This window comes from Coptis chinensis, chromosome 9 (genome assembly GCF_015680905.1).
Source record: "Coptis chinensis isolate HL-2020 chromosome 9, ASM1568090v1, whole genome shotgun sequence".
Classification (NCBI taxonomy): Eukaryota; Viridiplantae; Streptophyta; class Magnoliopsida; order Ranunculales; family Ranunculaceae; genus Coptis; species Coptis chinensis.
Genome location: NC_141464.1, coordinates 67,512,207 through 67,584,023, shown reverse-complemented (window position 1 = coordinate 67,584,023; position 71,817 = coordinate 67,512,207). Strand labels below are relative to the sequence as shown.

Sequence of the window (71,817 nt, the reverse complement as noted above, 5' to 3'; positions counted from 1 at the left end):
GAAGTCGGATAGACCTATAACGTAACCTAGCATGCACCTTATGTTTCATCTTTGAATGAGAGGGTGTCCTAGTGAATAAGTATGGAAAAGTGAATGGTTGTGGAAGATATTGTGGATTTGGATAAGTTTTAGAGGGAAAGCATGGAAAAAATGAGGATGTGGGTTTAGCACAAAACTCATTCATGGTGTAGGTAGGGACTGTCTCAATTCTGAAAATGAAGGTGTCAAATGGTTTATCCTTGGAAAGTATTTGTTTACTAGGTGGATTTAAAAAATCATGAAGCACAGGAGAAACTAAAGGATCGAGTGCAAACTCGAGGTTCCTTTGAAAAGGTGGAGGGTGGGGAATATTGGTGATAGAAGGTGAATGATTATCAGCTAGAGCTCTCAAGTCCATATCATCAGAAGTCTTGATATATGCAAGACATTCCTCAATAGGTGGGTCAAAAGGATCATTGGGATAGAGATTGAAAAATTCATCTTCCGTCATAACATCAAAGGGATGAATGGTCGTTGGCAAAAAGGGGACTCATGAAGTGGTAAAGAAGCGGTGCAAAAAGAGTTGTAGGAATTCTTCTTGATTTTCTCTACTACCCGAGGAGTCATTATTCTGATCGAATTTCGAAGGAAAGGAATTTGTTAATCTGTTTCTCGGAAACATGTTTTGAAGTAATCTTGAGCTAAGCTCTCAATCATGCTAACCTCTCCATTTGTAGATGAATCGGGATACCGTGTCCTTGTTTTGAAAACATTTACCTCAACATAAAGATGGCCAAAGGACAAGGACATCGAACCATCGCGGCGGTTTATGGCCAGCGTTGGCGGTACCAGAAGGGACGCCCTAAAATGATAGGTACAGAGTCGTTAGTGACCACGTGGTCGAGGATAACGAAAGTAAATTTGGGTAGTAAAAAATTTTGGACTTTAAAAGACGTTTTCAACCACACCCTTAGGATACTTAATAGACCGATCGACTAATTGCAACGTCATTTTAGTAGGTTGCATCTCCTCTGAGACCTATTTGTTTATATAAATAAAAGCGGGGAGTAAGTTAACACTAGCCCCAAGGGTCTAATAACGCGGTTGTCGTATGAGAATCTCCTATGGTGCATTATGCGATGGGGCGACGGGGTCCTTGTACTTAACAATTCCGTTATGTTGGATAGAGTTGGGAATTGTTACGTTAAAAAGGCGTCTTTAGGTATGTTGGTCTTACGCCTAGTAGTGCACAACTCCTTAAGAAACTTAGCGTGGTTAGGTAGCTTTTTAATAGCTTCGAGAAAAGGAAGGTTTATCGTTAAATTTTTGAAAACGTTCCTAATCTCCTCAAAGTTCGTATCCCTGGTTAGCATGGCTAATTTCTGGAGGAACGGTGGTTTCGCTCTATATTTAGCGTATGGCTCGACTTGATGTGTAACCTTGGCTTTCTGTTTCTTAGGTTGTGGTTTTAACGGTACCTCTACGGTGGTAGGCTCTTAGGTTTCTATTTCGGCATCTAGTTCGATATCCGGTGTAGGGAGTCTTGATGGGGTAACTATAGGCATAGTTACTTTGTTATCAACCACTCTTCCAAGCGGAAAGTGGTGATGGCATTTAGCTCACCTACGGTTGTAGTTTCCGTACTAGTATTACCGTTTATCTCAAAGGTCGTGTTTCTGTTTTAGGGTTTGGTATCGCTTGGCACGGAAACACGCTTTTGGTTTGAGCTTTCTCTTGGGCTATTTGTTGGTTTAAATTATTAATGGATTGTAAAATGTGTTGGTTAGATTGAGCCATGGTTTGGAAGAGTTGTTGGCTCACCGTATGAAGGTGTCAAGACGATCCGGTTGTGTGGGTGTAGTAGTCACGGGTGGTGGATTTGGAACTATCTCGCGTTGATTATTTATGGTAGGATTGTGATAGTTATTATTTCTTAGGAACGATACCTCTATTAGCATTATAATTATTATAACTACCTTGACCTTGTGCTTGACCTTGTCCAGGTTGCACTTGGTTGTTATAATTATTATAATTACCCGACTCCAATCCTTGTCGTGGTGGAGCTTGGTTATAAGCGTGCATTGGCCTAACATATTGATTATTGTACCACGGAGGTGTGACTTGTTGGTTATTTCTCCAACCGAAATTGGGATTTTGTCTCCAAGGGCGTTAGGTTCACTATTAATGGAACAAGCATGGTCATAGGCTATAGGACAGTGGGAGTCGGGATGCTCAGGACTCCAACAGAAACTACATAGATTTGAATTTACATTCATGACGGGGATAGGCTTTTGTTGTCTGAAATGGCCTCTACCTTTTGTGAGGGATTCAATTAGAGTTTTAAGCTCGGGATCTGATTTAACGTCAAACATCTTGGTAGCTTTTGAAGAAGAACTAGCGAGCGGGAGTAATCGCCACTACCCCCCAATTATTATTACGCTTTAGTTTGATCTTCTAAAAATTTATAAGCCTCCGGGGCTCCTTTACTTAGGAAACTACCCCATTCATTATGTCTAGGACTTCTTTATGGTGGTGTAGAAGTCCTTGAAAAAAAGGCACAAACTAACGTGTCTTTTGCTAGGTGATGGTGTGGACACTCTATAAGGAGATCGGTGAAAACGATTCCAAGCCCTCGAAAATGATTCATGAGGATTACGCCGAAGAAGTGAATCTTGGAAAGCATTTCATCCGTCTTTTAGGGGTGGGTAAAATGTTCCATAAACAAATTTGAACAAGTTTGGCCCACGAGTCAATAGAATTAGGCGTTTGGGCGTTAACCAAAGCGCCGCCTTATTGGCTAAGGTGAAAGGGAATACCCTAAGTTTAATTTGTTCGCACCAACCGTAGGATGGTGGAATGTTGTTAGGACTTGTTCAATCCCTACGATATCCGATAAGGTTTTTCATGGTCTAAACCATGAAAAGCGGGTAACAAATTAAATATATTTGGGGGATCACGAAAATCCCCCGGGTCCGCTAGAACGATGCAAGATTTAGGGCTATATTTCGAGGCTTTGTAAAAAGTCCGGAGAGAGGAGTCTCTCTTTCTTCACCCATTATGTCGGTGTGGTGTGTGGAATAGTAGCTAGAGGTGTAGTGATTGGTATACTAGATAGGTTTGCTTGTTTAGTTTGCCGTGTAGTTACGTTAGGTGTTTTTGTTCGACCAGACCCTAAGCTCATGCAAGGCTAAGACCAAACTTAACTAAACACGACAACACTCCAAACAATCCTGATATACTAGTATAAACCTCTAACGGAGATCACGAGGTATGGAAGAAAGGAATACTGAAGGCGTCCTTGCTTAGCTTATGAATAAGCGTCTTGTTCTGGCGTGTTCAGTGTAAGTAACAAGTTAGAACACTGAAAAACTTAAAAAATCGAAGTTCGAAACAAACCTGTAGAAATCCGGAAAATTTTGCTTAGGGCGCGGGTCGCACTCCCTTAGGGCGCGGTCGCGCTCCGTGTAAGTTGAAATTCCAGTAACTTTAGCTGGTCGCTCGGTAAGAAGGGAATGGTCGCTCGTGTTTCAATAACTTAGGGCTGGTCACAAGGCCAAGGAAGCGGCTTCGTGTTATTTTCGACCGGAATTTTTCAAGCATTTGAAATGGACAACCACAGTAAGAATCAAACAAGGGTGGGTGGGTTTAATGGGACTTAAAAATGACTAATTCTACTATGAAAACAATGCTAAAGTGCAACTAAGATGGCAGCGGCGCCATTTGATAAAAGTGAAAAGAAGTAGTTTACCTACGAAATGAATGATGAATTCAAAACGTAAGTAAACTAAAACTTAACTTTTCTAAGTGTTCTCTATATCAAAGATTCTACTCTCAATGCGAATTGCACTAAGTGGAGTAGGAAGTTCTTTCCACTCCTAGTTCTCTAGCATGGAATGTTTTCTAGTCTAATTAATCGGTCTTAAGTCTAATGAGAGTTTTACGAGGGAAATTATACTAACAAGACGCGATAATTCAAATAACAAGGTATTAACTAAAATTGATTCAAACTACGGAAATCAAACGTTGATTCTATAATAAGGAATTAAGGGGATTGATTCCACCTTAACTCAACTTAACTCACTAACGATTTTAATCGTAAGTAATCGAAATGAGAGCTGCTTCGCAGAACAATTGGTTCTTCCTAATCCCTAATTACACATGGCATTTCTACCAATTCATAACTAGCATGTGAACGATTAAACCCATTCTCATGGCGAATTAATCGTTTCTAGAGTGGAATAGAAATTACGACGACTCTACGATAATTGGAATCAAGCTTTCATCAAGGCTTCTCAACCCCCTCTAATGGAGGTTTAGCCGAGAATCATTACGCTACCATTTCCATATGAAATTAAATACAACATATTATAAAGATTCTAACTTTATGAAATTTACTAAACAATAATCGAAATCTAATTAACAACTAAGAAGTGGTAACCAACAATAATTAAAACTAGATCTAATAGATTGAATAACAAAAATCGAAATGACAAGAATAATAACTACTTTATTTATCTAATCAATCAAGAACAATGATTCAAGAACTTAATCTAAAACAAGAATTGAAAATGGAACTAACTTAATTAATCTATTGAAAAACTAGATCTAGAATTAACTAATGGAGGCTACTAATCTAATTTCTAATCTAGGTCTAACTATCTACCATTAACAAAGAGCTAAGCTTTTGTTTTTATACTTTCAGATCCAAAAATCGTGCATGGGCTTGGAGCCATGTTTTGGGCCGGAAAATCGGGCCCAAAACCCAATTTCTTTAGTCCAAAATGGGCTCTTCAGCTGCAGTTGGCTTCGACAGATGTTTCTTCCACTTCTACTCCTCTGATTGGGTCAAGGCTTGAACCATTGGAAAGCTCTTTCCGAGCCGGTCGTTTTGACATAAGGTAGGCCCAATTCCGAGGTCTGAGTCCAAAGATCGGCCGGAAGTTCGGGCTAACTTTATTGTGCTATTTACGCCGCGTTGACTTTGACTTTTCAGCTTTGACGAGGCTTTAGAAAGGCTTTGTCTTCTTGAATCTTGGCCTTTAATCGCGAGAACTCCTTAGCAACCAACCCTTGCTCATTTATCTCGCTAAAAGTGGCACATTTACGCACATAATGGACTTTGAAGCCTGAAATGCATAAAACACGAATCGATATTAACTCTTACTTATTATTCACATAATTGGTCTAAAAGTATGATTATTAAGGGGTTAAACTACAGTTTTGGGCTCTTATCAGCTATCTACTTGAGCTTAAAGATATCTTCTTTGCGTTTTTCTTCTGTTAGATATTGTAATGTTTGCCTGCTAAACCAAAATGCATAACATTTTGGCTACCACCAAGCTAGATAATGTAGTGAAGAAGATAGCAAATTTGAGTGATCTTTTGGTTAAGAAAATGTGTTCTTACAGAGCTGATGAGACGTGTTCTGCATGAACCATTATGAACCGTTGATTTCACTTCACAGGGATCGACCGTGGCACATGAGGGAGAATGACTGAGGGTAGTTTGGTCAATTCAAGTTAGCAAGGGTATTGGGTGTCATTTAGGGAAAATATTTTGGTTCGTTGGATTAAATGAGAGGGATGATGCCACGTGTCAATTTGCAAGCTTTTGGTCTTGATAGAGTCAATAGGCATATTCGTCATTTTGCCTGCTCAGGGATAAATGTGTCTTTACACATGCACAAAATGGAATGAGTTGAGTCAGCTGTGAAATTGGGGACATAAGTCTAATATGCGAAAAACTGGGGTAAAAAGCCTAATTCAATAAGCTGGTGGAGACTTAAGTCTAAAAAACTGTTAACAATATCTGTAAGAAATATATACTAGAAACACCTATCAACAGGGTTGAAATCCTACACAGTTATAACTATAAGTATATAACGTGTTGCTGCAACTCTGGACTCTACTACCTTCCCACATCCACCAATATATGTAGGATCTTACATTCTTACACCTCACCTCCATATTGAATAGCGAAGGGTTCCATCCATAACAGTTAGCTAAACAGAGTTTAATGAAATAAACAAGCGTTTGAGTTTGTTTACGCTGCATCAAACAAAGCTGGAAAGTCCAAAAGACCCACAATGGAACAGAGTCAACAGACTATTAACCACATACATTAAGAACAACAACAGTTCAGCGGATACAAGTAATAATTATCAAACTGGAATCATACCAGACCTTGTGGACATAATTACTCACATACTGAAATTCTTAGCCAAAAAAAAGAAGGGACATATTTCATCTTAACAAGTAATCAAATCCACGACCTAGTAGGAAAATCAAATTTATAGATTTCAAAGTCAAAATGGAAGTCACCAGCGGGTACAACATCGGCCTTGTATTGCCGTGTAATCAAGTGAAGATCCCCAGATATCTCCATCAAATAAAGCTTGCGCACGAATGATATCATCTGGTGGAGAAGCAAAATCTGTTGCTTTTGGAGGAATCGCATTGAAGTCACAAATCCTGAGATATCCCTGTGCATTCATAGCATAAAAATGGTCATTGAAGAATATAATGTCTTCATAGATATCATTAGAAGGACCTTCTAAAGATGTCCAAGCTTCATCTCCAAGAGTAGCATAAGCAATTTTACGGAGCTCTCCGCATATAGCCATAACACGATAACCTTGTTGTTCAGATTGAGTGGTAGATGGAGTAGTCCAAAAGGATCGATTCGACGCCAAAACAAATTTCTGAGCTAAACACTTACATAGTTCTTCAAGCTCAGTATAGTCATTGTATTGCCCCCAAAAGTTTTCAAGAACCCATTATGTTCTATGTATTTATCAGTATGAAATTTCTGAATACATAGAGATCCCCTTTCAAAATAAGAAGTTCAAATATTTTACTACGGCCCCTTCAACTTTTTGACTATGTTTTTTAAACGTGAAGCCACAACATAATCTTCTTATAATAGGTGTAGGAGCGTCATATCAAACCCAAGTGTTTTATCATTAATATACTCTTAGAGAATATAAAGGGACCTTTGGTAGTGTGGTAGTAATTAATTCTAGGCAATTGACAATGTAATTTGACTGATTCTTTTGTATAAAAATGTTTGAACAATGAAATTTGTGGTTTGGTTTTTCACTGTTGAGGGTACGTTTGGGAACGGGAATTAGAATTCTAGTGAGAATTAAAATTCTCGGATAATTGAATTCTGAATGATAATGTGAGAAATAGGGTGTTTGGTTGTCCACGGGACCGAGAATAATTAAGTCGAGTAGAAAATCCTTGCAAAGTCACGGCTTACTTGCTCTCTCCAAATATCAAAAATTAAAGCCTTATTATACCATTTATTTATAGCAGTTCTAAAGTACACGGGATGTATGGGTGCGCTAGCATCGATCTCATCCCTTGGTTATAGACTTTGTGGGACAATATACCCTCACCTTTTGGTTATTAGAGGGCCCAGATTTGAGAGTACAGGTACAGCCTATGTACTCTAGATTTTCTCATTTATTTATACCCTTTCTTTAATAAGGTCACATTCTGTCTTTACTATTCACTTTACCTTTCTGAGTTTTGAAAAAAAAAATGGGGGAAATCGCTCATTTTAATCTTTTCATTGTTGAAGTTATCCCTCACATGAGGAGAAAATGAGTTCAACCTGCGTGGAGAAGCTTGAGCGCGCACGTGCTCAGATTAGTCTTGCTCAAGGCGCGACCTGCGCTCATGCCTTGGTCTACCTCTAATACTTTTAGCGTGCGCGCTCGACTTTGGCCTTGCCCAAGGTGCGCCCGCGCCCATGTCTAAATTCAGAAGAATTCTATTTTTGTGGAACTGTGAGTTTGCAATATAGGTTGGGGTTTTTGGCAAAACCTAACACTCAGAAGAGACACAAAAAGACACAAGAACAAATAGAGAAACCCAATCTTGAAAGCAATCAAGATTGAGAGATAACCTTTACAGAGAGACAAGCCTGTAAAGAGAGATGAGTGATCTAGTAAGGTGAGAGACTGCAATGAGTGATTGTAATCTTCCTTCCCGCTTTATAAAATGATTAGCTCTTGTGGAAGTAGGCACCATTGGCCGAACCACGGTATATCTTTGTGTTGTGGTATGCTTTTACTACTTTACATTATTATCTGTTGTTAATAGTTGTTTAGCAAGTTGGGCATATTAGTTTGGTTGTAGGGAATATTTAGATTGTTGTCTAGAGTTGTTATTGTTCAAATACAAGTTATCTGTGTAGTGGGGAATCGATTAGTATCGGTGTTTAACCCCAACATTCATAACTTCTTAAACCAATTTATTTCACTTCACAACAAGAATTTGCTAATTCTAATGGAAAGAAGTCAAGAAATGATGTTATAAGAAGATGTAAGCATTTTAAAACCCTGATATTAAACAATTTTTTTCAATTCAACGATTTCGTTGAGTTTTTTTGGAGACGAAAGAGCTCAGAGTTCACGTAATATATGGAACAGGCCTCTTAAAATAGTCTATATAAGTGACTATGGGGAGCTTAAAATGGTCAAGCCTTTGCTTTCTCCTAGTCTGCCTTGATTGTTCCTTTTCGAGATCCATGGGGTATGTTCATAATTTGAATGTTTTCCTTTATCTACTAATACGTTTTGTTATCATATCCCCCTGTATTTTGATTATGTGTATACACTCGTGCCCCAGGTCAGATTCCTGGCTCCGTCCCTGAATGTAGGTTGTGGTAGAAGAGGTAGTTGAGCCCCGGTCAATGGATTTAAAAGATTGATATTGAGATCACGTCCTAAAGTCACTAGCCAACCATAAGGGGATCCCTAACATTTCGTCCCTTTCAGCTGGGGCAAGTGAAGATTGAAAAGTTTATTGCTACATGGACTGAAGAAACTACAAAGGCCTTCATCAGCCAAGGAGCAAAAGGAATAAATGATGCATTACACTACTGCTGCTTTTTGGCAATTGTGAATGATCTCCATGACATACAAACAACACTAAAAGTAACAAAATCTTCAATACAAGGTGACAGCCGGCCTGTTTAGAGCATTCCCAATGCAAGTGAAAATAATCCCCCCCTTATCATCACTATCTCAGCACTTATTCACCCACCCTCTTTTCACCGTTTTGGTGAAAAACAAGGTAAAGCTGTGCAATGCAAAGGTGAATAAAATATCTCGGATGGGATGTTAGATTCCATCTGGAGGCTTTTTGATTAAGACGGAATGTAACATCCCGTATGGTATTTTGTCTGAAGTTAAAAAAAAAACTGAAAAAAAATCGAAAAAACACTCAAGATGAAATGAAACATTTCGTCCGAAAAAAAAAATCGAAAAAAACACACGAGACGGAATCCAACATCCCGTCCGAAGTTAACAAGTCAGTCACTATCTCGGTGAAAGGTTTCACCTTGAAATCAACTGGGGACTAAAGTCACCAGTTTTTCACCTCTGCATTGCACAACCATTTTTCAACAAAACTGGTGACTATAGTCACAAACCCCTCATAATCCCCTGCATTGGGAATGCTCTTAGAAAGATATCAATAATGTCTTCTGGTATATCAGACCAGTTTGCCATTCACGATATATTGGAAAATTTTATATATGTTGAACTGAAAAGAAGGTATGAGGTTTACCTTTTGTACTTGTCAACAAATCCATAGGTAGAACTCACTTGGAAAACCGGCTTACCAAGTGAGGGTGCCCAAGTGCTTATCTATTAGCTCGTGCCCAAGTATCCAAACAATGTGAGACTATTATTCCTAATACCTCCACTCAAACTCTCCATGTCTCCCGACTCATATGAAAAATTTGCCAATGCCAATTTTGGTACTCCCCCTTAATGCCAGGGCTGGAGGCACTCAGCCCTCCCCCTCCACGCCGGGCTAGAACTACCAATTCCAATTAACATTTTTTTTTACCCGATGCATTTTTGGATTGACCCACTCTGATACTATGTCAACAAACCCATTTGTAGAATTCACTTGGAAAACCGGCTTACCAAGTGAGGTGCCCAAGTGCTTATCTACTAGTTCATGTGCGCCCAAGTATCCAAACAGTGTGAGACTATTAAACCTAACAGTACTAATGTCGAGGTGACTAAAAAAAATTGAGGTTAAGAGCATTTGCAATGCAAGTGACTATAATCCCCCCCTTATCACCGCCACCTCAGCACTTATTTACCCCCTTTTCACCAAGCACTTAGAGCATTTGCAATGCAGGTGAATATAATCCCCCCCTTATCACCGCCACCTCAGCACTTATTCACCTTCTTTTCACCGTTTTGGTGAAAAACAAGGTGAAGCTATGCAATGCAAAGGTGAAAAAATATCTCGGACGGGATGTTGGATTCCGTCTGGACGTAAAAATCGAAAAAACACTCCGGACGGAATGAAACATCCCGTCTGAAATTTTAAAAAAAAAACAGAAAAAAAAGTCAAAAAATCATACGAGACGGAATCTAACATCCCGTCCGAAAAAAAAACCCATTTTTAAAAAAAACACACACACACACACGAGACGGAATCCAACATCCCGTCCGAAGTTAACAAGTCAGCCACTATCTCGGTGAAAGGTTTCACCTTGAAATCAACTAGGGAAAAAAGTCACCTAGTTTTTCACCTATGCATTGCCGACCCATTTTCCCCAAAAACTGGTGACTTTTTTCACAAACCCCTCTTAATCCCCTGCATTGGGAATGCTCTTATAATCCCCCCTTACCACCACCACCTCAGCACTAAGAGAAAGAGGGAGCTTGGAATGGGTTAAGAGTTAAGACAACCGTGTGATGGTTAGGAATTTAGGGCCCTTAAAGTTCGAGACATCAAGTCACCCAAGGCCCAGAGTCCCCGACCAAGTTCAAGATGGGCTAAAGTCGGGTTTTAACCCGTCGGGGCTTGGGTATACCGACCCAAGTTGACTGTCCCCACATAGGGTTACCCCACGTACAAATTCAATCTTGCATCTCTCTCTCTGTCTTCTAGTGCTGTTTTGCTTGGTCTCTACGTTTGCCGGCATTATTAAAAAGGTAACTCGACACCCTTGAAAGTGTATAACTCATAGGAGTAGAAACAAGATCGAACCACGCTATTTGTCCTGTTACTATGGCAAATTGGTCGGAAATACCCGATGACATTATTCAACTCTTCGTAAAAAAACTGTCTAGCCTTGAAGATTTTATTAGTTTTAGTCTTGTTTGTAATTCATGGAGGTCTGTCGCGACTGCGGAATCCCAATCAGGTTTGTTGATATTTTCCCCTTGGTTGATGCTAACCAAAAGGAATACCAATAGTGATGATGGACAAGGAGGAAGTATTCGAACTATCGTTAGTCTTTCTACCAGAAAACTTATTAACATTCGGTTACTTGAAACTCAAGGAAGGAGATGTTGGGGGTCTGCTTGTGGCTGGTTGGTTACCATGGGTCTTGATCTTAATATCCACCTTTTAAACCCACTATCCCGGATACAAATATCTCTTCCGTCACTGTGCGCATTTCCACCAGACCAACAACATGCATTTTGTAAGCCAGAAAAACTGTGTCAGGTGTTTGTAGAGAAATTCGCTTTGGGTGCGAAACCACCTTTGCCTAACCAAACTTCCGTGGTTATGGCTATTTATGGCGGATATGGTAGGCTTGCCTTTGCTACTCCCGGTGATGAAGCTTGGACTCCTGTTGAAAGTAGTACATTTAGAACACACGAAGACATTATATTCTTTAATGGTCACTTTTATGTTGTTACTTCTTGTGGATATCTAAGGGTTTGTGAGATTAACATGACTATTCCACGTACGACCGATATTGCACCCTGCCCAAGTAATGTCAAGGGCTCATACAAATTTTATCTTATGGAAATATCTGGCATTCTTCACTTGATTGTACGAAACCTTCACGTTAACCTTCATTATTTCTCAGTTGATTTCGAAGTCTACAAGTTTGATTTTTGTGAAAAGTTTTGGTGTGACGTGCTTGATTTAGGTGACCATGCTCTATTTGTTGGCAATAATAATTCCTTTTCCATCTCAACTTCTAAATACCCAGAATTCAAGGCAAATTGCATCTACTTCACTGATGATCATGGCGGATTTTTTCATGAACATTTCTACGACATGGGAGTCTATAACTACAATACGGGTAATATGGAGGAACCATTTTATTCAAGTGAAGATTTACTTTCAAAGATCTCTCGGCCAATTTTCTTTATGCCTTCTCTGTGATGGTAAGTTTTCTTATCGATGTTCACTTTGTAGTTAACTTCTTATATGACAATTCAAAAGTTAACGAGTTGAATGCTTGTATTGTTTTTCTGATGTTTTCGTTCCCTTAAGTATCCAATTTATTTACTGTTGAAATCATTGCCATTTTTTTTTGTCTATATGCATCCAAATCCTCCGGGATGAGATAAATTGAATTTGTAGAAAGATAAAACATGAACCTGTTTTTGCCACAAATGCTTAAATGATTCTTCATTGGCAATTTACTGTTTTTCGAGTTATTACAAGACCGGGGTTAGGTCGTGCGCTAGTATAAATGTATAATACACTAGAAAGTTGACACATCAGGAGTTATCGTGCATATGGGAAGAGGACCTCCTCATTTCCCAGCTTGTCTCGGACATGAACCTTTTGGCCCACATAACCTTTTGCCCTGAGTTATATCTTAAGCATAATCTTTATGATCTCTTTATCTTGCAAGTTTTGGATGCTTTTAGAGCTATGAACACACAAAAGCGTATCTAAGTTCTGAAGTATCCACAGATACATTTCAGACCATGTTTAAATGTGAAAAAACCTGAGATAATCAAAGGTGTAGGTAAATTGTGTTGGAGTTATCCCTCACATGAGGAGAGAAACAGAGCTGGAGAGAAACGGAGCGAATTCGGCATCGAATGTCGATACCAAGGCCAGAGGGGCGACTTCAAGGCCAGAGTTCCAAAGACGCCAGCGAGGCCAGCGCGACTCAAGGCCGAGTTCCCAAGACGCCGGCCGGCCAGAGCGGGCGACCACCCGCCAGAGGGCTACCAGTCGTGTCTATGGTTCGTGGGCTTCGCTACAGTACCCGCGAAATTTGATTTTTGGAGATAAAAACCAAAATCAAGGTTTTGGAAAACCTAAGACTAAGAACCAGACAAAAACAAAAGAGAGAAAAACCCAATCTTGAAAGCTATCAAGATTGAGAGATAACCTTTACAGAGATACAACCCTGTAAAGATATAAGAGTGATCTAGTAAGGTGAGAGACTGAAAAGGAGAGATTGTAATCTTCCTTCCCACTTTAATAAGAACTGGCTCTTGTGGAAGTAGGCATCATTGGCCGAACCACGGTAAATCTTTGTTTTGTAGTTTGCCTTTTACTGCTTTACATTATTATTTGTTGTTGATAGTTGTTTAGCGAGTTGGGCATGTTAGTATAGGTAGTTTGTGATATTTAGAATTTATCTGGAGTTGAAATGTGTTCATACAAGTTATCTGTGTAGTGGGGGAACCGATTGGTATTGGTGAAATCTCCCAACAAGTGGTATCAGAGCTTTGGTTAGAATAGCCTAGGGTGTTATCTGAATCTTGGTCAGAAGGTGTTTGACGAAATTCCTGAGAGAAGATTTGAGGTTAAATAACTTGTAGAGATGGACCATTCAGTGAATACTCGCATGATGAGTCCGAATAGGAAGAACTATACCATCCGAAAGCCAAGATGGAAGACTTGCTTTATCGCAAGGACTTGGCACTACCCATCGAGAATGGGGAGTAAAGACCGAAAAGACCGAGGTAGCCGAAAGTGGAACAAGCTTTGACGTAAAAGCTATTGGGTACATTCGACGGTGGATAGACGGCGTTGTCTTCCACCATGTATCCCAAGAGACTACCGCTTTTAGTTTGTGGAAGAAACTAGAAGACCTCTATGAGAGGAAGTCTGGCGGAAACAAAGTGCTAGTCGTTAAGAAGTTTGCAGACACGAAGTACCAAGAAGGTTCTTCAATGTCTGAGCATCTTAATGAAATACAGAATACCATCAATTAGATGCATTTGATGAAGATCAATTTGGGAGACGAAGTTGAGGCTTTGTTTCTATTAGGCTCTCTACCCGAAAGTTGGGAGACATTAGCGGTTTCTACATGGAGCGACCTAAGGATGGAATTGTTACCATGGAGATGGCTACCATGGCCTTGTTGAATGAGGAGACTAGAAGGAGTGCAAAAGCAGCCCTCTCACTCGCAGATCCTTTTCATAGAGAAACGGGGAGAGGTCGAAACAGTAAAACCATCTCGCTCTAGAGGTGATGACGTATAAATCTAGGGGTGAAGCTAGAGCTCCTAAGGCGAGAGGCAATGTTACTATTGTGCCACCAAAGGCCACTTCAGATATGAGTCGCGAATAATCAAGAGGGATGAGAAGAATAACCGCGGTACATGAAGACATGGTGTAGAGGAACGGAAACAGGCAGAGATACTACCGCGACTAGTCGGCGACCCTAGTGGGAATCAGGTCGATTGTGGTGTGTGGCCGCCTTAGTACCTCATGTCGATACTGAGTGGGTGATAGATACAGAGCATCCTATCACGCCATAACCAAGACAGGGATTCTTCACTACCTACAACTGTGGCTTAATATAGTGAAGTAAGGATGGGTAAATGTGGAGTCTCAAAGATTATAGGCATCGAGATGTTCATATAGAAACCAATGTCGGCTACACCTTGACACTCAAGGATGTAAGACATGTCCCCGACATACGGTTAGTTTAATTTTAATTTTGGGAAATTAGATGACGATGGCTTTGTAAACTCGTTTTGGTAACGGGTATGGAAACCGAAAGCAGAGGTTCCATTGTAGCGGAGGAAAGAAAACTTGCTCTTTACAAAACACGTGCTAGTTTGTGTAAAGCGTAGTTTAACGCGCGTAAGAAGAAGCTTCATCCGAATCGTGGCACAAGAGACCGTGGTCACATGGGCATAAAAGGGATGGAAGTTCTTGCTAAGCAAAAGGCCGTGCCGCACATTAAAGGTACACATTTAGATACATGTACCCACCGTTTGGTAGAAAGCAACACGGGTCTCTTTCCAAAGATTCCCGTCTCACGAAAGCGACAATCGCCCTGAACTAGTGCAATACTGCACTTATGTGGTCCTATGAGAGAGAAGTCCCACCAAGGAGTTTCGACTTCTTGACATTCATTGATGATGCGTCAAGAAAGATATGGGCCTATAGTCCGAAGACCGCGATGAAGTACTTGGCGTGTTTGAGAAATTCCACAAAGATGGTGGAAAGAGATCTTGGGAAGTTGTTAAAGTGTATTCGCCGGATAATGGGGTGAGTACATTGGGCCATTTGAAGAGTATTGCCGAGTCATGGGATTCGCCATGAGCGCACCGCTCCCAAGACACCGCAAATGTAATGGAATAGCAGAGAATGAACCGTACCATTGTAGAGAGGATGAGATGCATGCTATCTCACTCTAAGCTACCTAGAAGCTACTGGGTAGAAGCAATGCGTACAGCCGTGCATGTGATCAACCTGTCGCCGGCAAAGCCTCTGAATAGTGATTATCCAGAGAGAGTATGGTCGCGAGAGATGTTGATTATGGATACTTGGGGTATTTGGGTGCGGGGCATTTGTGCATATTCCGAAGGATGAGAGATCCAAGCTTGATGACAAAGCCAAGCAGTGCATTTTTCTGGGTTATGGAGATGAAAAGTTTGGTTACAAACTCTATGATCCGATTAACAAGAAGGTAATCCGAAGTCGAGATGTTGTGTTCTTAGAAGACCAAACCATAAAGAGACTTTGAGGAGGGTGAGAAGTTCTGTGCTTTCACCAATGATCTTGTTGATTCAGAACCAGAAGTTCCTACTGTGGAACGTGCAGAAGGCATTGAGAATGCAGAGAACCATGAGTTTGAAGCTCATGATGAGAATCCTATTGCTCATGATGGGATAGAACCTATTGGTATAGAAGATGCAGATGAGATGCATGAACCACCACCGAGCAAGCGGTGCATCCTCCCCGAGGCACCCGCCAGATGGGGCAAGGAGGTCCGACGGAGGAGACTAGCTTCAACAGGTATCCACCACATAATGCACGCTACTATCGGATGGTGGAGAACCTATGTACTATCAAGAGGCACTTGAAGGTACGGACAAAGAAAAGTAGTTGAAAGCCATGCATGACGAGATGGATTCTTTGCATAAGAATCACACTTATGAAGTTAGTCGAGAAACCCACAGGAGAAAAGTTCTCAAGAATAAGTGGATATACAAAGTCAAGCATGAGGAGAACAATCCTCACCCAAGGCACAAAGCTCGCCTTTGTTGTGAAGGGATTCGGTCAAAGGAAAGGGATTGACTTTGATGAGATTTTCTCCTCGTAGTGAAGATGACTTCTATCCGGTGGTATTGGGTATGACCGCAAGTATGAACCTAGAGGTTGAGCAGCCTAGATGTTAAAGATGCTTTTCTTCATGGAGACCTTGAAGAAGATGTCTACATGGACCACCCGCAGGGTTTGAGGTCAAAGGCAAGGAGCACCTAGTATGCAAGCTGATAAAGAGCTTGTATGGATTAAAGCAAGCACCGAGACAGTGGTACATAAAGTTTGATTCCTTTATGGCGAAGCAAGGATACAAGAAGTCTGCTTCCGATCATTAATTGTGTGTTTGTTCAGAGATTTCCAGATGGGGATTTCATAGTGCTATTGCTGTATGTGGATGATATGTTGATAGTTGGCCCAAACATCAACAAGATATCCAAGCTGAAGAAAGACTTGAGTAAGTCCTTTGAGATGAATGATTTGGGTCAAGCAAAGCAGATACTTGGGATGCGGATCACTCGTGACAGAAAGAGTGGGAAGTTGTGGCTTTCTCAAGAAAGCTACATTGAGAAGGTGTTGAAGAGATTCAACATGGATCGCCGGGCGGTCGGCTTGTCCGCTTGGTGGCGGGCCCGCATGACTAAAGAGATGTGTCCTAAGGGTGAGCATGAGCAGAGTCAGATGGAAAAGATTCCTTATGCATCCGCATTGGGTAGTTTAATGTATGCCATGGTGTGTACTAGACCGGATATTGCTTTCGGCCGTTGGGGTTGTAGCGCATTTCATCAAACCGGGTAAAGAGCATTGGGAAGGTGTTAAGTGGATATTGAGATATCTCAAAGGCACTTCCAAATCGTGGTTTGTGCTTTGGTGGAAGTAAGCCCTTACTTGAAGGCTACACCGATGCGCAACATGGCGGTGATGTTGACTCGATGAAGTCCACCTCCGGTTATCCGGTTACTTTTGCAGGGGAGCAGGTTTCTTGGCAATCAAAGTTGCAAAAGTGTGTTGCCCTCTCCACTACGTAGCCGAAAGTATATTGCAGCCACCGAAAGTGTTGCAAAGAGTTGCTATGGATGAAGAGGTTCTTCGACGAACTAGGGCTAAAGCTAAAACAGTTTGTAGTTCTATGTGACGGTCGAGGCGCCATCCACTTGAGCAAGAATCCGAAGTTTTCATTCTAGATCCAAGCACATACACGCGTGCGTTATCATTGATTAGAGAAGTACTCGAAGACAAGCATTTGTGTATCGAGAAGATCCATACCGACAAGAACGGGTCGGATATGATGACTCAAAGTCTTACCGAAGGTAAGTTTGATGTTTGTTGTGCTATTGCCGGAATGGCAAAGACACTCCCTCCTCGGGCTGATTTGGAAATTGCGTGGAGGAAGCCCCCTCACCGCTCGAGGGGAGATTGTGGAGTTATCCCCACATGAGGAGAGAAACAGAGCGGAGAGAAACGAGCTTAATTCGCATCGAGAATGTCGAAGCGCCAAGGCAGAGGGGCGACTTCTCGCCGAGTTCCAAGACGCCAGAAGGCCACCGCCAGAGTGAAGCGCGGCCGTCGCCCCGCCTTCCGATGTTTGAAGCGACCCGCCAGAGGGGACGCCCCGCCTTCGTGTCTATGGTTCGTGGGCTTCGCTACAAAGATTCCGCCAAATTTGGTTTTGGAGATAAAACCAAAATCAAGGTTTTGGAAAACCTAAGACTAAGAACCGCAAAAAAAAAAAAGAGAAAACCCAATCTTGAAAGCTATCAAGATTGAGAGATAACCTTTACTGAGATACAACCCCTCAGAAAGAGATATAAGAGTGATCTAGTAAGGTGAGACCGAAAAGGAGAGATTGTAATCTTCCTTCCCACTTTAATAAGAACTGGCTCTTGTGGAAGTAGGCATCATTGGCCGAACCACGGTAAATCTTTGTTTTGTGGTTTGCCTTTTACTGCTTTACATTATTATTTGTTGTTGATAGTTGTTTAGCGAGTTGGGCATGTTAGTATAGGTAGTTTGTGATATTTAGAATTTATCTGGAGTTGAAGTGTGTTCATACAAGTTATCTGTGTAGTAGGAGAACCGATTGGTATTGGTGAAATCTCCCAACAAATTGTTTCCGGACTTTAATGGATATCTAATTTCCGGGCTTTACTGAATATATATCTAAAAGACATTCACACCATCCAACTTGTTATCGTTTCTTCCTAAACTTGAAGTACGACATGAAGCTCTAGCTCCCAAAACATATAAATATGCTCCCCACAAAAATGGTTATCTACCTTAGCATGACCACCAGTACATTTTCATGTGGGAGTTAGACTCCTTCAAATCCTTGGTAATTGTACTTCTTTCCCCTTTTTAAGTTAGCAATATATCCTTAGTGAATTCAACTTTGGGTTGACCTTACACTTTCTTGAGTTGTTGCACATGCCTGATCAGATTTCTGCTTCGTCGCTCCACTCCTACTCTTGACTTTTGAGCTCCAATATAGCTTGCCCTGCATGCCATTTGTCTTTGTTGTTGTGCATCTTCGAAGAGTTGCCTTTCTCTAGTTGAGGCTGCTGCAAGGTTGTCTTGCGTACCCTGAACATTTTTGAATTAGGTATATCTTTACTTGGTCTTTACGTACCACAGATTTTGGAGTTCGTTACGATAGATACATTTCAGGATTGGAGGAGATATCAATATGCGTCACATTGATCATGTGTTAAATAGATGCATTTTCAGATGGGGAGTAGTGTAGAGCTTTTTTGAGGGAAAACATTTCATGAATATTAAGGATCTGATTTTTCCTTGTATGCATTACGAGTCCTTTAAGTGCTTCTTTAAAGCGATCGTGTCTCTCCTCATTAGTCATTCACACTTTTTGGCTATGAGAAAGGATAAGTTTAACCTGTAGAGCGGAATCTCACCCGTTCTTTCTTTTCTCCTTCCAAAAAATGTCATGACAACATCTCCGACCTTCCACTGTAGAATTTCTGCTTCTCACGTGAGTAAATGTTAACGGTCAGCCAAGTTGGCGATTGTATTTCCCTCCTGCAGTTGAGACGGATCTGCTAATTCTGATTTTTTAAGCTTTACTGCTGGAGTGAAGTGGACAAATGATCAGAAGGGAGTGTAGTTCATCTAGCCTCTTGTCATGATAAAGACTCCTTGTAAAACTCCTTGGAGAATAGTACAATGATGCGATGGCGCAATGCTAGGAAACTTTAGCCTTAGCAATGTTTTCGTTGGAACCTCATACATTTGTCACTGCTCTAACCCCTGCTCTAATATTGAGAGTTCAGATAGTGATACACCAACAAGAATGTCTTCAGACACGTTAACATTGTGGTCTGTATTCTGTATAGGTGGCAGAGAAAGTGTTATTACTTTTTAGTTTGTATCACTGCCTTTAGGTCTAACTCGTGGAACCCAATGTCCCTTCAAATGGAAGTCGCTTTTAATTAAACTCACTTTTTCTTCCCCAAATCAAGTACACGGAAGCACTTGGGGAACCCTAAATAGCCACCAATGAAAACTATGATCCTCCTTCATTGTCCACTGCCCAATGTTGGTGGCATCTCTAATGGCATCACTCACTGCATCTTGTAATTGCATAAATGTACTACAGAAAGTCTGAAACAGAGTACAAGGAGTCATTGGCCGCATATATGACTGGATTCTGCTCTGTTGGATGGTGTTAAATTAAAATGAACCAATAATGTGAATGTTTGGCTTGTTCCAATAATGATTTCGTTCTGTTATTTATTAACATCGATCTGTTTTTCCACATTGCTTTCGTAATGATTTCTTTTCATTAATCATAAAAATAAAGCGTCCAAATGTGGTAGGATGAGCAACATTTTCTTGGGAGAGAGACTGTAGAAAAACGTAACGTAATTTTGCAAGTCTTGGAGATTTGTTGCACTTGCGAAAATGAAACAGGATTCATTCACAGACTTTGGCCCTTTGGATGATGCTCGCCAAAAGGACTAAAGAAGTAATGATAGGGAAGAGGCTATATCGTTCCTAGTTTCTTCTACGAAAAGGTTTATCAATCTTTACTCACCCCAAACAAATGCATTAGTTTTGACCAACTTAAGGTTAGCTAGTGACAATAGGACTAGATCTCAGAATCGATATTTTAACTCCATTATCCGGACTCAAACATCTCTTCCACCATAGTACAATGAACATTTAGAGACTACTACAGATTGTATATTAAGCATGCGTAGTTTTGCAAGGCATTTGTTGAGAAACTTGTACTGACCTCTATTCCATCGTTTTCGACTGCTACTATATTTACTATAAAATGAGAAGGTCCGCCTACTGTTGGATATATACACTTTGATGGGTTAACTAGTATTACACCCCCACTAGATGAGCCAATTAGGATTTCACTCTCACTAGACGGCAAATTAGGGTCTCCCCCCAAAGTACACCAAAAAAAAAAAATTCAAATTGGGTTGAGGGGTGTTTTTTTTTTAGTGTATGGGGGACCCTAATTTCCCATCTAGTCGGGGAAATTTTAATTAGCTCATCTAGTGGGGGTGTAATACTAGTTAACCCAAAACCCAACTTTGATTTCTGGAATAACCATTTGTATGCTATTAAAGCACAGATTATCTAAGCAGACTATGGAACCATTCCTGCAATGATCTTCTTCCTCAATCTCTAATAATTGTCTAGTGTGTTAGTCAATCATAATGCAATACCAGCTGTCTCTTTTATCTCCAACAGGAGGCTCCAAGGCCTCTGCCCTCATTCCCTTGAAATTGGCAGAGTAATGAAGCTCCTAGGAGGCTAGGATATGGAGATATTCCCAAGAAATTAGTACTCCCCAGCCCCCTTTGACACGAAAAATTAAATGTGCATTTTCATGTGGCAGCCAGACTCCAAATTCTTAGTAGTAAACAAGATTGCACTCCGTTCTTCCTCTCTATGAAGCAATATCAGCCCTGTGATTATGAGCTCTATATATTTTTTCATATTTTGTTGGAAACACACTTACATCAGCTGCATCCAAGTAATTAAAAGAAAAACTAAAGTCAAGTAGCCCCTCCAAAACCTCTTAAACAGTGTTCACTATTAAATCGTGTAGTGCTAAGTTAATTATATTAATTCTTCATTCTGAGTCTAGGACTACTATATAGCAAATCTATCTCTATGCACTGACGATCCTTTTCCCTATATGTTAAAGGCTAATAGCAAGCAAAGGCAATCTGCATATTTCTTTTGTTTTTTAACCTCCAATGTCCAAAGTCCAAACACGGTTGAAAAGCTGTATCTTCAGAGAAGGTTGGTGTGCACCATGAGAGATGAGGTTGGTTCTTGTATGGTCTTTTCACACAGCCAACGAGGACATTGTGTGTGAACTGTGAAGTATATCAGTATATGGCATACCCGTGTATATCAGTATTAGATTACCCGGGGCCATCTAATAAGCACCAAATTCTGTGCGACCCGGAATTAATAAGTAGAACACCGTAAATTGTTATTGTCAGACTGATTCATTCCTACTTTTTAGTTAACCTCAAAACAGAAAACTTGAATTTGGATGAACTTATAGGAGATGGATTTGGGAAGGACCAAAACAATTTTGGATCATGAAAGGGTAAGTCTCGTACCTTCTTTGAAACATATATAACGTCAATTTGACTTGGTAGTTCTGACGTGAGTAGTCCTAATGACAAACTGGTCTGAACTGCCAGAAGACATTAGTGATCTCTTTTTAAACCGACTGTCGCGTTGTGTTGAAGATTTTGTTATTTTTGATGTTGTTTGCAAGTCATGGAGATCTGTTGCAATTGCAAAAAGGAATAAGCAGAGTGATACATTTTTCACGCGTTTTGCACCTTGGCTGATGCTTGCCAAGAGGGATAATGATAGGGATGAAAGTGTTCGTTCTTTCTATAGTCATTCAAGCAAAAGAATATTCAATATTCAATTGCCTCATATTAAAGGGACCAGATGTTGGGGATCCCCTTATGGATGGCTTCTGACTATAGGATTTGACCTCAATATCCATCTCTTACATCCATTAAATGGGATACAACTCTCTCTTCCATCACAACCCATGTTCCCAGAACTGTCCGATTGCTATAATAACCCTGAATATTTGTGTCGGAAACTTGTTTTGGGTTCAAATCCGTCTTTCTGGAGTACTCGGTCTAACCAAGGTTGTCATGTTATGGCTCTTTTTGGACCCTATTGTAGACTCGCGTATGCTACTCCTGGAGATAAAGACTGGACATCCTTAGAAGACCATTATGATTACAAGGACATCATATTCTTCAATGACCATTTTTATGCTATTAACACAGATGGATATCTAAAAGTTTGTGATATCAGTTCAATTCCTCCCAAAGCAATAGATTTGGCATCTCCCCCAGAAGATATCTATCCTACAGAATTTTTTTATTTGGTAGAGATGTTTGGCGATCTTCACTTGGTTGTGCGATACGTCAAGGGTGAAGTGGAATGTCCTGCACTAGACTACCATTTTGACCCAACACGTTTTGAAGTCTATAAATTCAATTTTGATACAAGGTCCTGGATCGAGTTGTATTATTGGGATGACAAAGACGAAGCTTTATTTGTGGGCAATAATGCTTCTTTTGCGATCTCAACATCCAAATACCCTGAATTCATGGGTAGCTCCATCTACTTCACTGACGACCACTGTGAATTTTATAAGAAAGATTTTTGTGACATGGGAGTCTTCGACTTTGACGAGGAGATGGTTGAACCCTTTTAAGTCGACAATGATTTACTCTCCAAGATTTCTCGACCACTTTTCTTTATGCCTAGTCTTTTATAGTGCTTTGTCTTCTGGATGTTCACCTCCTACTGTGAGGGATCTGAAGCTATTGAGTGGAATGTGTTGGCTTGCTCCTGTAGTCACAAAAGATACTTGATTTGAGTTTGAAAATTTCTACCCAGTGTACAACAGGTGTGGCTTTGCTGATGATCTTAAGGTCATTGAAACGATCCAAGTTAATCGAGAATCGCTTCTCCCAGAACTTCAAGTTGAGTTGAATTGTTCTAAATGCTTTACCAGATCTGGTTTGGTCATTCACTATTTGGTTATTTCCCTCTAAATTACTTGTTTATGCTCTTCTACAACTCTCCTCTAACATCCCTTGGCCCTCAAAGAACACCACTATCATGATTTTGATTTAGCAATTACCTACATATCACTCATTGGCTGTAGGATCCTGGACACTGCTGGACTCTTCAGACCTCTTGCAGCTTTCTTGTAGAGCTGATTCGCACTGTCGTATCAGGCCTGGGATACTGTTATAAATTGGTATTTTGTTTTCTTTTCTTAGCAATGACATGAAAGAACTAAGATGTAGCATTGTAGCTTGTTTCCTTTCATCACCATGAGCTGATGCTATGAATGTAGTGTGGTTTTCAAGTTTAATGGCCTCACTACTTAGTATTCCTGGCTCATTCCACTTTCGAGCTTTGCACTCCATCACACTGGTCAACAAAAACTATGCCCTTTCGATTTGTATTCCTTCAGTGAGAACCGTTTGTCTGGTTTGTGCTTAATCTCCCACTCTCTCTCGCGCAATCTCGCTCCTGTACAGAGATTTCTTCTTTGCACGGAACGTTTAACTGCTGCTTTAGTAGTGTTGTACTAAAGAATATGATAAACTTAAAACCCACATTCATTCCTTTGCTTTACTATTACACAGTTAGATACGCAAGCTTAGGCTACACGTTGGGTTAAGCAAGATTGTAATTGAGTAGCTACGTTTTTCCTACGATGTTACAACTTACAAGTCAAAATGAAAACAAAAATGATCCTACTGCATGGTCCTTGTATAGTTAGTTATATCTGCCTCCTCATCTTAACAGAAGACTAATTCCACCAAAGTGACCAAACACACCATGAACTTGATGAAGTTCTTTAATCTTTGTCTGTAATCAATAGCTAGACCAATCAGTACTTTAATTCTTGCAATTTAGCAGTGGTTCAGGCCTTCAAGGTGTTCCATCCTCTTCAGTCTAAGAAAGCTTCAATGCCCTCCAATGCCTCAATAACCACCCACCTTTTGAATGAGGCTCCCCTTTCCATTGTACTAATGGCTACAATTCTTCTTCAACGCACTTGGAACACATGCATTTGAAACCATAATCTGCAAGAAGTGCCTGTCGTTCTTTAAAAGGAAGGTCTTCATCAATGTATGAAATGGTAACCTGAAACGGATAAATGTACAAAGTGTTACTCAATTTCTATTTTCATTACAAGAAAAACAAAGATAGGGTCATATTAACCTCTTCTTCGGAAATGCGTCTCACTGCAATAATAGTTGCTTGGCCATCTCTATCCTGCAATGGGACTCAAATAATTTAAGATTAGTAGCACAAGATAGATGAAGCAAAAGCAGTCATTTAGGGAGCCGTGGTGAATTACAGTAGAATTGAAAAATATTTCTAATGGATCTCATTTAATATAGGCTTGCCAATCAAAAAAATAAAAAATTCCAAGGACTAATCTATAGAGCTATTCTCGACCTTCTGGGTCTCTGTTTGTCCCAGCCCTTGTTACCCAGTACATTCATAAGCTCTGTTTGTTTATTCCAAAGTTCATATCTATATTCATTTTCCGTGATGGTCCTTGTATCATTTGGATTCAATAAGCTATCTCACACTTGACAGTTGATACCAAGGAAGGGGAAGGATCAACATACTAGACAGATAAAAGATTGTTGATCGATAACATATTAGACTGAAAAATAATACAGAAGAATGAAATATGTTCCTAATCACATAATATCATGTCAAACAAACATATGTATTTCTTTCTAAAATAGAAGTCATCAACGTTCCACTTTGCTGGAAATTATAATTTAAAACTTTTCCTTCTCCCAAAGTAGATAACACCCTAGGCTAAATACTATATACAGGATATTTTCTATTACCTCCTCTCGTTTAAATGCTTTGGCGTTAGGACGACAGGAATGGTTCATACAACTCTGCAAAGGGAAGAACGCGGAGCCTGAAAAATGATATTGAGACCAATGTTTATACATGATTCAGTTTAGATCTAGAGCATTTGTACGCAAGAATTGGAAGCATTACTACGTCAAATGTAAAGCTGTTAATCTATTAGCCTACGACATCATGCATTTTCACCCAAACGAAGATCAACTTGAATCCACACATTGGAAAACAATGAATAAACAGACAAAGACAACAACATGTCAACATAAACCTAACATCAGGTCATAGTAATTACATTGATAATCCATTTTCAAAAGAGTTACAACTGGAACTGAAAAAAGACTGGATTTTCCTGATGTTTACATGTGATTGAAAGCTCTCCAATCTCAATTACAAAGATTTTAAGATTGAATAGTATATCAATTTTGATTTTTGATAGGTAAGGTACACATCGTTGTCCAATTTCAACAACAATTTACCAGAGACGAGTTTAAATGCTCATCCACTTTTGTTCCATGAATTTTTGTGAGGATACTAGCTCAAAAAGGTACATTACAGTGAAGATAATAAGAAAGTTCATCCTAACTGCACAATCAAAAGCATACAATAGGACCTTAAAATCTAAACTGATTTTCACTCTATGTATTCCGTCTTAGAGGTCACAAACCTATGATGGATTTTTATAAAACATTTCATGGTATAGTCATCACAATTTTATCTGAAAACAAGTTATTCTAGTCAATAATTAGTGACACTTTTATTTGATGCTAAGCCATACCTTGGCAACACATTGAATACTCATCACCAAGAGCATCCAGAACTGGTCGGGTAGTCCTCTCAGCTTGTTCCTACCAGTTATTTTATGAAATATACTAAGAATATCTCTCCAGGAGTTAATAAACTATATTGGAAAAGAAAGAAGCGAAGAAGTTACAAGGACTGAAAATTTAAATTTTCTAACCTTATCCACTTGTTGAAGATCATCAATATATAAAAAATAATCCTCCACTGGTGATGCTACAACCAAGTCACTACATATACACCATTCTATGTTATCTCAGAAATCAAAGCCATAAAAAAAGCAGGGATAGGCATGCGAGCGAAAATACTTGTCAAGTAAACATGTCTCCGGAATATCACTCTATCCTCTAAACCATGTGACAAAAATGGAGGAAAAAAAGGAAATCTTGCACCCTATTCACAACTTACAGGTTATTTAGCTCAAACATGCCAATGATATGCCCATAGATCTCGAGTGAAAACACTACGCTGAGTTAAGGATACAGTATGCTAGTTAAGGGTACAAGTCCCGCAACATGAAAATAATAGATGAAATTGTCGTGTTATTTCTGCATTTAGGATACGGGGTGCACAGTCCTTATCGAAGATGGCTTCCTTTAGGAGCTGTAGCGACTGAAAAATGAAACTCATATGTTACTCATATTTATAGATAAGAATAGAGTCAAACTCACAATTTTATACAGATTCTGATTTTCACGTACACAACCAGAAGTCCTTTGAATGTGGCATGCCGGAAATTACTGAATATTAACTAGCTTTATAAGACTTATATGACTGCAGGTTCACAACCAGAATTGCTATGTAATGCAACAATATGAGATATAGCATTACTGGTTATCAAATAGTTCTATAGCGCAACATGGTTTTCGCAACTCATGACAAGTATGAAGCAACAACAGTTATTTTCTAGCTCGTTAGTTCAATTTTACCTACTTTTCATAAGACAGAGCAATTAGACTACATATGATTCCTTAACCGTCTATCATAACAGAAAGATTTTGGTAATCTCAATGCAGGATACAATTAGTCAGAGCAGTAAATGAACACAAAAGCAATATCAGCTCTATAATGGAACCGAGAGTAATTGGTGTGGCTGATTTACGGCAAAGGGAGTGGCACTGACTTTTCAGATTACCCAGTGGAAGCAAAAAAGACAGCACGCTATCATTTCTTGCTTTATGCTTCTCAGTAAACTGAAGTTTAATATTACTATCATACGATCATTTCAAGTGAGAAATAACAGAGGTAACTAATGGCTAACTAATACGTAAAGATAAAAGAGGAAGAGGAGCTAAAAAGGTACAGAATGATTAGCATATTTCACATGTTCATCCTATTTTAATTTACATTGTCTCTACCCTCTATATCAGATTCTTTGCATCCAGAATCTCTGTCTCTCAGTCTAGACGTATCATGTATATCAAAAGATCAACGTGTCTAGTTCATGGTGTGGGGTTGAACGGTTTCAGTGCATATTGTTGGGTCTTGCTCATGCACAAAAAAGACACCTGGCGATGGTCATATTAGCAATGCTAAAGATCAGATCATCTGAGACAATGAGTCATTTTGTGATGGTTTCTACCAAAAAATCCATATTACTAAGCTCAAAAGGCCTTATAGAAACCATTTGAAAAGTATCTCAAAATTCAAAAGGTAGCAGAAGTTGAACTGCTGTTATTAAAAGATCAATTGATCGAATAACAAGTCATAGAAGAAAACTTTAAGAGGAATACCTCAAAAGCAAGTTCCCTTATTTGCCCTCTAAATGATTCTTCATCACAACAATCAACATCATCTGGTAAAGCAACACATTCCCACCACCTACAACCAAACAAAAAACAGAACGAATGTCCTAATACCAATATAACAACAAGATGGACATGTCTGACAAAAGAATGTGTCTGACGAAAGAATGATGTGCAATGCACAACAAATTAGCTACCTAAGCTCTATAAAGGGTTTGACACATGCCTGACATGTCAATACAACACAATGCCTTTAACCACTCCAACGAACGAATAAATTACTGTTGAAATGCCTAATACACTTATATATAAAAGTAAAACTTCATAACTGTAAAGCTATGAAGTACGTACACCAACACCGACACGGACGTGGATGCAGATGCAAACACCAATGCGGCGACACGAGCATATCCTACAAAAGTAGGACGTGGACACGGCAAGGACGCGGATATTAAATAATATTTTAAAATTTCTTTTATAATGATGTAAACATTAGATTTCAAGTCATATAATAATAATTCAAGATTCATAAACATAGAAACAATAAAAAGAGTCATAAAGACATCTCACATAACTACATAAGTCATGTCGCGTCCATGCTGTGACCAAACCGTGTCCAAACTACCCAACTACGTGGGACACACACGTGCCGCGTCGGACATGTCCAAGCCGTGTCTGACACTGACACAGTGGAATTTTAGAGCAGTCCGTGCTTTGGAGCTGTACATAAGTAACAATGTTAAAAAGGAATGAAGGAGAAGGGGGGATTAAGGAGTGGCACTGTCATCAGAGAATATGAAGAAATACTCTCAGACCGCTGCAATTCGATATCAGCTAACTCGAGTAAGGAAATTTTTTAAAGAACAATCACTTAGGATTGGTTTCTTTAAGGATAACTCAAACTGTTCACGTTCAAAATAAGTCTCAGCTAGATAATCCTACAAAATGCGTTCGTCAAGAATAAACTGTAAATGCATGTACTATTTGGTAAACACAATATGACAAACCACTGGATTAACCACGATGAGTACACTGACCTTCTCTTGTAACCCATTGATACTGGCCTCCAAGCCTGCAGGAGAAGTGAAAAATCGGAATTGTCATTCCCATCTTGTGCATCATGCTCTTTTTGTTCCTGAAATTGAGCTGCTTTAAGCTTTCTGTATCTTAGAACAGTGAATGAAATCGCCTGACAAAAGAAGAAAAATTCATAATTATTTGTCCAGATTATTGCACCATTGCTTCTGATTAACCGACAAAAACATTTATTCATGTATTAGAGGTGATCCATATTTTACAATCCAATAATACATATTTTTATGAAAGACATGTTCAAGATGCCTCAGTGAAAAAGCACTATGCTAGGACTGATGATTATGATCACCTACACGGCTACACATATTGAATACGTTGAACAACTTCAATTTAATCCATGAACCATTTAATGTGATTAAAGTTGTCCAATGAAGACGAGTATAAAAGATACCTGTTAACTGGGGCTGAAGATTCCTTCTCTACTTTGGAAATAGGGATCTTATATATGAGTTTTTAAAGTACGTAATGCTCAGTTGCTGGAAAATTCATATTAAACTGAAAGAAAAATCTCATTCATCGGTACAACAATAATACCTTGGCAGCCAGGTAAAAAATATCATTAGTTCCTGAGAAAAACAAAAAAACAAAATTAAACCACAAGCACAGTTTGAAACTATCTAATTATATAGTTGTAGAATTCATGTAAAAAATATGGGGAGTATATGGAATAATCAATGTGTTTATCATCATGTTAGTTTAAGACATTGAGACCTTACCATCAGCATGTTGTACAAATTTCAGAAGTGCCTCCTTTGTAGGGGTCCCTGTGTTCTCTCCAACACAGAGTAAAGAATGAAACGATTCCCAATCAGCATCCGCACATAGTTCACTAGACAAGGTTAATAGCCAATAATAGTTATAGATACCCAATAATTTGAGCATAGTCGGCAAGTGAATGACGATGTAAACAAGTAGAGGTGACAACTTGGACAAACATGTTAAAGGGAACAAGCATATAACAAGGCCATATATTTAGGATAGCAATAACACTACTTTAGCAGGTTAGCCTATCCAAGGAAAACTCAACAAGAGACTCCAAATAGGGCAAGAGCATATGAGGATTAACCACATGACCAACCACATATGTGTGCATAAGCAAGGGGACATCCAGTGCCCATTATAAATAGCTTGTTGTTTGTAAAGCTTGAGGACCTCTCCTATCAATAATTTCAGCAATTTTTTTATCTCTTTCCCATCGGGTTCCTTGATTATCAAGTGTCTCTTCCCTCGCCCTCAAGCCATTTATTACCCTCTTCGACTATCTGAATCATTGTCCGCCCTTGTTCAATATCAACATTTTAAAATCCACTATCAATACACATAATAGCAACTTAGCAACTACTAGTAGATAACTGGGCCTCACATTAAGAAAGTTGAGCACTTATCACTGTGCACATGTTTGCAGCCAAGAAGTTAAATTATGGGCTAGTTTTTTTTATCTCTTATTAGTAAATATTTACAAAAAATAAAAATCTATGACTGTTAACTACGAACTAATCTAAATATAAATACAATGTCCTGCTATCTATAAGGAGACCATTTAAAGCCTCTAAATCTAAAAGCAAACATGGAAGCGTATTGTGTAACATAATAGGTCTTTGTTTATAACAAGACTGCAAGAGTCATTTTGTAAACATCACATACTGTTTCATAATGGAAAACTTATTTTTCAAACCTGCAATAATATGTTTCTCCACATTTGCCAGGACATGGAACAGCTGAAGACAAAGAGAACTTGTTTGAGTAAGGTAATTCAATATGACCATTCATTAGTGATTCTACTGCTTCCTTGGGAAGAGGTATTTTCTTTTTTGCACCACTAGAAGAGCACTGCCCTAAATCTTCATTAAATAAATCATCTTCTTCATCTGATGACTCGGCTGCACAGTCCATCCTTCCAGATAAGCCTAAATCATGCAAATAGAGTTTTCTTCCAATTTGAAGTTCTATTGATCCGATAAAACAAAAGCAATAGCTACAAACTAAACAATCAACCTGCGTTACAATAGACAACAATCTATACATTAAAACTTACGACAAAACCACAATGCAAATGGAACAAACTTGTTAATTAGTAGCCATTCACCTTATTAGAACTATGTTGAGCACCAACAAGCATTTCATCCTTTAAAACAAGCTCCCCTTCATTAAAATCCGTTTCCGCATAAACACCTGTTTTCACAAAATGCAATACACAACAAATACTTCATACATTCAACATATATCTTCATTAAAAGCTTCATTTCATTAGTATAAAATGATAAAGAAGAAAACTTTGCATACCTTTTCCATGCACACCATCTTGTTTAACTTTGAGACCATGGCATTGTTTTGTTTTAACAAGCTGGTCAAAATACTCCTGTTTCAAATAACAAACAAGAAAAAACTTTCAATACAATGAGAAGAAGAAAAAAAAACTGCATGTAACAAAAAAAACAAAGCTTGCCTGAACTTGGAGTGAAGAAGGGGGTTTAAGAAGAGCTGAGATTTTATCAGAGTGTTGTATATCAAGTGGGCAGATAGAATCCATTCAAGAAAAATTCTTGCCTCTGAAGAATACAGATTTTTTTCAATGGATTTGTGAAGAAGAGTGAAAGATTGAAGAACAAGTAGATAGTGTATGCCGACATTTCAATATATCGTGACTTGATATTTGTTTTTCGATATTTTGAACTTCGGCTTTATAGACTGGGCTTGAAACCCATTATTGCTCTTCAGTCTTGGGCTTATTCTGGGTTGGGCTCAAGATGGCTTTAGAAAAGGTAACACGTACGCTTAAATTTTTTACATTCATGTTGATTGGGTACAATTTCAAGGATTTTGCAATATATCTTGTACTGACAATGATTTGGAAGCCAGAGTGCGAGACACACAGCTATAACATCAAGTCCTTGATGCAATTAAAATGACCAAACATTTTTAAACCATGGGCCTAAACAAAAACGGCAAAACAAAAAAGTGGGACTCTTGCACAATGATGGTGCGATACCAAACATAAAATGTCTCATTCTTTGATTTGTTTGACGAAAATTTAGAATAATACGAAAATGAAGACTTCCTGGCGTTTCACTATATAATCTCAACTCCTTAATATTGCTAATTTGTTATTAAAAGTTAAGAAGTCATTATGTTGTTGAGAGGGTCTTAATCCATTTAGAAACTCTGTACCTTTAGAATCCAAACACCCCCTTATTTTTCTTTGTTATTCTCAAACTTCATTTGGAGGTAAAGCGAAGCAATACCAGACAACAACGCCCTCTCAATTCACACAACTTCTTCTAACTTCTAAGTCCCAAGTCCTTTTCTATACAACAACCATCTATCAAGCCTGAAATATAACGTACTGAACCATATGTAAAATAAACCTTCAAAGTTATATAGCCTCAACACTAAGCAAGGTTAGGTGAAGGACAGCAACCTTGACACCGTCCTAGACTTTGATTTCAAATGAATGCATGCAGAGATGATCAAATGAGATAGCTAGAGGTAAGGAAAAGAGGGCGAACTCAAAAAGAATCGTCGATATATTGGTCTCTGTCGTGCTGCGCTTCTTCATATAGTTCAAAATGCAACTTCATATATCTCCAAGTTTGAGGCATGTAACAGTATTGCCAGCCAAAGGAGTAAGAGAATTTATCAAGGTGAAGGTTGGGTCAAAACGACTTTCGTATCGCATGGTATTCTATTCACTTTTAATTCTTACATTCTTGCTTCGTTTTGTGTTCGTGCTAACGGCCATGGATACCATCGAGGGAGAGAGAAAATGTTCTACCATAGGTACGTATTAACTTTACAATATTATCGTCTTTCTTATAATCTCTGTTTATTTAATCTTGTAGTAATGAAACAATTGCTCGCATAATCTCAATCATTAAGTGCCAAAGTTTAACATAAATTCTTGTTTGCCATTTTTGGAGGATCTTATTAATTTCCACGAAGACATAAAACACATTTTTTCAGTACACAAGGCTGGGAGGTTGATTATTTATTTATTTATTGGTTTTTTATTTTATTTATTATTATTATTATATATTATTTTACTTTTTTTGCGTCTGTGTTTCTCGGTGAAGAAGAAGGGTATATAGGGCAACTCACCTGCATTAAAAGCTGGTGTGAGACCATTCCTTTTACATCATTGGTTCCAATGTCATCAAGAATGCTATATCTAGCGGAGGTGCATTACAATATTACATACAAAAATCCATGCATCTGGAGGACAGGAGGAGGTTGATAATTTTAGAAAGTCGGCAAAATGACGTTTCCTGTCAGTAGGCAAATTGATGTTTTATGTTACTTGTTTTGGGTAAATATAATTGTTAATAAGAGCATAGATGAACCTTAAATAGTTAACTAGCAGAATCAACATTTGAAAGTTCTTGTAGGATTTATGTTTTAATCATCAAGGTCTATGCATTAAGGTCAACTGGTATCAACATTTGGAAGTTCTTGCTTAGAATTTATGTTTTCATCATCAATGTCTATACAATAAGAAATCAACTTATCACAAATGTTTTAGTTTGTGTGTACGAATCATTTATCTATCTTTCAACATATAAACAAGCATAAATTTCTAAAGAAAATTTTAGCCTACACATAGTACGCATCTGTACACATCAGCTAAAGGTTAGAATCATCATTTATTAATATAATTTAACTTTTTTAGAGCATTGTTAGATCAAAACGTATTATATTAAGCAAGTCGTTAATTTTTATGCCCAAGTATGATTAATCTCGTTGAAGCCGTCCTAATGACCTAGATATTCAAAATAGAGCAGCGTGTTGAGTAATTAATTTGTGTGTTTTTGTTTTTCACTTCATAGAATTCGAAAAATTGTCGGGGTATGTCAAGCTCTGATCTTATTTACTGTGTTGCCGGGGCTGGCTTAACAAATGTTTTGTGAATAATATGAACTCTCTCTCTCTCTCTTTGAAGTTTGAACTTCTTAGAACATAAGTTTTTTTAGGATGTATTCAGTTTCAACTTTAATATATAGAATTAAACTAATCTAGGAAAAGAAAAAAGAAAAAAGAAAAAATAAATAAAGAATTCAAATAAAAATTGAAATGGCACTAAATAACTACAAAAAGGTGAAAAAATACTATTTACCGAGTCATCAAACCATTTTTATATCTTCGTAAAAAAAATTAACACTCAAAATTTTCTGATGTCTTGAATGTACAGCTTAATTATTTTTCAACTTTACATAATTTGAGTTTTTTTTAGCAAATGTGTCAAAATGCACGTTAACAAAACGTGAATATTATTGTTTTCAACACCTTTCATCGTATTTTTCAAAGAATCACGATCAATTACTACCATACTCGGTGATTAAGAATTGGCAGTGGGATTTAGGAAATTATTAATTATGTCATTCACAATACCCAGTCCAACAAAATATAAAAAGTGCTGGAGAAAAATCTAAATCATTAAAAGACTAGCTTGGTGATAAAGCTGCACAAGTTTGTTAAAATTTCTACTTTTTTGCACTTAAAAAAAATCAGTTATCAATTTATCATATTGTATATTTTGTGCTTTGAGTACAAGGTATATGTTCTTTACCAACAGAAAAAAGATGTTGGCTTTGAGAGGGATAGGGCGTATCCTGTCACTGTATTTGTAACGGTATGAGGCCAAACTTGAGCAACTCTTGTAGTTCGGTAGTGAGATCGAGATTTTGACTGAAGTTGGTGCCAAAACACTATTTTAACTTCCATTTTTCATTGAAAACATTTGTTAAATTTACTTTCTAAACAAGGACAACTACAATGAACTGGTTTAATTCTCGTTAATCTTCTTAAATTATCAAAATTATTTAACTAATCTCTCAATGGACGTGTAGTTTTGATGCATTGAACCTTTTTATTTATGTTGATGAACTTAAGAATATCGGTGTAGCAATTTATAGAACTGACGACCATCTTGAAATATTTGTCCATTGGTAGGATGTGTTGGAAAGCGATTAGGACCACGGATTTGGGGAAGGCGCCTCGAGTCCACGGTAATCTCCAGAAATAGCCTGCTTCAGCTAAATTTCGTCCAATTATTCCTTGCGTGACATTCTTTGGCAGTAACTAGGGAAAATGGTAAACGATGAATTTAACTTTAAAATTGACTTGGACTAGGTCCCAGAAGAGATGTACAAAATTTTGGCAGATAGTGAGAGCCAAGAAGACGGATCAGATGTTCCACAGTCGTTAGAGGAGTTTGTTGCAGAAATGAAGAGCAAGAGGTCCGATTTGAAGACATTTGCCCACAGGCTTAAGGCAATGGTACGACCCTATTGGACCTTCTCTATTTACTGTTTATGGGCTCTGTACAGAAACTTATGTCATTGGACTTGGGGTTACTATTTTGGGCTTGCTCAAAACTTTTTCAGTCTAACTAGAGCTTGGGTTGGAATGTTGGATTGGGATACTTTCCCAACCCAAATTTTAATTGGGATGAAAAATTAGCACATTGATCACCAATGACCAATCAAATAGTCTGTAGCAACAAAATTGCTCACTCTACCTAATACAATCTTTGCTTCTGTGATACATAGAGTATTTAGACACATTCGAATTGGTTACAAAAGTACATGGACTAATTTGATCATGAATTCACGACTTGATAGGTTACTCTACTTGAAAAGAAGACTAGATCAGCCAAAATCCAAGAGTACTTATACCGTCATGTGGCATCGAGCAGCATACCAAAACAGCTTCATTGCCTTGCTCTAAGACTAGCAAATGAACACTCCACCAATGCCGCGGCAAGACTTCAGCTCCCTGCACCAGAATTGGTACCATACCTCGTCGACAATTCATTTTTCCACTTTGTCCTTGCATCGGACAATGTTCTAGCTGCCTCGGTTGTTGCATCATCCCTTGTTAGGAACTCATTGCGTCCGGAGAAGGTTGTTCTTCACATAATTACTGATCGAAAGACATACTCTACCATGCATGCATGGTTTTCTTTGCACTCTTTATCACCAGCTATAATTGAAGTTAAGGGGTTGCACCACTTCGATTGGTTTACTAAGGGAAAAGTCCCAGTGTTGGAAGCAATGGAGAAGGATCAAAGGGTTCGATCACAATTTAGAGGTGGATCATCAGCCATCGTCGCTAACAATACAGAAAAGCCACATGTCATTGCATCAAAGTTGCAAGCGCTCAGTCCAAAATATAATTCGATGATGAATCACATACGTATACATCTTCCAGAGGTAAGGAGCTTCTATATGCCTGTACAATTGGGATATATTGTTCTATGACAATGTAATTGCTCGTTTAACCTTGAGGGGTAGCACAACTGGTCCGGTCTTGGGTTTGCTCCCCAATGGTCACTAGTTGGATTCGCCTCGAGACTACTGGCGAGGCAGTACCCGGTTGGCCCGGACACCCGGTTAGCAAAAAAAAAATTGCTCGTACCGGACATTTCAGTCACATCATCATGGAAAATTATATCCCTTCTTATAGTACAAACGAGTGAAAGGGTTTTACGCCACATTATTTTTTATTTACTCTGTCCCTTTTATGTACTTTTATTCCATTGCCTGAGACGAATAATTCTCTTTCACCTGATGTTGCAGTTATATCCAAGCCTCAATAAGATAGTGTTCCTCGATGACGACATTGTGATTCAAACGGATCTTTCACCCCTATGGGACATTGATCTTAAAGGAAAAGTAAATGGTGCCGTAGCAACATGTCTAGGGGACGATAAGCTTGTAATGTCCAAGAGATTCAGCAGCTATTTGAACTTCTCACATCCACTGATTAAGGATAATTTTGATCCAAATGAATGTGCATGGGCTTATGGTATGAATATCTTTGATCTAGATGCATGGAGGAAGACAAACATAAGCCAAACTTACAATAGTTGGCTTCACAAGGTAGAATCCTTCACATTGTTTGCTTTCGCTTATGCAATATACACTGGTTGTGTACTTACACATTTTTGCATTTTTCTTTCTTGTAGAACTTGAAATCAGATCTAAGTCTGTGGCAGCTTGGAACACTACCTCCTGGTCTAATAGCTTTTCATGGTCATGTTCATATTATTAATCCCTTCTGGCACATGTTGGGGCTTGGGTACCAGGACAACACAAGCATTGCAGATGCTGAAAAGGCCGGTGTTATACATTTCAATGGCCGAGCAAAGCCTTGGCTTGACATTGCCTTCCCACAGCTCCGAACACTATGGGCTAAATACGTCAATTTTTCAGATACTTTTATCAAGGCCTGCCATATCAGAGCTTCATAGCTTGGATCTTGAAATGGCAATGTTGTGGTTGTAGTTGTTGATAGTTTGATGTTGATGTGCATATTGATGAGGAAATTAAACAAGGGACACTGGAGCCTTAGTGAGTTCAAGGCCGGGAAGGAGTGAATGCAAGGTGGCAGGGCAACTAGCTCAAATTTGTTGAATTGAACTCAGCTTCTGTTGTTGGAAGCCATTATGTTCACTTTGTTCCAACTAAATAGAAGAACCTTTTTGTCCATTACTTCAAGTATAGTAGAATTCACGAATCAAGCCACTGATACTCTTTCTTAGATAAAATGGAAATAAATTCTTTCCTTTTAAGGTGGTTCGAAGAAAACTGTAGGATCAAACTGCAATAAGACCGGCGATAGTGAGGAGATATATAAGAATCAATCTATTAATCGTCAATTGAACATATCCCAGATGCATAGTACTAGTTCTGTCCTGTTCAACCATTTACTTAAATGCAATATGCAAGCCTACCTGTTGGGAAGGGGAAGGAGGAATCTAGAGCTCACCAGATATTCATTATGGAAACTGCGATAACTGATTGTGGCCAAACAGGGTCTAAATAATCATGTCAGGTTGCTTCCTCCAGCTCTGAGACTGGCCTCCCCTCTTTCTGTTGGAGTTATCCCTCACATGAGGGGGAAAAGAAGTTTGGTCTACGTGAAGAAGGTTGAGCGCGCGCTCTCCGTTTGGTTTTGCTCAAGGCGTGCACGCGCCCATGCCGTGGACAACTTACAGTGTTTTGAAGGCGCGCGCGCTTGACTTTGGCCTTGCCCAAAGCGCGCCCGCGCCCATGCCTATTTTCGACAGAATTCTATTTTTGTGAAACCGCGAGTTTGCAATATAAGTTGGGGTTTTTGGCAAAACCTAACACATAGAACACAGAGAGAAAACCCAATCTTGAAAGTAATCAAAATTGAGAGATAACTTTTACAAAGAGACAAGCCTGTAAAGAGAGGAGTGATCTAGTAAGGTGAGAGACTGAAATGAGTGATTGTAATCTTCTTTCCCACTTTATAAAATGATTAGCTCTTGTGGAAGTAGGCACCATTGGCCAAACCACGGTAAATCTTTATGTTGTGGTATGCGTTTTACTTCTTTACATTATTATCTGTTGTTAATAGTTGTTTAGAGAGTTGGGCATGTTAGCTAGGCTGTAGTTGATATTTAGAATTTGTCTGGAGTAGAAGTAAGTTCAAATACAAGTTATCTGTGTAGTGGGAAATCGATTGGTATCGGTATTAACCCCGACAAGTGGTATCAGAGCCTAGGTTAGATTAACCTAGGGTGTTATCCAAACCTAGCCCAGAAGGTGTTTGAACAATTCCTAAGAGGAGGTTTGAGTTGAAAATAACTTGTAGAGATAGACCATTCCATGAACACTCACATGACGAGTCTGAATAAAAGGAACTACACCATTTGGAAAGCCAAGATGGAAGACTTGATATATTGCAAAGACTTGGCACAACCCATTGAGAATGAATGGGAAAAACCGGAATCGGTTGCTGCGGCTGAGTGTAGCAAGCTTGACAGAAAAGCAATTGGGTACATTCGACAGTGGATTGACGACAGTGTCTTTCACCATGTATCCCAAGAGACTACAACTTTTAGCTTGTGGAAGAAACTCGAAGACCTCTATGAGAGGAAGTGGGGACGAAAACAAAGTCTTTGCTTTCGTTAAGAAGTTTGCCAACACGAAGTACTAAGAAGGTTCTTCAATGTCTGAGCATCTTAATGAAGTACAGAATACCATCAATCAGTTGCATTTGATGAAGATTAATATGGGAGACGAAGTTGAGGCTTTGTTTATATTAGGCTCTCCACCCGAAAGTTGGGAGACGTTAGCAGTTTCTCTACACGGATAAGCAAAGGATGGAATCATTTCCATGGAGATGGCTACTGCGTCTTTGCTGAATGAGGAGACTAGAAGGAGTTCAAGAAGCAGCTCCTCTCACACAGAGATCCTTGTCACAGAGAAATGGGGGAGAGGTAGAAGCAAAAAACCATCTCATTCTAGAGGTGATGACAGAAGCAAATCTAGGGATGAAGCTAGAACTCCTAAGGCAGAGAGGCAATGTTACTACTATGCCACCAAGGGTCACTTCAGGTATGAGTGCAGAACATTGAAGAGAGATGAAAAGAATAACTGTGTATATGAAGACATGGTAAAGAGGAACGGAAACTCAGGCAGAGATCCTACTACACTATTCGATAATGGTCTAGTGGGAATTGTGTTAGATTGTGGCGAGTGTTGTCTTAGTACCTCATGCCAGGATACAAAGTGGGTGATAGATACAGGAGCATCCTATCACGTCACACTGCACAGGGGATTCTTCACTACCTATAACTGTGGTGAATATGGTGAAGTGAAGATGGGTAACAGTGGAGTCTCGAAGATTGCAGGCATTGGGGATGTTCATATAGAAACCAATGTCGGATACACCTTGACACTCAAGGATGTAAGACATGTCCCTGACATTCGGCAAAGCCTAATTTCCGCTAGAAAGTTAGATGATGATGACTTTGTAAACTCGTTTGGTAGCGGGGTATGAAAACCGAAAGCGAGAGGTTCCATTGTAGCAACCAAAGGGAAGAAAACTTGCTCTCTTTACAAAACACAGACTAGTTTGTATAAAGCAGAAGTAAATGCAGCATAAGAAGAAGCTTCCTCCGAACTATGGCACAAGACACTGTGTCATATGGGCGAAAAAGGCATGGAAGTTCTTGCCAAGAAAAAGGTCTTGCCAGACATCAAAGGTACACATTTAAATAGATGTACTCACTGTTTGGTAGGAAAACAACACATGGTGTCTTTCCAAAGATTCCGTCTCACAGAAAGGACAACGTCCTTGAATTAGTGCACACAGATTTATGTGGTCCTATAAAAGTAAAGTCCCACAGGGGAGCTTTATACTTCGTGACCTTCATTGATGATGTGTCAAGAAAGGTATGGGCATATAGTCTGAAGACCAAGGATGAAGTACTTGGCATGTTTGAGAAATTTTATAGCATGGTGGAAAGAAAGACAGGGAAGCTTTTGAAGTGTATTCGCTCAAATAATAGGGGTGAGTACATTGGGCCATTTGAAGAGTATTGCTAGAGTCATGGGATTCGTCATGAACAGACCGTTCCTAAAACTCCACAGCAAAATGGTATAGCCAAGAGGATAAGTTGTACCATTGTAGAGAGGATAAGATGCATGCTGTCTCACTCTAAGCTACTTAGAAGCTACTGGATAGAAGCAATGCGCATAGTCGTACATGTGATCAACCTATTGCCGTCGAAGCCTCTGAATAGTGATTATCCAGAGAGAGTATGGTCAGGCAGAGATGTTGATTATGGATACTTTAGGGTATTTGGGTGCAGGGCATTTGTGCATATTCTGAAGGATGAGAGATCCAAGCTTGATGACAAAGCCAAGCAGTGCATTTTTCTGGGTTATGAGGATGAGAAGTTTGGCTACAAACTCTATGATCCGATTAACAAGAAGGTAATCCAAAGTCGAGATGTTGTGTTCTGGGAAGACCAAACCATAGCACACTACACCATAACAGGCTATTTGCAACGGCAAAAAACCGTTGCGAATAATTTTCGCAACGCTTTTTAAGCGTTGCAAATAGGGTGTCGGTAAAGTGTTGGAAATATTTGCAACGGTTTTTTGCCGTTGCAAACCAAATTTTCCAACGGTTATTAACCGTTGCAAAGTGACAATTACTAACGGTTAAAAAGCGTTGCAAAGCAAATTTTCCAACGGTTATTAACCGTTGTAGAGTGACAATTACTAACGGTTAAAAAGCGTTGCAAAGCAAGCGTTGCAAACCAAATTTTCTAACGGTTATTAACCGTTGCAGAGTGACAATTAGTAACGGTTAAAAAGCGTTGCGTAGTTTGATTTGTAACGATTATTGATGATGCTTTAATTTTTTTTGCTTTGCAACGGTTTAAAACCGTTACTAATGTGTTGATATTGTAAAAAAAATTATTTTTATTTTTTTCTTGCCCTAAATTTGAACCTCCTGGTTTCATATAGAAACAAAGAAAATTACCAATGCTTTTGCAAATAGGACGAAAGGAATTAATCAAAACAGAGCATTTGTATTATGGTTTGATGACTAAATCTCAAAAGATAGTGAAAGAGATAAAAGAAACTACGTCATCTATACAGCAACCAAATAAAAAATACAATTCTATACTCCCAAGCAAAGTTTTGTACATCCTGACAACTTTAGCTTCCTATCAAAGATCACAACAATAATCCACAATCCTTAAATTGCCAAATGAAGTCATAGTGCAACATGAAGATGAACAAGAGCGAGAAGAAAAACAAACCTTCTCATATACCTGTAGTCAGAAAATAAGAAACCTTTTAGGCCTCGTATAACTTTTTTAGTAAGGAAATACACAATGGAACTATATGTATATATAGGAGGGATAAAGAGTAAGACTCATAGTCACTGTATGGTCCATAATAGACCCATATGAGGAGTCATAGCCAATCATGGAGTTGCACAACATCAGCCAACACATTTCAATACATCAGAATCGACAGCACACAATCACTTCAGATCAATAGTAAAATCACAAAAGAGAACAACAACTAAGCAACATACGAAAATGCTGATTTTCACTAATACCCAATAGAAAAGCAATAAGAAGGTCCTATTGCTCGTGAAATCACTTACTGCAATTTCTGCATCAAGTCGGCTGACCTCAAAGCAATAAGGCCCTGAGATTCCTTGATCTTCGCCAGTTTTTTTATCAATCGTGCACGCTCCAGTTCAACATAAATCTACACGAGGAGAAACAAAAAATGCCCAACACAACTCATTAGTAACCTTCCAAGAGAAATTACTTGTTAAAAGAGAAAATAGCTTTGCAATTTATTAATTCACGCTTACCTTCCCAGCAGATACACTGTTTAGCGTTTTGATTAATTCTACACGAGCTTTCAATATCGGTGTCATCTATATATTGCATAGCTTTGCTGGACCATAGCGAAGAATGTACTGTTTAACACCAAATAACAACATGGAACTAGATTTGAGATTTATATTATATTAAATCAATGAAAAAAAAAATGTACTGTTTAAAAGCCGGCCTCTTCGTTTGGACAATATGAGGATCTATTCATTAAGAGTTTTCCAAGCACGTGCTCAAGAATGAGAGTTGAATGATATCAATGACGACTTTCTTAGTAGCGAAACATTCTCGGCAAAGTCTACTTTGTTTCTCTACATTCAATAAAGATTCAATTTGTGCATCCAAATTATCCCTCCTTCTGCCGCGGACAAAGAAACAATAGTAAAAAATGAGAAAGCCGAAATCTAGAAATAAATTGAGATCTATAACGAACAAACTTACCATTGAATCGAAAGTTTGAAAAGTAGATTTGAGAGAGAATAAAACCCTAGCTGCTGATGACAAGAAAAAGGAACACTAATAAAGAGTTACGTGGGCTTTTCTTGTGGACCACGAAGGTAAGCCCAATTAATGGCCCAATGTTAGTTTTCCAACTGACTACGACCCTCCTCATCGCGGCATCGTCTGCCTTTGCTTAAAAGGCTCCAACTTTCCAACCCAACACATTGGCCTAAAATGTTATGTGTAAGGCACTAAATAAACTAAAGAGTAGCCAAAGACCAATAAAAACAACCACACCCATACATAAAAATATAGTGAGTTAATAGTGATGTGGATGAACTATATGATAACTAGACAATTTGGATAAATGAAACAGTCCCTAATAATATAATGATGTAGGTAATAGCTAAAACCTAATAAATGTATCGTGGTAGTTTTCCTAAGACATAAGAAATGTGGTTTATTTAAAAAAATTGGGAGTACCTTGACAGTCAAGAGAACTAGAGTGGCATGCCTCTCTTGCCACTCTGTGAGATCCTGCCGCACATTTGAAAGTGTAGGAATTTCAGATATCTCTGGTCCATCTGTAGACAAGAGGACATTAATTGTATCAATATCAAAATTGCCCATATTGAATAACAAATTTTTTTGGTTAAATTTGAAATTTGTTGAAGCTACTGGTGCTTATTTGGTCCATCTCATATACTTAGCTTGTAACTGCACCTTTTTCTTTCACTAAAATCCAAAATAAAAATAGTGCTAGTTTATGATGGTAAAAAAACATACAATAAGACACACAAACAGAAGTGTCTACCACTTAAAAAGGCAGAGAAAGTATCATTACTTCCACAATACATGCCTAACAACCTCAGAAAGCTACAAAAAGTCAAAAGAGCAACTGTAAAAACCGAAACTTATGTAAAGTGAAAGTCTGTTTGGCTTGAAGTGCGACAAGCCAAACAAAACCAGAGGAGAAAGTACAATCATTACATCATGCTGAAGCCATTCAGCGAACTATTGAGACTATAAATGTTGTTGAAATAAAGCAGACTTGGGGTGGCATACACTTTCTGCCCATGAAGTTTATAATTTGGATTAGAGTCTTTATCGTGGAGTAAGAGAACCTAACAAAAGCTGTATTCTGGAATTTCTACTCTTCAATAGTGCATACTTCCTGAAATTTTAGTTTAGTTGTTGTTAATTGTCTCATTACGGCAAGGATGCACCAAGGCATAACAAACTACCTCTCAGCCTATTCCCGTTGGTATAATACAAAATGTTTACTATGCGTCAATCTAAAGAGATTTTCAGCATTGAGGGTAAACATTTCAATCCAGAATTTCAAAACCCTGCAGGTCTATCACTTCTCTCTGCCTCTATATGTCCTATAAATCCGTAAAAATTTATTGATACGCTACATCATTTTACAGCATGCAATCCATTTGATTCTATCAAACACAACAAGAACAAAAATATATCAGAATACTAGAATTTCCTTCGCATCAAGTTATAAGTAAACAAATGCATAACCAACATTAAAAAGTCATAGCATAGAGAACAAAAAGAGAGAGCAGATTATACACTTAATATCTTACCAGTATCACTATCGGTGTCAAAACAATTCTAATGAAGAGAAGATCACTATCATAAGCAACATTGATCACCTTAATATAATATATATGATTTTAACATCAAAATTAATTAAAATGACTAGTATGCTGGTTTATGAAATAGAAAACAAAGATTGCAAAACCTTACTTAAGAAGCTGTTGCAGTAATCCACATTGGAGGAGGCCAAAACAACTGAGAGTATCCTGCATACGAAGCCAATGGTGCAATACTACCATTCTCCAGACTAAACACGCCTATAGAATGACGATTAAATGCAGTCTCCTCTACCTTAAACGATTGAAAGTACCTATCCGTAAAATATATACAATTCCCTTTACTTCCATACAAATCAGAAGCTGGAGCACAAAAGGAGCAATTATCACTCAAGAACAAAGGAAAAAAAGGACTATTCTTTTCTTCAATAAACAGCAAAGAATAATTCCCACTGTCCCCATCATCACTTCTGTCAGTTCTGTGGTTCACATGTCAAATAAAAGATTGGACAAAAATAAAATACAATTGGTTCAAAGTGATTGTATTAAGGTTAAGCTGTTTTTAGTTTGCAGTTTATTATGTTTGTCGGCAAGTTTAGAGAATTTTCGCAGCCAATTTAACAATTAAACAAAGCACGTGCACAACACGTGAACACAAGAGCGTTAGAAAATCACTTTCCTCCACCAAACTGTAATCAATCTTTCTCTTCTTCTCTTTTCCATAACCCAATAATAATAATAAAACACTCCTCAGATTCAAGCTCAATTCTCATTTCCCTCAAAAACAGAAAAACAAGACCCATCCTCAAAAACAAAAAAAAAATGGAAAGAGAATCCACATCATCATCAGACGAAGAAGACGATAGAGAAAATCTAATCCCACAAAACGACAGAAAACAACAACAATTGCCACGTACTACATTCGAAGTTGGGCACGAACTCAAAACAGGTTGACATTCTTTCAGCATCTCATCAATAAGTATGGTATAAGTGAAAACTGTTGGCTCCACACCTACTTCCACCATCTTATCTAGTAACAGCAACGCTTTGTCCATTTTATTTTCATCTATCAACACATTGTAAGTGTGTGAGTTGGGAATGCACTTCTCGGTAAGCATCTTCTCAAACAAATTCTGGGCAAAGTCCATGTTCCCTAACTTGCAGTACCCATCAATCAAAGCAGTATATATCACTTCACATGGCTTTACGCTTTTCTCCCCGAGTGAGTGAATCAAATAGGTAACTATCTTCTTCTAACCTCCCCTTTTTACATAGCGAGTCAATTAGCATGGAGTATGTCCACACGATTCTCCTTCATCAAATGCATTAACCTAAAAGCACTGTCTAAATGACCATCCTTGCACTGGCCACATATTAGCAAATGATATGTGACAGGACTAGGTTTCAAATCACGCTCAAGCATTCTACTGAACAATGCCATTGCTTTATGAACCTTTTTCTCCGTACACACCCAAATATCACCTCGTTGTATGTGCGAGTCTCTGGTTTACAACCACTGGATGCCATTGAATCCATAATTTGAAATGCAACATCAGTCTTTCCATCATTGCAGTATCCATTAATAAGAGCATTGTAGGTCAAACCTTTCCCCAATATCTCATTCAACATCATCATATACTAACAAAGATGAGACCTTTAAACTAATTGTCATATCCTACCACTGTATTCAAACCTTCTTTTAAACGATGGAACACTATGTCGAAGTAATTAGCCAATTACATCAACAAAATGTAAGCAAGAAGCTGTACATTTTAAGACCAGAGAACACCAAACCCAAATACGGCAGAACTAATTCTAGTGGCATCAACAAAGAACAAACCAAAGACACCCAACAGAGAGAAAATAGATCAATTCAATATAAAAATAGTTCCTCTACTTAAAAACACAACTTTCCACTAATAAAACTAATACCCATCAATAATTAGTTATATTTCACGCAAAAATTTTCTTCATATTAACAGAAAGTAAATTAGCACAATGCCCACATCCAACTGTAACCACATTAAACAAACTGGTGCATGGAACACTGACCTGCAAAACAAATCAACATTTATTTTTTAAAAAAATCAGACTACAAGAGGAAGAAGTAGACAGTACTAAATATAACCAAACATCTGTCACTCAAAACTCGATATTTGTAACAAAATTTATAACTGTTATGCACTACAGAAAACCTTGGTCTAATCTAATTGTAATGATGTAATATGACATGAAAAAAAAGCTATATATTTCTCTGCTCTTAATAAATCAAATGCGCAAACATACCAGGTAGAAATCGGCTAAAGTATTCAAAATGTCAGAGGAGTTGAAATCAAAGCCACTTGTATAAAAATTCTCAGCCAGGCCTATCACAACATAAGAAATGAAACTTATGTAAGATGAAAAAAAATGGAAGTTGTAACAAACATATAATAAGGAGACTGTTAGATATAATTGTTTGTCCTAGTCTTCAGGCAGTAGATAAGTCCTAGCATTCAGGATAAGTCCTAGTCTTCAGGAGGATCTAGAGGCTTGTATTACGTGGTTAGTTATTTCATTTCTGTTTGTGTAAAGGCTATAAATAGCCCCCCATTTACTTTGATCAAATAAGAGATTCCTTCTAGCTACTTTAAGTTTTCTGCATTCCAATTTCAACAATTGGTATCGAGCTACCGTAAGAAATTTGGTTGAGTGTGTCGAAGTGATTGTGAGAAGTGTGGTGAAACAGATTTTTTTAGTGAGTGTGTTTTTTTGTGAGAAGTGTGAGCGAAGCGAGTGTGGCGTGTGTATGTGAGAAGTGTCGCGAGAGAAATCAAAAATGTCAACCACGAGAAGTTTCAAACCGTCCATTCCGTGCCGATGGCCATTATGATTGGTGGTCAATAGCGATGGAGAACTTTCGAGGAGCAAGGAGATGTGGAGTTTAGTGGAAGTAGGGATCTCGCACCCGCAATTGGGACATCACCCGACAAGTGAAGCCTTGAGAGAAAAGACGTGGAGGAGGCCCATTCAAGGATCGAAGGCCAAGAACTACTTGTTCGAGGCAATTGGTAGAGAAATCTGGAAACAATTCTTGACAAGGGGCGTCAAAGGCAATTTGGTACTCAATGAAACGAAGTATCAAGGGTCCACGAAGGTGAAAAGAGCGCAACTTCAAGCTTTGAGAAGGGAGTTTGAGTTGCTTGCCATGAAAGAAGGAGAAAAGATAGAAGCGACTTCTTGGGACCCGAACTTTAAGCGTGTGGTGAACAAGATGAAGGCAAATGATGAGAAAATGGAGCAGAGTACACGGTGGTTAGTAAGGTACTTAGATCATTGACGCCAAGTTCAATTATGTTGTTTGTTCAATAGAGGAGTCAAATGATCTAAGTACTTTGAGCATTGATGAATTGCATGGAAGTCTCCGCTTGTCCATGAACAAAGAATGCGAGGGGACACCAAGAGGAGGAACATGTGTTGAAAGTAGCTCAAGAAGATAGGTTTGGCGAGGAAGGGTCGAGGTGTGTTTAGAGGAGGGCGTGGAAGAGGTAGAGGAGACAACCTCTAAACAAAGCAATGATCGAGTGTTTCAAATGCCATAAGTTGGGACACTTTCAAGACGAGTGTCCCGACTGGGAAAAAAAAGGCAAACTATGCTGAGCTGGAGGAAGAAGATGAGCTTTTGTTGATATCCTATATAGAGCTTCATCAAACAAAGAAAGAAGAAGTATGGTTCCTTGACTCGGGCTGCAGTAATCATATGACCGGGAACAAAGAATGGTTCTCAGATTTGGTAGAAGATTTCAGTCGAACAGTGAAACTTGGGAATGACACGAAAATGGCAGTGGTAGCAAAAGGAAGTGTAAGGGTGCAATTGAATGGCATAACCCAGGTAATATCTGATGTTTATTATATTCCGAGCTTACAAACAATTTATTAAGCATAGGACAACTTCAAGAGAAGGGTTAGCCATTTTAATTCGGGATGGAACACAGTAAAGTATTTCATCCTAGGAGGGTTGATTATGCAAACCGATATGAGTAGAAATAGAATGTTTTATCCGTAAACTTCTATGGCATCGGGGAAATTCTCTGTGTTTACAAAGTCGGTCTGTGATCGGAGAAAGAAGCTCATATGTGGCATTGTCGTTTTGGGCACTTAAACAACAACGGATTTGAGAATGCTTTCTTATAAGAAGATGGTGGTTTTACCCTCTCACGAAGTTTTCAAAGAAGGTATGCACTATATGCTTAACCGGCTAGCAACATAGAATGCCCTGCGAGAAAAGAGTTTGTGGAGGGCGTCAAAGCGACTTATTTCGTGCATTCGGATATATGTGGTCCTATTAAGCCAGCTTCAAATAATGGCAAGAGGTACATCTTAAGCTTTATTGATGATCTCACTCGTAAAACTTGGGTTTATTTCTTACATGAAAAGTCGGAAACTTTTGCTACATTCAAAAGTTTTAAGGCTTGTGTTGAGAAGGAGATAGGTGCTTACATAACTTGTTTGAGGACAGACAGGGGTGGTGAATTCTGCTCAAATGAGTTTAGAGAGTTTTGTAAATCCGCGAGGGGTATCGATGGAGACAAACCGACGGCACCTTTACTCCTCGTGAGAATGGAGTTGCCGAGAGAAAGAACGGGGACAATTATGAATCTTTGTTCGATCTATGTTAATTGAGAAGAAAGTTCCTAAAGCTTTTGGGCGGCGGTGAGATGGTGTGTGCATATTCAGAATCGATGCCCCCAGCGGAAGCAATTGAAAACCGGACTCGAGAAAGAGGCATGGAGTGGTGAGAAACCAGTAGTGGAGTATTTTCGAATCTTCGGATGCATAGCACATGTTCATGTACCGGATCAAAGGAGGAGTAAGTTGGATGATAAGAGCAGAAAATGTGTTTTTTTAGGAGTTAGTGATGAGTCCAAGGCGTGGAGATTATATGATCCAGTCTCAAAGAAGATCTTCGTCAGCAAGGATGTTGTGTTTGAAGAAGAAGAAAGTTGGGATTGGGGCAGAACGGAGGAAGAAATCAAGCAAGATATATTAGAATGGGAAGATGAAGATGGAAGTGATGGAGAGGATGACCAGAATGAAGAAGCAAATGGTGGAACATGTTCAAACAATTCGAGCAGCAGTTCCAACAGTTTGAGTAGCAGCCCGACAGAGTCACCTCCAAATGAGCAAAACTCTAATGTACATGAAGAATTAGCTGAAGGGAGGGGTATACGAGGAAGAATAGCACCAAGTTGGATGGAGGATTATGAAACAGGGGAGGGATTATTTGAAGATGAAAACTTAAATGCAATGATGGTGACTGAGAATGACCCAGTTTCATTTAAAGAAGCAATTAAAAGCAAGAAATGGAGGGAAGCAATGTCAGTAGAAATTGAAGCCATAGAGAGGAACCAAACTTGGGAACTCACTGTGTTACCTAAAGGAGTTAAACCTATTGGAGTTAAATGGGTGTTCAAAACTAAGCTTAACGAAGATGGGGATGTGGAAAAGTTCAAAGCAAGGCTAGTGGCAAAAGGGTATGCACAACGCCATGGAGTAGATTACACTGAAGTGTTTGCTCCAGTGGCAAGATTTGATACCATTCGTATGATACTTGCAGTGGCTGCTCAATTCAGTTGGGAGGTTTTTCAACTTGATGTGAAGAGCGCTTTTCTTCACGGGGAGCTCAAGGAGGAAGTGTTTGTGCAGCAACCCGAGGGATTTACGAAGAAAGGAGAAGAAGAGAAAGTCTATAAACTGAGGAAGGCACTATATGGCCTTAAACAGGCGCCGCGAGCTTGGTACAGCAGAATTGAAGCGTATTTTGTGCGCGAAGGTTTTGAAAGGTGTCCCAGTGAGCACACACTGTTCACAAAGTCGAAAGAAGGTAAAATATTACTTATAAGTCTTTATGTTGATGACTTGATCTTTACTGGGAATGATAGAAGCATGTTTGATGAATTTAAAAATTCAATGATGCTGGAATTTGATATGTCCGACTTGGGGAAGATGAAATACTTTCTTGGAATAGAAGTTAAACAGTGTACAGATGGAATTTTCATCTGTCAGAGAAGATACGCACGAGAATTATTAGCAAGGTTCGATATGGAGGGTGCTAATGCAGTGAAGAATCCAATAGTACCAGGTACAAGGCTGTCCAAGGATGAGGGAGGAGTTAGAGTTGATGAAACTCTATTCAAGCAGGTGGTTGGAAGCCTCATGTATTTGACTGTAACTAGACCTGACTTGATGTATGGTGTTAGTTTGATAAGCAGGTTCATGTCCAGTCCCACTATGTCACATTGGCTTGCGGCAAAAAGAATTTTGAGGTACTTAAAAGGTACAACTGATCTTGGGATTTTTTATAAGAAAGGAGAAAGCAGCTTGAGACTTGTGGCATTTACAGACAGTGATTATGCCGGAGACTTAGATGATCGGAGAAGTACATCTGGGTTTGTGTTTATGTTGGGGTCTGGAGCAGTCTCTTGGTGCTCAAAGAAACAACCAGTGGTTGCTCTCTCGACTACGGAAGCAGAGTATATAGCAGCAGCATTGTGTGCATGTCAGTGTGTTTGGCTCAGAAGGGTGGTGGAGAAGCTTGGAATTAAAGAGAAATCAAGCACTATGATTATGTGTGATAACAGCTCCACTATACAGTTGTCTAAGAATCCAGTGTTTCATGGGAAAAGCAAGCATATTGATGTAAAATTCCATTTCTTAAGAAATTTGGTGAACGAGGGAGTCGTTGAGTTGAGCTACTGCAAATCTCAGGATCAAATTGCAGATATTCTGACAAAACCAATAAAGCTGGAGCAGTTTGAGAAGCTTCGTGGAATGCTTGGAGTGACTGAAGTAAGCTAAGTGCAGATGCATTAGCTTAAGGGAGGGAATGTTAGATATAATTGTTTGTCCTAGTCTTCAGGCAGTAGATAAGTCCTAGCATTCAGGATAAGTCCTAGTCTTCAGGAGGATCTAGAGGCTTGTATTACGTGGTTAGTTATTTCATTTCTGTTTGTGTAAAGGCTATAAATAGCCCCAGTTTACTTTGATCAAATAAGAGATTCCTTCTAGCTACTTTAAGTTTCTCTGCATTCCAATTTCAACAGAGACGTGGTCTTACTTTGTCCAAAAGATTGATTACCACCCGTGAATAATGTAGTAGCTGGGCAGGAACCTATAGACCTGCATGACTCATCGGGCAAGTCTGAAAACGGAATAGACTTCGATTCGACCGCGATTCTCATGTTGAGGTACGATCGACAAGGCGGGCCATGTTGGTGGTTTAGAAATGGGACAAAACACCGCTTGTCTTGAATCAGAATATCTTTGTATCCCGTGATTCGTCTTGGCACATTTACCATCCCGACCGCTAATCTAGTAACATACCGCTATGAAGTGGTAGATGTGAGAAATATTACAAACCTCGACTGTTTCATCCGAAGCTTCAACATCCGCTATTTTGGTGTCCTCCCTTAATTTGATGGCTCCCGAGTCCTCACGGGCCCTGTTGAACATTTACGATAGTAAGTTTGTAAACTCAATGACAATGATTTACTATAAGCTATTTGGACATATCAATGCTACCGACTTTTTACGTGACACCAAAATCAAGATAATAAAGACAGGGAAAATGTGCGAGAGAGAAAAGGGACTTGAGCGAAACCCCCAAAGGCTAAAACCACAGTTCTTGAAAGTGGACAAGTTAAAAAGAGAGAATGTTGAGAGATGATCAAGGAGTAGATCCGTATTTTCGATCCATGAGATCGAATTTTAGATTCTTCATAAAAGGAGAAAGAGAGAGGGTTGGTAAAGGAGGAGATGCTATGATGAAAGGAAGCCCAACAAGTAACAAAAGGAGAGAAGCATTTTGTAGTGGTGACCAAAGCAATCTTCATGCATGCTCTACCCTTTGCGATATCTGTCTCAATTTTTTTTGTTATAGAAATCCTCCATACTGTGTTGAAATTGCAAAGCCCACTTGAGAATTCAAAATAAATCAAAAAAAATAAAAAATAAAAAAAATAAAAATAAAATGGAAACTATCTTGAGAATGTTGGTGAGGAAAAGCATATAGTATGAAAAAGGAAAAAAATGAACAAAAAATAGATCTAAACTATAGACCTTTTCAATATAGGTGAGATTGATGGATGAGACTAGGGCAAGTCAAGGGATGTTGAAAAGCTCAAAATTGTATCATCGGGTGTGGAACCCTAAGACCTAGATCTTTGGTACGGTGGCTTACCAAAATGTTCTTCGAGATACTCCTTAGGGAATTAGTTTTGAGGGGATGATAATTTTAGGGATAAGAATCAAATTCCTGCCGGAATCAACAAACCCCAAAACATAATTCAAATCTAGAGACCCACCAAATTTCTGAACAGTTGGAGAGAATAAAATTAAGCCGTCGTATAAATACTCTCCGTGTTGAGATAATTTGAGATTAGAATCAGTGGCGAGATGGAAATCGAGGTGGTAGTTACGGTTTTTGAGGGAGGTGAAGTATAGGGAGTGGGAGGATTTTAGAGAGCGAGGAGAGAAAGAAATTTTCGTTTTTAACTCAATGATATTTCGTTTTTTTTCGTTTCGCTCTTTCGCGAAATTTTCAAAATTTTAATTTGTAACACTTCTCCAACGCTTTTTAAGCGTTGGCAATTAATTCCGGAAATTCAACCAAATAAAGTAACGCTTTACAATATTGCCAACGCTTATTTAGCGTTGGAAATTTACTAACGGTAAATAACCGTTGCAAATCAAAAAAGGTGCGTGTTGCAAATATCCTATTATGGTGTAGTGGCAGATTTTGAGGAAGGTGAGAAGCTACAAGCTTTCACTAATGATCTTGTTGATTCATAACCAAAAGTTCCTACTGTGGAATGTGCAGAAGGCATTGAGAATGCAGAGAACCATGGGCTTGAAGTCATGATGAGAATCATATTGCTCATGATGGGATAGAACCTATTGATATAGAAGATGTAGATAAAGCGCATGAACCACCACCAGAGCAAGCAGAAGTGCATCCTCCTGAGGCACCAGCAGATGGGGCAAGAAGGTCAGACAGAGAGAGACAAGCTTCAACTAGGTATCCACCACATACATATGTTTTACTATCTGATAGTGGAGAACCTATGTACTATCAAGAGGTTCTTTAGGGTACAGACAAAGAGAAGTGGTTAAAGGTCATGCATGATGAGATGTATTCTTTGCATAAGAATCACACTTATGAGCTAGTTGAGAAACCGGAAGGAAGAAAAATTCTCAAGAATAAGTGGATCTACAAAGTCAAGCATGAGGAGAATAATCCACACCCAAGGCACAAAGCTCGCCTTGTTGTGAAGGGATTTGGTCAAAGAAAGGGTATTGACTTTGATGAGATTTTCTCTCCTGTAGTCAAGATGACTTCTATCCGGGTGGTATTGGGTATGATAGCAAGTATGAACCTAGAGGTTGAGCAGCTAGATGTTAAGACAACTTTTCTTCATGGAGACCTTGAAGAAGATGTCTACATGGACCAGCCAGAGGGGTTTGAGGTCAAAGGTAAGGAGCACCTATACAAGCTGATAAAGAGCTTGTATAGGTTGAAGCATGCACCGAGACAGTAGTACATAAAGTTTGATTCCTTTATGGCGAAGCAAGGATACAAGAAGTCTGCTTCCGATCATTGTGTGTTTTTTCATAAATTTCCAGACGGGGATTTCATAGTGCTCTTGTTGTATGTGGATGATATGTTGATAGTTGGCCCAAACATCAGCAAAATATCCAAGCTGAAGAAAGACTTGAGTAAGTCCTTTGAGATGAAGGATTTAGGTCAAGAAAAGCAGATACTTGGGATGCGGATCACTCATGATAGAAAGAGTGGGAAGTTGTGGCTTTCTCAAGAAAGCTACGTACATTGAGAAAGTGTTGAATATATTCAACATGGATCAAGCGAAGCCAGTCAGTTGTCTGCTTGGTGGCCAGTTCCACATGACCAAAGAGATGTGTCCAAAGGGTGACCATGAGTAGAGTCAAATGGAAAAAATTCCTTATGCATCCGCAGTGGGTATCTTGATGTATGTAATGGTGTGTACAAGACCAGATATTGCTTACGTTGTTGGTGTTGTAAGCCGATTTCTGTCAAATCTGGATAAGGAGCATTGGGAAGGTGTTAAGTTGATATTAAGATATCTTAAGAGCACTTCCAAATTGTGTTTGTGTTTTGGTGGAAGTAAGCCCTTACTTGAAGGCTACACTGATGCAGACATGGCAGGTGATATTGACTTTATGAAGTCCACCTCCGGTTATTTGGTTACTTTTGCAGGGGGAGCAGTTTCTTGGCAATGTAAGTTGCAAAAGTGTGTTTCCCTCTCCACTACATAAGCCGAGTTAATTGCAGCCACGAAGAGTGTTGCAAAGAGATGCTATGGATGAAGAGGTTCTTTGATTGAACTAGGGCTAAAGCGTAAAGCAGTTTGTAGTTACATGTAATGATCGGAGAGCCATCCATTTGAGCAAGAATCTGAGTTTTCATTCTAGATCCAAGCACATACATGTGCGTTTTCATTAGATTAGAGAAGTATTAGAAGACAAGCATTTGTGCATCGAGAAGATCCATATCGACAAGAACGGGTCGGATATGATGACCAAAGTCTTACCGAAAGGTAAGTTTGATGTTTGGCGTACTACCGCCGGAATGGTAGCAGACTCCTCCTGTTGATTTGGAAATTGCATGGAGGTATCCCCCCTCACTATTCGGGAGGGGGAGATTGTTGGAGTTATCCTTCACTTGAGGAGGAAAAGAAGTTCAGTCTGCATGAAGAAAGCTGAGCGTGCACTCGCTCAGTTTGGTCTTGCTCAAGGTGCGCACGCACCCATGCTGTGGACAACTTACAGTGTTTTGAGGGTGTGCGCGCTTGACTTTGGCTTTGCCCAAGGCGCGCCCACGCCCATGCCTATTTTCGGCAGAATTCTATTTTTGTGAAACCGCGAGTTTGCAATATAAGTTGGGGTTTTTGGCAAAACCTAACACACAGAACACAGAGAGAAAACCTAATCTTGAAAGCAATCAAGATTGAGAGATAACCTTTACAGAAAGACAAACTTATAAAGAGAGAGGAGTGATCTAGTAAGGTGAGAGACTGAAAGGAGTTATTGTAATCTTCCTTCCCACTTTATAAAAGGATTAGCTCTTGTGGAAGTAGGCACCATTGGCGAACCACGGTATATTTTTGTGTTGTGGTATGCATTTTACTTCTTTATATTATTATCTGTTGTTAATAGTTGTTTAGAGAGTTGGGCATGTTAGTTAGGTTGTAGTTGATATTTAGAATTTGTCTGGAGTATAAGTAAATTCAAATACAAGCTATCTGTGTAGTGGGGAATTGATTGGTATCGGTATTTGTGATTGCCAAGAACACTTAATCCTAACTAGTGTTCTCAACTCACACAAATCATGATATAGATATGAATGAAAGATTTCCAAGAATTAAAGGAAAGCGATATGTTTATTGATTGATGATAAAGTTTGTTACAATTTCTTTCTGGTTCACTCTTTCTCTCCTATTTATCACAGTTTTTCTAATCTCAATTGAATGAATCTTTTTTTTCCTCATCCCGCCTTTTATAGTCTTCCCAAATGCCTTTGACCCAATCTGCTTTCACCACGTGTCCTTCCTCTTTCTATTCCCTTTCGCCTTATGCCCGCAAAATATTTCAAATATCCTCGACACCTATCGAGATATTGGCCCTTATGCGGTATCTCAAGTTTTAAAATCTTGAAGGAAACATATCTATGAGTATGATATTTGCCTAATTCATCGCCTCTCAAAAAATTTTGAAATTTTCATTTGAAATTTCAACTTTTCGAGAAGCGGTTATATCGGAGAACGGATTTGAAAACTGTCGGGCCCAAATAGCCACCCAGTCCAATATTTAACACTACAAACTTCAAAAAACGAACCGTTTCTCAATCTTTATCTTCTTGGATACGCTTCTTCTCCCACAAAACTCTGGTCTCATCGTCTTCCTTTTACCAGCAAGTTACACTCGCTTCCTTGAAAAACTACGACTCTTGCAACCCAGCAGGTATGCTTCTTTTTTCTGCACTTTGTTAAACTTTCTATACCATATATTGCAATACTTATTTTAGTAATACTAGATATGATGGTTTGTCTTAACTTTAGTTTCTGACATTTGAATCCCTTAAATCTGCATGTGCTTGTGTGCTAATGCTTATGCAATGACATATATTACTACCTTAAACTTCAAAACATGTAAAAGTTTGAATCTTTTTATTCATAACATTATTTGCATCTTTTTGTTTGTTCTAGCTTAACTATCAGCATATATAACGATATTTTCGATATTCCAACACTATGTTATTCCGATATATATCTATACATCGGTATTTTTGATGATTCAACTTTTATATCGACATTTCTGATACTCTAATATCATGCTGCTAATAATGTTTTGCAAATCTTGAATTGATGATATTAAAAATACCTTTGTCATCCCTTCTTTGTGTATAGTCGTTTCATTGACCAGTGAAGATACCACCTCTGATGCTAGCCTCCATTCTGAGGATACCATATCGGATGATATCCTTTCGATGATATACTTCGATGATAGACCTCATAGCCAAAACTTTGCTTCCACTTCAACCACTCCATCTCGGCCTCGGATTTCTTGGGACCTATCTTATGTTGTAGAAGGTGTTCCTGCCATCCCTTTGCAACCCGGTGACTCTTGAATTTGAACGCAATACTATTGAAGATACCGGTCAATGGCGTGGACTTTGTGGTTTTTCATAAAGCGACCAAACCTAGCTTTAGTTCAAGTAAGCCTATCAAATTCCCTCATCCCTTTATTTACAACATTATCTTTGGTATTTTTCGGGCTTTTACTCGGTGTTAGAGTGGTACTGCATTTTGACCCCCCACCACGTGGCAAAGCGTCCATTAGTAGGGGTCTCTATTTTATTCATTTAATCAGCGGGGCTAAAGCCCAATTCGCAATATCATGGATCAATGTGCAGGCCCATTAACTCACGTGTCTAAGGTTGAACCTTAGCCACATGGCTTGCCACTAATATCGTTGATTTATGTCGATTCATTTCTTATCAAAGAGATAGTTATCGGTTGACCGGTTATACTCTATCACAATTACTCAAGATACAAGATTACTTGAGCTACAAGGACTCTCTACTCTACCTCTATAAATATCAAACTATTTTTCATAAGGAACTACGTGGAAACTTGATCGAGAGAACCAATCTTGGACGTGCGTAGGCAGACCATTATTTGGTTCGGTTTCATCTCCCCCAACATCAAATTCCTCTGTTTCTTAGTGCGTTCTTTACCATTGCTCTCGTTGTGTTGAAGCAGTTTACTGCCGAAACATAATTGGCGCCGTCTGTGGGGAAAGAGAATTCATTATCACGTGAAACAATCAAGATGGTAAGCACGAGAAATAGACCAAATAGTCAACATATTCCTCCTACTAACAAGAATCGCAACCCTCGAAATTCAAATCGGCCGATGCATGAACCGTTGAACAATCAAGTTGCTCCTAGTAGTAGGATCAATTCTCAACATCCGATCAGAAGCGGTATGAACCGCCACCACCTCCGCCTCCAAAAAGGCGATACAAGTGCCGCCACCCTTACTGACCTTGCAACAAGAAAATCGACAAGTCGGTAATCCTCCATGCGGTCCGCCGTCCGTCCATGTCGATCGCCGGTTGACATGGATATGGGCGTGGACATTACTCTCACGCCAACTAGCGGAAAAGGTGATAGTAACAGCCAATTCACCCCTAATACGGTTGGCGGGAGTTACGACGAGTCAAAAATTTAAATAGAATTTGAGAAGGAAGGCGGCAAAGAGGCAAAGGCGGTGGGCGATTTTGCAAATTCAACAACATCAAACCGACCACGAAGGGGACTTGAGGCCATTCCGGTGTATGGGACCGTCTTGACGATCCACTTCGTCGTCCCGACAGCGTGCTATTTCTCAAGCACAATCAACCCGATTGCACGCTCAGGAGTAATGACCCTATTACCCGTACTTATGGGGAGAATCGGATTGGCGGGGATAACTACTACCCTAGACATGTCCGATCTCAAAGGAAGATTTACCTCCGAGAAGCAATTTCAAGGAAGACCGCCATCCCAAATATGTCCGACATTTGGGAAGCGGGCATCGCATAAAACAACAAAACATGGAGAAGTGGTATAATTATTCCGACCACCCGGCCAAAAGGGTGACTACCGCCTAAGACGAGGTTGGTTCTGAGGGGATGAACAAAGACAATCACCGGTCGGACTGATCGTGCATACCGCCAAAGATCTCTAACTCAATAAGAGATAATGGAAGGTATCCTTCTCCACATGGGCACGACGAGGGCCCCGGTTATTCGAGCCAATACTTTAACTCTAGCGAACAACGGTTGAAAGAGTTGATTGCAAAAGAATTTAACGATAGAGAGTCAAGGGATGTAAGAATGAAAAACTTGACGATCAATGATGGTGTACTTGATAAGTTTTCTCGACATTGGGGAAGCTTACCACCATCCGGACTTCAAACAACCCGATTTTGAACTTTATGATGAGTCGGAAGGAGATCTGGCTTGCATGTTCTATCGTTCAAAAATAAGTTGGTGTTATGGGGTGGAGATGATCCGCTCATGTGTAAGCTTTTTCCATCAACTCTAAAGGGAGAAGCATTACACTGGTTTAGTGAGTTGCCTTCAAGATCAATTCACCAATACAATGAACTAGAAAATCAGTTTGTTAATCGTTTCCGCCACAATTGCAAGACGCCAAAGGATGTCGACTCACTTTTGAACATCAAGCAACAACGTGACGAAAAGTTACGTACTTTTGTTACTAGGTTTCGGAAAGCAGCACTACCACCGCCGTCGCTACCGCAAACGGCGATACAAACGCCTCCGAAAGAATGCGTCGCAGAAGAAAGTATAAGGAAAAACTTCATCCCAGTTGGACCGACCGCGGGGAAGGCCGACCTCGCAGATTCGCGGAAAATCGCCATCCTAGACAGTCCGTCATGGAAGGAAAGCGTCCGCGGAAGAAAGTATAAGGAAAAACTTCATCCCAGATTGGACCGACGGCGGGGAAGGCCGACCTCGCAGATTCGCGGAAAATCATCATCCTAGACAGTCCGGCCCGCATGACAGAAAAGAAAGCGTCCACGGAAGAAAGTATAAGGAAAAACTTCATCCCAGATTGGACCGGCGACAGGGGAAGGCCGACCTCGCAGATTCGCGGAAAATCGCCATCCTAGAGCAGTCCGTCCGGGCGAGGGAAAGAAAGCGTCCACGGAAGAAAGTATAAGGAAAAACTTCATCCCATTGGACCAACGACGGGGAAGGCCGACCTCGCAGATTTGCGGAAAATTGCCATCCTAGATAGGTCCATCCAGGCAGGGAAAAAAGGCGTCACAAAAGAAAATATAATGAAAACCTTCATCCTAGATTGGACCGACCTGACAGGGAAGGCCGACCTCACAGATTTGAGAAAAACTGCCATCCCGCCAGTCCGAACGGGCGGGGATGGAAGGTGTCACGAAAGTAACTAGAGGGAAGACCACAATCCCGGACAAACTACCGACCTAGATAGGTTGGTTACCGCAAAGAAAAGACAATCTCGGTCCGGACCCAAAAGTGTGTACCGCCTAAAATCTCTAACTCTTGTAAGAGGTAATGGCGGTGTCATTTTCCACATAGGCTCGACCGGGAGGGCGTGCAATGCATTTTTTAAATCTTCTAGGTGAAATGGATTTTACTCTTCAATACAATTTTTTCCGATCTGTTGGGAAAAATAATGGAGGCTTATATCGATGATATAGTCGTTAAATCAAATAATACGGGTGATCATCTTTCCGATCTTTAACTTGTTTTTGATAGGCTTAACAAGTATAACATGATACTCAATCCTACCAAATGTTCTTTTGGGCCTCTCTTCTGGAAAATTTCTGGGATACCTCATGACTCGTAGAGGTATTGAGGCTAATCCTGATCAAATACGCGCCATTATTGATATGTCATCACCCAAAAATAAGAAGAAAATTCAACGACTTACTGGTCGGCTTGCCGTTCTTCATAGATTTATTTCTAAATATTCCGATCGTTGTCATCCCTTCTTCCAGACTTTAAAGAGGGCGGCAACTTGGAACATTGATTGTGAGATGACATTGCAACAACTGAAGAAATACTTGGTTAGTCCTCCTATATTAACAAGTCCTTCAACGGGTCAACCTAGTGGCATATAGTTTGGCGGCTACATTGATGGAAAAATCTATGGAAGACGATTACGCGCCGCTAATTGGGGGCGAAGAACCGACATGAAAACGCAATTCTAATCCCATTGACATATGGATTGTTTACTCGGATGGCTCGCGCATAGTAAATCTGGTGCGGAATTTGATGTGTTTTTGTTAAACCCGCGGAGAAAAGATTGGGAAATTCATGCGACTTGGCCGCCGCTTCAAATAACGGCCGAGTATGAGGTCGCCATTTGTGCCTTGAGAACGGCTTTGACTTTGGGGGGGCGAAAGCTCGGTTATACACGGATTCGCTTTGTTGCCAATCGGTTTGGTGGGTCTTTTGAAGCAAGAGATGAGCGTATGGCGACTTATCTTAGTTTGATATGTAGTCTTGCTCGACAATTTGACAGCATCTCTATCACTCAAAGACCCCGAAATGACTTACGTCATGTAGATTCATTAGCTTATCTCTCCGCCGCCGTTAGAAGCGAAGGGCCAAGACACATCACTTTTACAATCATCTTTTCGTCAGTCTAAGTTTGAACGTTTTTACGCTCGCTTAGTTCGTTACTATCATTACGAAAAAATCTAACGAAGTTACCACGTTTAACTTCGTCAGTTTAAGTTTGAACGTTTTTACGCTCGCTTAGTTCATTACTATCATTACGAAAAAATCTGACGAAGTTACCACGTTTAACTTCGTCAGTTTAAGTTTGAACATTTTTACGCTCGCTTAGCCATTACTATCGCTACGACAAAATCTGACGAAGTTACCACATTTAGCTTTGTCAGTCTAAGTTCGAACACTTTTTACGCTCGCTTACTCATTACTATCGCTACGACAAAAGCTAACGAAGTTACTACGTTTAACTTCGCTAGTCTAAGTTTGAACGTTTTTCCGCTCGCTTAGTTCGTTAATATCGCTACGACAAAATCTGACGAAGTTATCGCATTTAACTTTGTCAGTCTAAGTTTGAACGCTTTTACGCTCGCTTAGTCCATTACTATCGGTCCGACAAAATCTGACGAGGTTACCACGTTTAGCTTCGTCAGCCTAAGTTTGAACGATTTTATGCTCGCTTTTAGCCTAATTTTGCAAAGTTAAACGATTGGGGCGTTTTTTTCTATATGAGTATGTCTCGTTCTATTTCATTTCAACTACATAAATCAACAACATTGTCGCTTTTTTCCGCGGGTATGTTATCGTCACAAAACAACATTCAATAGCAAACACATACTTTATTTTTATTTATTTTTTCATTAAAAGAAGTTTTAGCTCTATGGTATTACATTCACACAATTACCTAATCCATTATCTCTCAATCAATTATCTTACGGTTTTTCGAGTAAATCTTCGTTTTCTTCTTGAAATCTGCATTCGCCCGCTTAGCACTTTCGGGTTAACTATCTTCCGCGATTCATTATTTTTTTTTCTAAGGCATTGTGCCGATCTTTCTCCGAAAAATTTCCTAGCGAAAATTTTCGTTACTTCATTAATTTTTTAAGGCACTGTGCCGATCTTTCTACGAAAAAATTTCCGAGCGAAAATTTTCGTCAGTTTCATTATTTTTTCTAAGGCATTGTGCCGATCTTTCTGAAAAAAATTTCCGGCGAAAATTTTTCGCCGGGTTTCATTATTTTTTCTACGGCATTGTGCCGATCTTTCTACGAAAAATTTTCCGAGCGAAAATTTTCGTCAGTTTCATTATTTTTTCTATGGCATTGTGCCGATCTTTCTACGAAAAATTTTCCGAGTAGAAATTTTCGTCAGTTTCATTATTTTTTCTACGGCATTGTGCCGATCTTTCTATGAAAAATTTTCCGAGCAAAAATTTTCGTCAACTTCATTATTTTTTCTAAGGCATTGTGCCGATCTTTCGACGAAAAATTCTCTGAACAAAAATTTTTGTCAGCGTCATTATTTTTTCTAAGGCACTGTGCCGATCTTTCTACGAAAAAAATTTTCCGAGCGAAAATTTTCGTCAATGTCATTATTTTTTTTCTATGGCATTGTGCCGATCTTTCTCCTAAAAATTTTCCGAGCAAAATTTTTCGTCATTATCATTATTTTTTCTAAGGTATTCTGCCGATCTTTCTCGAGAAATTTCTTGGATGAAATTTTTGACCGGCTTCATTATTTTTTCTAATGCATTAAGCCCGAACTTTCGGGCGAAACTTTCCGAGGCTCATTACTGTTGTTGTTTCTCCGTGCGGCAAAATTCGCGATACGTTAACTTTCTAAGCGAAAACTTTATTGACTTCTTTATTATTATTTTTCTCTGGCATTGTGATCTTTTTCGTTCAAACTTTTTTTCATCAATATCTTTTGCTTTCGTAATTCCGCCCGTTTCAACTGCGCCATAAATACAAATTTTTAAGTAAGTCTTTCGGACTTAACCAAAATTTGAAGCTAACTGAAAAAAATAAAATCCGACATACTGTTTCATCTTTGTCGAATTTTTGCCACCGCTTTGTCATATTCTCCGAACTTTTTTCCGTCTTCTTCCGCAGCTCAAAATAACTCAATAATTGCTCAATTTCTTTGATTAAATTGCACTCCCGCAACTTAATTGTGAGTAAGCCGTTACTATTTCATCTTCTTCGACTTTCGTTTCAAATTCGTATACTTCCTCCATTTCAAATTTCTCGAGTCCTAGTTTTTTTTTTTTTATTATTTCCTTAAGCGACCATCGACGCGGTTCCGGGTAGTCGCTATACCTGTCACCTTCTTTCCACCTCACCAAGTCTGCAATCGTCATCGAGTTTTCTTCTCGGTTATTTTTAAGCCCAGATAGTGCGGTAGTTCTACGTAAAAAAAAAAAAACAAAACAAAAAACGGGTCAGAAAGCAGAAAAACCGGGTTCACTGAGTCCACAAGGACGAACTAGGCCAACTCATTGGGACACAGGTACGGTGCCCCTCCTTGGAGGGAGTTTCACCGTATCTTGTTTGGTATTCACTCTTCCGCATGCATCGGACCAGGTTATTAAGTGTGGTTATGATGCCCTTCCTTAGAAGGCGTTGCACCATAGCATGTCTATTCAAATTGTTTTGCTTCAGCGCCATCTTCGTCTTCCCTCTTCAGCAGGCTCATGTCAAGTCGCGACCACACCACCACCGTCTTCCTTTTGTATCGCCACCACATGTTGAATACAGCCGACGCCCCTAAGGAAGGGAATTCAACAGGTTCCCGCCCAAAAAAAAAAAAAAACCAAAAACAAATTTTAACGCGACAAAGTGTGCTTACCTCGTCATCAAGTTTACTGAAGGGTGAGTATTCCGCTCTCAAATCTTTTCTGTAGCGAAAAGATACAACCAAATCTTTTGACGAGGGCCAAGAAAAGGATGGCTTTGTGGATGAGCCGTTTTTTCGTGATCTTCCGATCACTTTTTATGAAAAATGCTCGTAAGAATAGATGAAGACGATGAGGAGCGGAGTTACCTGGAACAATAAGAACGTATAGGTGGCTGACAACAGTACTAACCTTTTCTTCGTCTACCCGCAACTTTTCTTCAGCGAAACTAACGCCCCAGCACAGTACGGACCCTTCCTGTCACAATGGTTTAATACTTTGGAGAACACGGTGGTGTTTTCTACCGTTTGTCGGTGCTAAATCGTGATTTCTCTATAAGGTTTCTGCTAAGTATGTATTTCTCTGTGTTCATCTGTTTATATATACGTTGGTCCAGTGTTTAAGTTCGTATGTAATTCTATTTAGCCAAACCGACTTCATGTGCAAGACTTGATGATAAGCCTTATCCAATCCGGATTTAATTTAGGAGTCCTAGTTTATGTAGTATTTTCACGTGACATCTTCTCGTTATTTCGGACATATATCGAATTTCTATTATTTCGTTCACCGTAATTCGCCGATTTATGTCTGTTATGTCGGATAAATCGCGGATTTTTCTCCATAGTTTTCAACGGTCTAATCCTAGTATTGCTATTCCGCTGGTACGCATCATCGACATCACTTTCGCTTTGTTACGAAATGCGTTCGGTACAGTATTAATCACTCAATTTCTTTTTGATATTTTCGCTCGTATTTTATTTATGTGCATCTTTTATTTTATCTGTGCATTTTTGGCCATTTTTTCTTTAACTACGTCATTGCGTCCAGTACACGTTAATTTAACATTATTTCGTTTCCGATAATTCATGATTTCTGCCCGATTGTACATTTTTCTTATCGTTTACGTTCACACGACACTTTGTTATACACTCCGCTTACTCTTTTGTTATTTCACGTTTTCCGTAATTTATCTTCTCTTCTTTGCCATGTGAACTTTGTTAACCGACAAAAGGGAGTGTGTTCGACCCCCACCTACGTGGCAAACGTCCATTAGTAGGGGTCTCTATTTTATTCATTTAATCAACAGGGCTAAAGCCCAATTCGCAATATCATGGATCAATGTACATGCCCATTAACTCATGTGTCTAAGGTTGAACCTTAGCCACATGGCTTGCCACTAATATACGTTGATTTATGTCCAGATTCATTTCTTATCAAAGAGATAGTTATCAGTTGACAGTTATACTCTATCACAATTACTCAAGATACAAGATTACTTGAGCTACAAGGACTCTCTACTCTACCTCTATAAATATCAAACTATTTTTCATAAGGAACTACGTGGAAACTTGATCCCGAGAGAACCAATCTTGGGTACGTAGGCAGCCATTATTTGGTTCAGTTTCATCTCCCCCAACATCAAATTCCTCTGTTTCTTAGTGCGTTCTTTACCATTGCTCTCGTTGTGTTGAAGCAGTTTACTGCCGAAACAGTACCAAAGAGGGAATCATTGTTACTGTTGGCCAACTCGCCGCTGGATTGAGATTTCCTTTATCCAACCTCGATCGTGAAGTGCTGAACTATCTGAATATTTCCCCTGGTCAGGGTATGGGTAACTTCTTGAGATTGATGTTTATCTGTAACTATTACAATAGCCACCTTTCCCCTGATAGGTATGAAGCTGACCGAATCAGGCTATCCGATATTCTTATGCACTATCGATTTTGTGAAAAGATTATTAGATATTTTTATCCCAGAAAACATACCCAAATAAACATTAGGGGTATCCTCCGTAAAAATTGTAAGAGCGACAAAGAGTGGACCAAATATCTGATTGTTGTTATAGGTAAATGGGAAAGCGCCGATAGCCTAGCAAATCCTCCTTTGAAACATCAAGTCTTCAACTCCGCAGGTATGTCCTCCCTTTGATTTATTTGCGCTCTTTATATCTCAGAAATCCCATATCTGATATCACTATTCTTTGCGTCTTTTCAGTACTTCTCCCTCATTTTTAAAAGCTCGTGGTGAACTCCGAGAGTGCTCGGACTTCTAGAAGTGGATCAAGAAACTGTCAATATTAAGACTGGGGCTAATAAAGAAGGGAATCCCAAACTCACTGTTCCCCTTCCTGATATCTCAAACTATCGTGCACCTCTTTATGTACTTAAACATTGAGCTCTTCAAAAAATGGGTCAGTCGCCAATTCCCACTCAATCTCCTTTAGAAAATTCCTCAGACGATCTTTCCTTTCTCGTATCCTTCTTTGCCTTGCATGGCTTGCCTCCTAAACTTTCTCAAAAGTTTCTATGAATATTTAGATAACAATTGTACCATGACTCCCAATCTTTTTCCTTAGATTAAAGAAGAAGTTCCTGACTTTTATGAATATCCAATTTTACAAAACATATTTAACGAGCATCTTTTATTGTATACAGACATGGCTCCTCGAATGCCGATGAATCCCAATGATGGCCGCTACTTATCTGAGAAAGGGAAAAAGAAAACATCTAAGCCCTCCTCAGCACCAACTGCTGCTGATAAACCAGTTGCTCCTCCTTCCATTCCTACTAAGCATACTTCTACTGTTACTAAGAACAAGTTTCCTACTTCTCCTCAGCAAAACACCTCCATCCCCCCTTTAACTACTACTGTCCCTTCTAAGAGAAGAAAAACCCATTCATGGGGTGAGAGTGGTATAACAACCCCAATTTTTAAACAACATAAATTACATTATTTGATTGAAAATAACTATTATATTATGAAGTCTAGCTTATTCTAGAATTTGTTTAGCTATTGTTGATTTTTAAAAAAGTTCACATTTTTACTTGAATTGTTTGTTAGAACTTATGTGGGTATTTTATAATCATTTTGGGCTTGAAAACATTGTTAAAATGTACCCATTCATATAGGTATGGACCTTGGGTGTTTTTAGACCCATTGGAGGCCCATAGGTTAACTTAAACAGACTTAAAACATGGAATAAAGGGGACCTGCGAATTTTCTCTGTAAAAAAAAAAGATGATTATTCAAAAACAAAACCCTAGCCTCCAATAAAAAGAAGGAGAAGAGGAAGAAAAGAGAAAAAAGGGAATGCAAAGTATTGGGCTCACCGCACTATTGATATTCAAGTTGTTTACATCTTGTAGACTTAATAAGGTGAGTTATATTTTTTTTCTTTTATTGTTTCCATAGAAATAGGATATGTTGTTTGTTATGTATGATCATATGGATTGTATATTGGGATGATAAAGCCATTAATAAATTGTATAGAGTTTTGTGAAGAAGATGAACAGTTAACAGTAAACACCATTCTAGAAAAGTTGTCTGCGCAGTCTTTTAATTCTGTTCAGATGGAGATCTTTCCGTACACGGATGTCTCTCAAATTTAATCCATAGTTTCCTGACACATTGTAGTCTGACATATTAAAATTGTAGAAAGATCCAACGGTTGGATTTCTGTCGAGGCGCGCATAAGCGTGACAGGTCGTAGTGTTTCTACACCAGAAAAACTGCAGTGTGAAGTCTTTTGTTTCTGCTTAGATGGTGTCGTTTCCATACTCGGATTTGTATGAAATTTAATCCATAGTTTCCTGACACATTGTAGTATGACATATTAAAATTTTAGAAAGATCCAACGGTTGGATTTCTGTCGAGGTGTGCATAAGCGTGACAGGTCGTAGTGTTTCTACACCAGAAAAACTGCAGTGTGCGGTCTTTTGTTTCTTCTTAGATGGTGACCTTTCCGTACTCGGATTTGTATGAAATTTCATCTATAGTTTCCTGACACATTTTAGTCTGCCATATTAGATTTTTAGATTTATCCAATGGCTTAATATCTATCGAAGCTTCCATTAGTGGGACTAGTCGTAGTAGAAACTACACCAGAAAACTGATGGGTGCAGTCCTTTGTTTCTGTTTAGATGGAGGTCAACCTATTATCGGATTGACCTCAAATTTAATCCATAGATTCTTGATATCCAGTTAAATGACATATACAAATTTTAGGCAGATCCAATGGTGGGTTGTCTGTCAAGGCACGGATTAACAAGGTTGTTAGAATTAGCTAAAGTTTAAAATAGATATAGTTGGGTGGTTACATGATGGCATTAGATGGTCAGTGGTTATTATACTTTCGATATATTCTTACTATTGTGAAAATATTGGTGTGAAATGAAAATATATCTATATGTTTTATTTTATCGTGATTATTAAAATATTTAGAGAATTGGTTAAGAGCTACGTAAGGCTTGATTCTAATTTTAAAAGATTGGATACGTAAAGCTTTATATACATGATCACTATATCTATAATATATATATTAGTTTGTGTGATAACTATGTGATTGTGTTAGAAAGTAATTGTTGTTTTGAGACTACATAAATATATATATATGTGAGATAGAAGTTGTATATGAATATAAACTTTAGTATATGTGGATATGTTTTGGACATTAGTGTGTGTGGACTTGAATTTGGGCTAATGAACTATTTGTTTACGATATTGTATATATGAGTGTGGTTATGTAAATTGTATTTGTTTGATTATAAGTCTATTTATATTTAATGATATTTAAGTGCTTGATTTACCTTGACGCGCGAAAATGACTCTCTGCATGTGTGGTCTATTTTGACATGAGTAATGCTAGTATAAGTATAAGTGATAATAATGTTTTAATGTGTCGCCCACATCTTTAGAACTCTCCACGCCTCAGGATTTGGTAATGAAAAGAAATGTTTATGACTTGTGATGTCATGTGATAGATGGGTATTCATTGAATGTGCCATGAATGACCCAATCGTTTGGACTGCCCTAGAGAGGAACTAAGGTATTCGCCTTGCGGATTGGTCGTATTCCTTGAATGTACGGGAATGTAGGTTTGGGTATTCCTTGAATGTAGCGGGAATGACTCAGGGTATTCATTGAATGTGTCATGAATGACCCGTTAGTGTTATGATGGGTATTCCTTGAATGTGGCGGGAATGACCCAAGGTATTCATTGAATGTGCCATGAATGACCTCGATATTTTGTTATGCCCAAAAAGAGGCTTTGTGATTATGTGTATGGAAAGCCCGTAGATGGTTGTGACTCACAAGTTACGAGTTTACAAGATGAAAGTATGTTTCACGAAGGCGATATCCCGCTTGGGACATATGTCTTGTAGTGGTAATTCGGTGTGAGTGAGCGCGACGGATATGTGTGATTTGGCAAATGTGTGTAGTGCAAATCGTGGAGTAGGAACTAAAAAGGTTGGGCCGGTCTTTGAATAAAGGAGTCAACAAGATAATTAATAAGCAAAGTAAAAATATTGATTTTACGTGTGATGGAGTTATGGCATATGATGTCTATGATTTCTTATGAGAAATGTTTACGTGGTTTGTATGAGTTGATACTCACAAGGGATGAATGTACTCCTTGGTTGTGACTTTTCCTCGTTCTCATAAGTAGACGAGTGATACTAAAGTAAAAGTATATGAATTGTGTGATGTTATGGATATGAAGTGTGACGGTGAATAATACTAGTAAATGATTGTGAGTTCTATGTGACTGTGAATTGACTATAACTTGATATGTTATTGTCTGAGATCTATGATTATACACGCAGAAACTTTATGACGTAATGATGTCATATGAATGACTACCCTTGATATAGGTATTATGATAAGTGGTATTCCCCGAATGTATGGACTAACCGTGTCATATCAATTAGACTTAAATGTCTTAAATGAGGGTTAGGTTATGAATGGAATTTTTGGATCGGCCGAGATAAATCATTTTATTGTGATGTCTAACTCGTTTTGCGGGAGGGTAGGATCTATTAATCTTTTCTGCAGGGACGTAAATATCCTACCCTAAGACGCGTGTTGGCTTTAAAGGTAAGGTATACCAAACTCATTTTAATTAGGTTATCATATGTGCAGTTAATAAATGGAATGTAAGTGGTATTGTATTGTGAGTTATTTTGGAAAGTGGGAATGACGAAAGTCTTGTTATATGAGATTCTTGGAATTTGTATGTTGGGGTGAAATCTTACTTGGGAAGAAAACTACACGCGTTTTGGAAAACGGAACTATATTGTCTTCCAAGTTGAAATTGTTTGTAATGTTATATTTATTCATTTGAAAGATTATTATATATATTTTGTTGTTAGTCTATCTTCATACCAAAGCAAATTCAATTTGTCAACCCATGTTTGCTTTGTTTTGCAAGCGTGGGTGTGTTTTTGGGAACATAGATGGTGGAGTGCAGTGGATAAGAACACGTGGTTTGGAGTTGCTCTTGGAGTCTTCTGGTTTAAGATTTTCTGAAGGGTACGGTTTTGTTTTGAGACAGATGTAATAGTTGGTTAGTTTCTTTGTAGTTTAATAATGTGATTTAAAGGTTGTTCCTTTTAAGTTTCTTTTGATTTCAGTTTTGTATAGATCGTGTTTGATAACAGGGTTTTGGGGTTTTGTTTCACCTCGGGTTTCCAGATAATTGAATATAATTGTTTTAAATATTGTCTGGAAATTTGGGGTGTGACAAGTGGTCTTGCCGATGGTCAAAACCTTAATTATGTTTCATCAGCCGATGCCAGCCAACGCTTCAAACCTCGTGTTTTCAGCCTTCATCGATGGCAAAGAATGTCCCTTTAATGACCTCGCTTTTTTGAAGATACTAATAAGGACGAGTTGGGTGTCGCCTTTGGCTAGCGCCTATGTTCTTCCTAAAGACAAGCTTGTTGCCATCAACATTAATCCCACTGATCGCCTTACCCAGTATTGTGATTACATGGAGAAGGTACTCATGTCTTGTCTTCTCTCATTTCATCCTGATTTCACCTTTCACTTTGTGCTTATCTATTTTTGATATCTTTATAGGCCAAAGTGCTTGCCATGGCTCAGTTTGATCTGCTTCATAAACAAGAGTGTGAGATCGGGCGTCTTAGAAAAACAATGACCTCCCAGCAATCAGAATTTGATAGATTAACCCGAGAGAATAACGGCTTCAAGAAAGAAGTCGATCAATTGAAGACTGACATGAAGCTGCAATCTGAAAAAGCTGAGAAGATTTTATCTGATAAAATGGTTGAACATGCCGAAATTGTGAAGAAAATGCTTGAAGACTTTGATTCCGAAAGAAAGAAATATGAAGAAGCTGGCGATCTTTGATGCCGAAGTACAACAAATCATGGCCGCTGATAAATTCTCTAGGCGACAAGTTGGATATTTGTAAACCCTTTGTTCCACGTAACATTCTTGTGGAAAATGATATGATTTCGATGATGAAGAAGGAGATAGCCCCTCTAATCTTAGTGTGGTCGATACCACCACCTCGCATGATTACTCTTGATGTTGCTCAAAACACTAATGCTACTCTGTCTGATGTCGATGCCCTTCTCAACAATCCTCCCCTTTAAACTATCATCTTTTTAATTCAAGTGTTGTATTCTTCGAACAAGTAATATTTTTTGATTGGTATAATTTCTAACTTCCCTTGATTTTTTGCCATGACTGTTTGCCATTATTTGTATTTATCCCTTATTTGTACTTACAACCATCGAAAATCTAATTTTTCGATACCCTCAACAAAGAAAGAGTATCAGCGATACTTAGACTTACATCCAAAGAAAATTCATTTTACGATACCCTCAACAATGAAAGAGTATTGCTGATACTTAGACTTGTATCAAAAGAAAACCCAATTTTCCGATACCCTCAACAAAAAGAGAGTATCAGCGATACTAACCATCATATGACCAGAAAATCACATTTTCGATACCCTCAGCAAAAAAGAGAATATCGCTGATACTTAGACTTATATCCAAAGAAAATCCATTTTTCGATACCCTCAACAAAGAAAGAGTATCGCTGATACTTAGACTTGTATCAAAAGAAAATCCAATTTTCCGATACCCTCAACAAAGAGAGAGTATCAGTGATACTAACCATCATATGACCAGAAAATCACATTTTCGATACCTTCAACAAAAAGGAGAATATCGCTGATACTTAGACTTATATCCAAAGAAAATCCATTTTTTGATACCCTCAACAAAGAAAGAGTATCGCTAATACTTAAACTTGTATCAAAAGAAAATCTAATTTTCCGATACCCTCAACAAAGAGAGAGTATCAGCAATACTAACCATCATATGACCAGAAAATCATATTTTCGATACCCTCAACAAAAAGGAGAATATCGATGATACTTAGACTTATATCCAAAGAAAATCCATTTTTCGATACCCTCAACAAAGAAAGAGTATCGTTGATACTTAGACTTGTATCAAAAGAAA

The 71,817-nt window shown here is 38.8% G+C and overlaps 4 protein-coding genes and 2 long non-coding RNA genes across 6 annotated transcripts; 3 read left to right on the top strand and 3 right to left on the bottom strand.

The window, feature by feature from the left end:
- The first annotated feature begins 10,992 nt into the window (after positions 1–10,992).
- LOC147477546 (putative F-box protein At5g55150) lies at positions 10,993–12,233 on the top strand. Its single transcript, XM_086584556.1, has one exon. It carries the CDS (start codon positions 11,025–11,027, stop codon positions 12,135–12,137), a length of 1,113 nt encoding a protein of 370 aa, XP_086440682.1. The 5' UTR covers positions 10,993–11,024; the 3' UTR covers positions 12,138–12,233.
- A 9,651-nt stretch (positions 12,234–21,884) lies between these two features.
- On the top strand, positions 21,885–22,955 carry LOC147477545 (F-box protein SKIP23-like). Its single transcript, XM_086586035.1, has one exon. The coding sequence runs from the start codon at positions 21,885–21,887 to the stop codon at positions 22,953–22,955; it is 1,071 nt and encodes a 356-aa protein (XP_086442161.1).
- An 898-nt stretch (positions 22,956–23,853) lies between these two features.
- On the bottom strand, positions 23,854–31,396 carry ATXR2 (histone-lysine N-methyltransferase ATXR2). The gene is made up of 15 exons (XM_086582443.1): positions 31,241–31,396; positions 31,078–31,153; positions 30,881–30,966; positions 30,470–30,789; positions 29,511–29,623; positions 29,329–29,360; positions 28,737–28,888; positions 27,688–27,775; positions 26,518–26,566; positions 26,363–26,417; positions 26,115–26,184; positions 25,932–26,001; positions 25,132–25,208; positions 24,485–24,538; positions 23,854–24,406 (listed from the first exon to the last, which is right to left on the bottom strand). The coding sequence occupies exons 1-15, from the start codon at positions 31,322–31,324 to the stop codon at positions 24,296–24,298; spliced, it is 1,437 nt and encodes a 478-aa protein (XP_086438569.1). The 5' UTR covers positions 31,325–31,396; the 3' UTR covers positions 23,854–24,295.
- Positions 31,397–32,201: 805 nt separating this feature from the next.
- GAUT12 (galacturonosyltransferase 12) lies at positions 32,202–37,280 on the top strand. The gene is made up of 6 exons (XM_086584155.1): positions 32,202–32,571; positions 34,738–34,793; positions 34,918–35,064; positions 35,409–35,999; positions 36,366–36,668; positions 36,755–37,280. The coding sequence occupies exons 1-6, from the start codon at positions 32,361–32,363 to the stop codon at positions 37,037–37,039; spliced, it is 1,593 nt and encodes a 530-aa protein (XP_086440281.1). The 5' UTR covers positions 32,202–32,360; the 3' UTR covers positions 37,040–37,280.
- A 3,843-nt stretch (positions 37,281–41,123) lies between these two features.
- LOC147477542 (uncharacterized) lies at positions 41,124–44,501 on the bottom strand. Its single transcript, XR_015208307.1, has 7 exons — positions 44,168–44,501; positions 42,893–42,993; positions 42,410–42,638; positions 42,132–42,326; positions 41,947–42,054; positions 41,731–41,837; positions 41,124–41,389 (listed from the first exon to the last, which is right to left on the bottom strand). It is a non-coding gene; the product is annotated as an uncharacterized LOC147477542 (long non-coding RNA).
- A 1,387-nt stretch (positions 44,502–45,888) lies between these two features.
- On the bottom strand, positions 45,889–51,211 carry LOC147477541 (uncharacterized). Its single transcript, XR_015208306.1, has 3 exons — positions 51,110–51,211; positions 46,300–46,379; positions 45,889–46,065 (listed from the first exon to the last, which is right to left on the bottom strand). It is a non-coding gene; the product is annotated as an uncharacterized LOC147477541 (long non-coding RNA).
- Positions 51,212–71,817: the final 20,606 nt, after the last annotated feature.

What these genes read in the sequence shown, in the direction of transcription:
- LOC147477545 (XM_086586035.1), top strand. Translation starts at nt 21,885, where the DNA reads ATGACAAACTGGTCTGAACTGCCAGAAGACATTAGTGATCTCTTTTTA.
- ATXR2 (XM_086582443.1), bottom strand. Translation starts at nt 31,324, where the DNA reads ATGGATTCTATCTGCCCACTTGATATACAACACTCTGATAAAATCTCA. An exon ending in ATTTGTACAACATGCTGATG is followed by an intron (nt 29,361 to 29,510) that starts GTAAGGTCTCAA and finishes TGTTTTTCTCAG; the next exon opens with GAACTAATGATATTTTTTAC. An exon ending in AAGCATTTAAACGAGAGGAG is followed by an intron (nt 24,539 to 25,131) that starts GTAATAGAAAAT and finishes GTCCCATTGCAG; the next exon opens with GATAGAGATGGCCAAGCAAC.
- LOC147477546 (XM_086584556.1), top strand. Translation starts at nt 11,025, where the DNA reads ATGGCAAATTGGTCGGAAATACCCGATGACATTATTCAACTCTTCGTA.
- GAUT12 (XM_086584155.1), top strand. Translation starts at nt 32,361, where the DNA reads ATGCAACTTCATATATCTCCAAGTTTGAGGCATGTAACAGTATTGCCA. An exon ending in GAAGGCGCCTCGAGTCCACG is followed by an intron (nt 34,794 to 34,917) that starts GTAATCTCCAGA and finishes GACTTGGACTAG; the next exon opens with GTCCCAGAAGAGATGTACAA. An exon ending in CCCACAGGCTTAAGGCAATG is followed by an intron (nt 35,065 to 35,408) that starts GTACGACCCTAT and finishes ACGACTTGATAG; the next exon opens with GTTACTCTACTTGAAAAGAA.